Genomic DNA, 69305 nt, shown 5'->3' with positions numbered 1-69305 from the left:
GACCCTTGATAGAGGGGACATCAAAAAGAAGATACCTTATGGGTGGAAGCAAGGGCTTTGGCAAGAATTAGGGACACAAATGTCTTTAATTTTTTTTCGAGCAAATCATCTGCAGGTTCGAGATACCAGCCTCCATAGTCTCTGACAATGGCAAATAGTTGTAAGGAAAGAACATAGACATGCTCTTTAACGCCTTCAAACATTCATAAAAACAAGTCTATTCCAATATATCCTAAGATCAATGGACAAGCGAAGGCCACTAATAAGACGATAGCAATGAACTTAAAAAAGAAGCTGGGGGCATACAAGAAAAGATGGTGCGAGCAGCTGCACCATATCCTATGGGCCTACCGCACTACAAGAAGGGCAGCCATGGGAGAAACTCCGTTCTTGCTAACCTACGGAGCCGAAGCAGTCATCCAACGGAGATAATACTGCCAACGACAAAGACAGAGGCATGGGAAAAGAATCTGACAACAAATCTTATGCTGGAAAAGCTTGACGACCTTGAAGAAAGGCGGGAAGTAGCTTTATAAAGAATGGTGAACTACCAATGAAGGCTGGCTCGTGAATACAACAAACGGTTAATTCCTAGAAACTTTGTGGTTAAAGAATACGTACTACGTCAAATACCACCCTATCAAAGGAAGAAAGAGTGGGGAAAGCTAGCTCCGACATGGGATGGACCCTACATTATACACAATATTGCCGGAAAGGGTTCATACTACCTAAGGAATCTCAAAAGAGTAGTATTGCAACACCCTTTGAATGCAATGTACCTAAAGAAGTATTACCCGTAAGAGAATGGTTATTACTCGGGAGAAGAAGGGAAGGGGCAATGGCCCACCATGTTCTATCCCTGATCAAAGGTATTATAAACTTAAATAATCAATGAAAGAAACTTTTTGCTAAGGAAAAGTGCATATTGATTAAATACAAATTGGGTTAGAATAGACACCCTCCGTCAAAATTGACGATGAGGCAAGGCACGGCATAACTGCACATATGTCAATCTCGGATCCTAAGGGAAAATGAATCCCACTAAAAGGCAAATAATAAGCAATATATCCCACAAAGAGAGATACCTTGTCGAAGTAAAGCATCCATCGCGCTGAACGCGTAGGGTTATAGAAAAATTATTACCCACGTAGGAACCCTCGCCACCACGGTACCTTCTGGCCAAAGGATACTTGGATAGGATGATGAATGTTCCACCAAAGGTTAAAAACACCTTAGCACCTTGTGATGACTCGAATGTGAAAATAATTAGACACAGTACGTCTATATATAATACCAAAGGTACCATAATAGTACTACCAAAATAAAACTAACACATCTCAAAAGTTGCAGATGACGAAGGTTCAGAAAGTAATGAAGTATTGTTTCAAGGAAAGGAGACAACAAAGGCCCCTCAGCTGGGGGCATAATACAACAAAGGAGTTCAGTTGAAAACAAAGTCAGCATAACATAATCATGGGTAAGGAAGACGAGGGAAGATAACACCCTCAGCTTGGAGCTCAGCCTCCGCAAAAGCATCATCAATGTAATCAATGGCAGAACGCTCGAGCTGCACCTTTATTTGAGCAGCTTGCGCCTCTAGGTCCGAAGCCGATTTCTGATGGAGCTCCCTGATCTGAGCGCTAAGCTGATCATTAACTTGCTGAAATTCCTCAGCTTTAAACTTAACAGTAACATCAAAATGGCGAGATATTTCCAATGAGATATCTGACCCTCAAGGCGGCTAATCTTGGCATTTTCACCCACCAACTTCTCTTGGAGACCTGCGGATACGAAGGGTATCAACAACGAGAAAAAGCAGCTAAAGATACAAAGAATGCTACGGAAAAAATAATTATCCTAAGATACCTCCGGCATGGACTCTTCTAAACTATGTTGAGCCTCAGCAAGATCCACCTCAGTCGCATCAAGGTCTTCCACAAGGGTATCCCTTTCCGTCCGAAGATCATCAACATCTAACCGGAGCGAAGCATTCTTAGAGGATAAAGCTTGGTACACATTCTCTAACTCTTCAAACCTTTTTACTAAGGATGCATGAGACATGGAAGAAGGCACGGAGCTGGCATCAACAAGTTTGTTCTTAAGAGAACATACCTCAGAAGTTAATACATTACGCTCCGCAGTAACCTTAGCTAAGGAAGCACAAGCATCTTCAAAATCGGCGTGATATTTCTTACGAATAATTTCTTGGGATGAGAGACGTTTCTCGACTAAGGTAATATCTTCTTTTTGCTTTAAAATAAGACTCTCCTTCCAGCTAAGAGCTTCGTCACACTCCTTACGAAGCGAATCCATCTGCTTCATTAAGTCTGCATTATGGGCGGACTCAAGGGAAAGTTGGGCCTCATTATGAACAATTACGTTCATCAGTCTATCAGACTTATTTTGATAATACCAAACCTCAGAGGTTAACTTGGCCACTTGATCTTGGAGACATCTAAGTTCACTAGAGCTGCTGGATGGAAGATGAAGGTCGTCTTAGGACTATGCAACCAGAAAGTAAAGAAAAAAGCTAAGGAGAAGAATAAACGAACCCATGGATTTAGAGGACTCAGCAGCTAAGGCAGTGTCAGCAGCTTTGCGACCATCCTCGGAAACCTTAGCAGCATTATTAGTTCTCTCAAGAGCCAATAAACAAGCTTCCAGAGACCTCTGAGTTTTCCTCAGATCATCCTCCAACGAATATATCTTAGCAGCAGAAGTAGCATCACCCAACGAAGGCTGCTGAGCAACAGCAAGAGCATACTCTTGACGAGCACGTTCCAACAGGGCACTCAAATGAGTTCACTTAGCCCTATAAACCTTGAATAAGGTATAACCAACATCGATCTTCTTGCAAAGATGCAAACAAAGGAGTGTAAGAACGGACGAAGGATCAAATTAAGAAGAAAAACGATAAGGTAAGAATCACTTACTGAGAACGCTGAAAGACGAGGGAGGAAGTTGGCGTAGGTATCCATCAAAGCCTCCATCTCTTGGAATGCTACCCCTACGGATCTCACCAAAGCTCTGACTGGAGCGGAGACAATCAGGGTCAAAGAACAAGTATTTGGAAGCACGATACTGGGCAGATAACACGTCCAACTGCGAAGCTATCTCGAAAGAACTACCAAGATGATGATGATCAACCCCAACAGATAAGGGACCCTTGGAATCCCGCAAGACGGCCTCAAGAATAGCGTCATCTGAACTACCTAAGCTCAAGCTCTCCGGCAACCTACCTTGGCTAGATTCAACAGCAGCTCCCTCGTTTGTTTGAACACGAGCAAGGGGCACGACTGCTGAACCCTCACGACGACGAAGAGATTGCATGGTGGATGAGCTAGGAACAGAAAGAGGAGCTTGAGAACCGCCCAAATCCATGTCACCGGCAGAAGGAAGATTACCCAGTACGGTCCAATCTTGTGACCAAGGTGGGGATCCAACAGCTTTGCTAACGGGGGAAATGGAGACAGAATGAGCACTCCCTAGTGAAGCAGGAGCAGCATTGAAGGAGAAGCTGGCTAGTGAAATCACAACCTTCTTCTTCTACTGCGAATCTGAGCTACCAACCCTCACCGTGGGGGTAACAACCTTAGAAAACGGACCACTTTATTGAAAGGAGGTAGCAGGAGACGAAGGCAGACTTTTAGAAGCCACAACAGCAGCTCCAGCAGCGACGAAAGTAACGGGCAAATCCTTGTTAGGAGCATAAAACTAAGGCATCTTCAAGGACAACGTAGGTGCAGGGACTAGGATTATCTTTAGAAAAATCCTCCTCGATATCATCCAAATGAGGGTTGAGGCCAGTATCCTTGATATCCTCCATGTCTTCGTCACATGGTACCTCACCGACAGCCTTAGGATCATCATCCAAAGCATCAAGATCAATGACGGTCTTCAACTTACCCTTCCTCTGGGAAGACTATAAAAAAACACATGCATCAAGAATCAGGGTCAAGGTACTAAGGAACTTACAAGCACAAATGTATGATAATGATCCTTACCTCCGCAGGCGTTTCAACCAAAGCCTTTCTCTTCCTAGTCTTTGTGGCCACAGAATTACCAGCAGAACCTGGAGCAGTCCCAGCAGAAGAAGCAGGGGCAGACTGCAAAAGAAAACCATCAGAACAAAGGCATCAAATCAGACAAAGATATCAAAGCGAACAAACATATCAAAAATGAAGGTACCTCATGGGAAGGGGCGGGATTAAAAATCCAAGCCCGATACCCATCATACTTCTCGGGCAAAGAATGAGCTGAACGAGGAACTGAGGGATCCGCGGTGGTAAAACCATAAGCCCAAGGACCAACCACATGAAGAGGAGTACGAGCCTAACGATCATCGTGATCAAGACGAATGCGATCAGACTTTGGCAAAGGCAGCCTAGCAGAATAGGGGATGGTAGTCAAACCGGTCTTATCAATCTCCTCCAGTAAGCGAAGGCTATTACCTTCCCTAATCGACCTAGCAGTAACATGGATACGATGAGGACCAAATCTCCAAGGAAGAAGATTACTCTTCTGAATAGCATCAACATACGTAGCATTGAAGTTGGCAGGGGTATAATCCTCCCGCTTAGATCTTCCCTCAGCAAAGGGATCATAAGACTCCAGGGTTGTTTTGCCCTTGCTATGGTACCATCTTTCGCGAAGGGCATGCCAGTAATTACCAGTATATTGCATAACTCCTCTAACCTGAGTCTTGTGCCGGGTCATCCCTCGAAGACAAAACATCATAGTAGAAGGGATCCTTTCTATTAAATAAAGGGAGGAGCATACCTGCGGCCAATTGGACAATGCTATTGAGGAGGTTATTCTCATCATAAGGAAAATCCCGTATGAGAGACTCAGTGAGAACATCAGGGCCATTGACGAAGGAAATCTCGAATTTATGGAGGCGAAAAGACTTGGTAATCTCAGCAATAGACAGATGAGCAAAGCTGCCCTTGTCACGTAGTTGGAGCCTCTGAAGCTCATAGTGAGGAGGAGGAGGCGGAAGGTCTTCAACAACAACTTCTTCAACATCAGGGTCCGCAACCCCCTCAACAACCATAGCCACCTCAGTACCAGCAGGCATCTCAGAGTCCTCAAGAGGAGGAGATGGTGTAGCATCAGGATGATCCATTCTCGGAGGGGGATCAGTCGACGAAGATATCTTTGGACCCTTACGCGTAGGTTTCTTTGGAAGCCTCATGATACCTAACACCATCAGGAAGAACATCTCCATCAACAATGGCGGAGAAAAATCACAGTTCATTCCAAAAGCAGAAAGGGGCAAAAACCGACATACTTTGGGCGTGGGTTTCACTAAACCAACCAAAGGAACGGTTTGAACACACCATAGGGCAAAAAATGAATATCATACATCCCGAAAAGAAAAATTGCAAGCAAGGAACAATCATGGCAGAATTATCATCAAAAATCAAAATGGAGTGAAACCCAAGTTCTATTACAGCGCAAGCAATTAAAAGAGATCAAAAACTCTCACATGCAGTTAATAATCGCAATATCAGTAATATCCTACCCAAAGAAGAAGACACACGACAAGATATGAAGAGAATCAACACTAAAGGGACGAGCATCACTTACTTGCACGATCAACTGTGAATCCAAAGCACTCGAAACATCGAAGGAGAGAAAGAGCAGTTGGAAGCGGAAGAATCTCAATGAAAGAGATGGAGGGAGACAGTTCGAAGAAGAAGGAGAAAGGGAATTAATAAAAACTCCTTCTATTTGTTCCCTTCTTATAGGCGACTGGAGAATCCAAAAATTTGGATGTCCCAAAATTCAAGGGGAAGTTATTGCATGAAAGGACATGTGGGGACCACCCAATCGGTACGTGCAAAAATGGCGGCGTAATGGAAGTTTTCTTCCACTTCTACCAAACAGTAGAATATAAAAGAAAATGGGCAAACCGTGAATACCAATATTCTGTGGAGCACATGTCACGATCTTAGTGGCCACACATATATTCAACTGTGTAGCCTTCGCTGAACTGAGTAGCCTAAGTAGCAAAGGATACCTCCGCAGATCTACTTTATCTCATCCCAAGAAAGAAGGCCTAAACGGTCAAGATAAGAATGGTAAAAGCCTAGTTTACAAAGAGGCAGCTGGCGAGGGACAGAGGTAGATGACACATCTAATCAGCATTACATGCTCAAATATCTTATCTATGCGCATGAATCAAGGCACGTGGAAAGAGAAGGCGTGGCAGAACCCGATTGGCGGAAGCTTGCGGTGAACTAAGATACAACCTGTATTAAGGTTGGGTAGTTCCCGAAGGAACGTGGGCCAGCTAAGGTGGATAAATACAACTGGAGAAGGTACGCGGTGGACGAAGGTACCATTGGTACGAAAGGTATATCAGCAGACGATGGACCCATAGGCAGCAAAGATATACCTAGAGCAAGAGGGGTTATAAATACCAAGCCTCACCAACAAACTAAGGGAATTGAATATCTAGGAGAGAAGATCTAGTCTTAAGATTATACCTATTTAGTGTTTAGAACTTAAGTATTTACTTCCACTTGAGTTTTCTATATTACTTTGGGAAGCATTTAAGATCTTTGTAACCACGTCAAACTTAATACAAAACAATCACTCATTACCCCTGTTTATGGGTGAAAACTATTCCTGCCGAATTGGTAATTTGGGGTGTGTGGATGAGGAATGAATCTAAACCCTAAACAAATGCACTGCACGGGAGTGCTTTGTGATTCGAGAAATCAATCTGTACAATTCTGGCCTAAACCAAGAAATGGTCGTTCCAGACTTGCTTCAGTCACAAAGTGAAGGAGATGGAGTTGATCTTAGATAGGAAAGCGAAGAAGGTGTTGAGATTGTGAAGGTGTTGGCTATGTATGACTTGTATCAGAAAGCTGAACTGGCTTGCAGAATGTAAGCTATCAGTTCCGGTGTTTGAATACGGTTGTATCAACACTTGCTTCTGTTGTCTTGTCTTTTTTGAAAATAGGGAAGAAAACCTATTTATACAAGTCATTGAGTCTAACCCACGTCTCTCATGGGAAGTGGAGAAAGTGGAGTGATGGAGTAGTGGAGTTGAGTCTGTTAGTGTTACACGATCAGTCTTGCCCACTTCTCCCATCATCACTAACCGTCCATGACTTCCTGACACGTTCTTGTGATGGCGCGTTGTGCGCTGCACGCTGTAAACCGCCAGACCAATACCCCAGTATGTATCCCCTAGTTTGTGACATGATTGATGTCTCGAGTATGTGGATCGTGGGACCCACAGAAAGTAACATGTAATGCTAGATTAAATAACTAAGTTATTAAGGAAGTCGATATTTATGAAATATCGTGTGAATCCTATGCACGTAATGCATCGAATGCATTTAGCATGAGAGAAGCATCGCTGTTTTAAGGCTTAATGGAGTAAGTCACGATTAAGCGTCTTAAAATAGATGCATGTCTAGCCATCTTCAAGTGATCGTTTGGGGCTGTACAAGTAAATCCTGACTTGGCCGATCACTTGGTGTGGTAGAGTTACGGATGGTAATCACCACGACACCTCATTGACCAGTTAACTCCTGAACATAGTTGTATAACCAAGCAGGTGAAGTTGAACGGACGAGATGATCTTTGAGACAGTCATCTGCTACCGTTAGTGGAATTAGGGTTTATGAAGAGGTGCGCAAGCATCACTCTTAAGCTTGGTCGAATCCAAGCTTGGGACAAGATTTTGGCAAGGCCGATAGGGCATGCATGTAGACAGCATGCCGGTGTACATGTCCATACCTCATTGTCTCGTGAAAGTGTAATCTAGATCGCTCAATTTTTCCGACAAAGAGGAGCGGCTAGGATTGATTTGTGACAGAGATTTTGTGTCGCAAAGGCCGCGCGTCATGCCAACTTTGGGCGCGTGTTTCGAGGCGACCAAGCCTGGTCGGTCTTGGCCGATTAGTCTGGTGTGCAGACGACGGGCTGGTGTACACGCCTGTATTTCATTGTCCCATAGAAACGTGATCTAAGCCACTCAATTTTTCCGACAAAGTTGAGTGGTCGAGATTAATTTACAATTGGGAGGTGTGGCCACGCCTAGTTTGGGTATGTGAATCGAGGCAACCAGGCATGATATGCCTTGGCCGATCGGGTGTGGATATAGATGGTCCCACGGTGATCATGTTGATGCGCACCGGACCTGCCTAGTCTATTCCTGGACCCTTCGTTCGTGCAGGAGAAAATGGACGCTCGTGATGTTCAAACCCTAATTAGGGTTTCACCGGCTGTGCGTCATGCCTTGTTTGGGCACACGAAATGGAACGATCAACTATAGTTGGTCCTGACCGATCGGTCATGTGTGTAGGCGGTCCCACAGTGATTGTTTTGACATGCTCTGGGCCCTTGAATCTACATCTACACCCTCCATCTATGCCTGCGAAGATGGATGGTTGAGACTGCTTTGCGACAAATGTAATGTGCCGCAGACCCTAAATTAGGGTTTCTCGTCCACGCTGCTTTGGATGGACGATTTGGCAATCCATGCTACCCTTTTGGGGAGGACGACCATGCGGGGCTCGCTTTGGGTCGGTGGTGAATACTCCAATACCTGCCTGGCGGTTATGGATCCGATCTAAGCCATCCAATCATGCTGGTGAAGTTGGATGGTCGTGATCGTTTCTGAGACTAATACGGACAATCCAGATGCTCGATCGGGCTAGTATAACACTCCAAGAGTTGTAGCCTGTGCGGGTATTTCGTACATGCCTCCTTATTTAATGCTTGGAGATTTGTGTTGCTCTGCTGAGAGCGATCACTCAGTCGTCATGCCGCACCAATAATGAGAATGGAGTAGTACAGGAAATACAAGGATGGTCATGCATTAATTGGTAATGCTATAAGTTTTATAGTGAAGAAGTATTCTCCACTTTATCAGTGGCTTTATCCTTGCAGGATGTTAGCCCATAGTTTTGGCTTTTATAATTTTAGCCTTAAACGAAAATCCACCATCAACATTAAGCCCCATGCCTAGCACGTAATGGTTACACTATTGTGGGGTAGGCATGAGATGGTGACAATTTTGTATGCTGAAACAATTAAGCTAAAGTAAAGTAAATACATATTTACCGCATAGATCGTCAGGTGATGTCCTGGAAGTCTTGATTAGGGCCATGAAGGAGGCAGGAGTTGGTCAGACGAGTCGCTTTTGGTTTCCTCCATATACATGTGGACAGAGCTTGGCCCACTTCTTGAACTGGGTGTACTCTCCTCCGTTGCACGACAGCTCTTCCCAGATATATCCGATAAGCCTCGTTGATCATTATCCCGAATCAGTAGCCTTTATAGGTGGCCAGTAAAGACTTATTTTCTCCTGGGATTCTGTTGACTTGCGAGATATAAATTCCAAGGATTCTTCTCATCCATAGTCGTATATCCAGGTATTTATCCGCACTTATCTAATCTTATAATTGATTGATGATGATATACACATTTTTTATATGCTCATAACTTCTTCTTCTTTGCAGCTTATCATGGAAGCGGTTAGCGATGACCATTCTGTAACTTCTCCAGAAAAAAGTTTCGAAGTCGACAAGCCCGGAGCTGATGCGCACGAAGAAGTAATGGCTAAAATCGATCTCCCACTTCGCGAAGTCGGTCGTGTTATACACGGGATGTCCATTCTGCACCCGCGTATTTTCAGGGGACGTAATTGTGCCCTTTCAGCTGCAATCGACATGGAGGAGCAATGAAGGCGTGATGAAGCGTTGCAAGCACCAGTGAGCGTAAGGGCAGAGAGGTTTGCAGCACGGTTAAAGAGGCGGAGGGTTGAACACAAACGACCTCTTGGTGAAGATAAATGTGGTTATCCAATCCACGCCGGTGTGATAATCTTTGATTCTGACACAGATGAACCTGAGCGTCTGAAAGCAGTCAACACAATCCCTAACCTTGTTGTGGCCTTTGAGGGAGACATTGAAGCTGTTCCTGCTAACGATATTGGGGTGGAGAGTGCTGCTGTAGAAACATCTGAAGCGGAAGCTGAGGCAGATCCGAAGGAAGAAGCAGTAACGTCTCACGATGGTGATGGCGTTGAAACATGACCTTGTAGTGGTGCTGACGCGGTCGACCTTGTTGACGGCTAGGCTTTTGCTTTTCTTCCTCTTTAAATACATTCCCGTAATTCATAAACATCTTCTTTGTACTCAGTGGCGGCTGAGTCCAGGATCTTTTGTTTTCTTGCTTGAATAAAGGTTTTTATGTTATAATCCTTTGTTAAGATTACATCTGAACCTTTTCAGGCGCAATGGTGCGCCTTCATATGTATGTGATTTTTTATGATAAAAGAAATAATGTCATAATGGAATACCACGGACCTGCATGTGCTCCTGACATGAGATCTCCCTGGTCTTGCTGGGTGAATGGCTCAAAGCATCTTCCTTTTCCGCACATATTCTATTTCCTTGACTTCTTACGAAATGTTTGCTTAGGGTTTCCTTCTCTGTTTTGTTCTAATGGGTTGAGGATGATTCAGGACTTTGTGTCTTCCTTTAGGGGTAAAGAAGTTCTTGGATGGAAATAATACTTCAATTAATTTGAAATTGAAAATTGAAACCCTAATTATGAATGCAAGTATTGCAATCATTTTCTGGAGGAATTACAAATATGACATGAGAAGGTAATTGTAAAAAGACACGCTGGAGAAAACAGCACAACGTTTTAAAGTGTGGAGGACGTTGGAAAGTGGTAGCACAATGTCTTAAGTACGGTAGGGTTTGAGCCATCGCGAGTGAATCATTACGCCGTCCAGTTTGTAAGCGTTGATGAGCTTGCAGTAGCCTCCTAGGATAACGTCTGCTACTAGGTATGGTTCATCTTCTCTTTCAGTGGGTGAGTCAGGTGGATTGGTTACTTTCACCGTCATGCTCCCAACCTTGAATGTAGTCATCTTCGTCACCAGATCTCCAATTCCAAATGGGTTTGGGCGTGCAGATGCCTAGATCTTGGCTTTATCATATTTGACCGAGACAACCTCTAAGCTTTTGATAAAACGTTTGAAGGGGCCGGCTTCCCATTCACATCTTGGTTTGTCAGTTGGGACCAGTCCCTAGTGCTTGTCAGAGTGAGGAGTGATTGGTTGCAAAAAGGGTTGTGTGATGAGACTTACTTGGGCTCGGAACCTTTCAATGTACGCCGACGGGCTCACTCCAGGAATTTGTATCACGTTGGAAAGCTGTAGGTGGTGCGGAAACAGACAGTTCCCAGGTCCAGACGGCTTGTTGGATATCCTTTCGGGTACCGAAGCCGGTAGAGGACAAACTTCCAGTGTTACCTTGTTGTCGTGTATACAAGAGCGTCTTAGGATCATGTCGTAATTAGGATGCTCCTTGACTATGTAGAACTTTGCTTGCGTTAGGGCGTCACTCAATTTAACTTCAAGATCGATGTATCCATATGCGTCTCCAAGTTCTCCTTTTGGAGTCTTAATCACAGTTGGGTTGCGAGTAGCCTCCTTCTTTGAAATCTTTGCTGCTTTCAAGGTCTGGAGAGTGATGATGTTGAATTCAAAGGCCGTATCGATCAATGTGCTATCGAACTCAACATCCCTCAAACGAGCAACGGTTAAGAGTCCCCAGTTTCCCTTTCTTGCATCTTCCAGTAAGGACTGAGGTTTTGAGACCGCTTCCTTTTCCAGATACAAGCGCCTGCCTGAGACAACGCGGTTGAGGGATGCAAATATATCCTGACACTTTGCTTTGGAGAAGTACAATATCTCGCACAAATGTTCCATCATAGATTGTACAGTCTTGCGAACAGAATCCCTGGAAATCATGCAGTTCCTGACAGGGAGAAGATCTCTGTGAACACCTTCGTTTCCAAGCTGGAGTTCTCCTGCCTCTATCTTTTCTTTGAAGATTTGCTTCAGTCTGTTGCAGTCTTTAGTTGGATGATGAACAAACCTATGGTAGCGGCAGTACTTGGGATCCGCCATATCTTTCTCGGTTGGAGGGCGTCTGATAGGAGGCAGCTTGATAGCATCGTCTTGAATCCATGCCTCCAAGAGTTCTATCACTTCACTCATGGGGAATGGGAAGCCTGCATCTTCGGTGTATTGTGCAGGAGTCTTGCCTACTCCCTTTTGATACGAGGTCGTCTGTGCCGGAGCCTCACGCTTGGGTTGTCGTTCCGTTGCTGAAGATTTTCTTTTTCCTCATTCGCCTACCACGCTCACAGAAGGACCAGTGTTGTATTTTTTGTTGGTGAGGCGCCTTCTTCCTCAACTCTCGCGTAGGTCTTCATTTCGAACAACCCTGGTTCTCTCTAGTAACTCTGGGGCAGTTGTGGCTGAACGCTTGGTAGCTTCATGGAGTTCGGAGAACGTCTGAAAGCCCAGATTCTCCAATAGGGCGCAGTATATGGGTATCCTCCCGTTGATGCACAATTCCACCAACTTCCGTTCAGTGATGTTCGGATCATGAAAATCTAGTGCTTGAGTTCTTAACCTTTTAACGAAATCGTTCGGATGTTTGTTGTTCCGCTGAGAGATTCTCCCCAGGTCTGAAAAGGTGATCTTCTCGGACACGAAGAAGTACTTTTTATAGAAAGCACTGACCATACCGTCCCAATTGGATATGCTGTTAGGCGCGATGTTGTTGTACCAGGTGTAGTGACTTCGAGAATTCTTTCAGGCGGAGAACACAATTGTATTCATGTTCTCCTAATGATTGCAAAAATTGAGAGATGTGTTCATGAGTGTTACCAGTACCATCATAGAGAGAGAACTGAGGATAGGTGTATCCTCTTAGGAGAGAAATTCGTTGTACATCTTGAGGGTACGGCAGCTGATGTTGGTGCACCTCCATCATGCTTCCTTTACCTCGGTTTTGGAGAAGTTGTTCAAGGTCTTCACGTATGATGAAGTTGGATGACCGGTCCATCTCCCTTGGGAGTTCAGGAACAACACGAGCTTCTTCATTCATGTGAGTCTGAGTGGAAACGCCTGTTCTGGGCGTATTGAAGGCATCCCTTGTTGGCTCCAGGAGTTGTCGTGAGTCTTGTGGAAATCGTACAATTAAGGTTTTGAGGAAAGTGAGTACCTCTTTCTGAGTTGCAGCCATATCCGTTTGAGTCTTAGCAAGAGCTTACTGTCTCTCCATCAAGTCTGCGATGGTAATTGGAGATGGTCCTCCTCTTGCTCCTCCGGCTCCCCGTCCTGATGAAGGAATTGAAGTTGTTGTTTTGGTGATTGCTGGAGGTGTTACACTTGAAGAGATGCCAGGGTTCGCGGTTGCTATGGCTATGGTGATAGGAGGCGTTACACTTACTGGAACATCTCTTGCTCCGCTGGTGTTGGTGGTAGAAGAGACGGTTCCACGAGATGTATTGACCACAGTAGCTCCACTGACAGGTACATCAATACCGAGAGCGTTATCTACACTAGTTCCATCAGAATTGATTGCTGATCCTGACCTAAGTTCCACCATCTTTGAAACAGATTGATGATTGGATTGAATTTAAGATATACCCCTTCGAAATTGATGAAATTGAATCAGATTTTAAAGAAATTGACTTTATAACCGAGAGATTAACCTCCCGCTGTGGTCGCCAGTTGTTTATGGGTGAAAACTATTCCTGCCGAATTTGGTAATTTGGGGTGTGTGGATGAGGAATGAATCTAAACTCTAAACAAATGCACTGCACAGGAGTGCTTTGTGATTCGAGAAATCAATCTGTACAATTCTGGCCTAAACCAAGAAATGGCCGTTCCAGACTTGCTTCGGTCACAAAGTGAAGGAGATAGGGTTGATCTTAGGAAGGGAAGCGAAGAAGGTGTTGGATATGTATGACTTGTATCAGAAAGCTGAACTGGCTTGCATAATGTAAGCTATCAGTTCCGGTGTTTGAATACAGTTGTATCAACACTTGCTTCTGTTGTCTTGTCTTTTCTGAAAATAAGGAGGAGAACCTATTTATACAAGTCATTGAGCCTAACCCACGTCTCTCATGGGAAGTGGTGAAAGTGGAGTGATGGAGTAGTGGAGTTGAGTGTGTTAGTGTTACACGATTAGTCTTGCCCACTTCTCCCATCATTACTAACCGTCCATGACTTCCTGACACGTTCTTGTGATGGCGCGTTGTGCGCTGCACGCTGTAAACCGCCAGACCAATACCCCAATATGTATTCCCCAGTTTGTGACATGATTGATGTCTCGAGTATGTGGATCGTGGGACCCACAGAAAGTAACATGTAATGCTAGATTAAATAACTAAGTTATTAAGGAAGTCGATATTTATGAAATATCGTGTGAATCCTATGCATGTAATGCATCGACTGCATTTAGCATGAGTGAAGCATCGCTGTTTTAAGGCTTAATGGTGTAAGTCACGATTAAGCGTCTTAAAATAGATGCATGTCTAGCCATCTTCAAGTGATCGTTTGGGGCTGTACAAGTAAGTCCTGACTTGGACGATCACTTGGTGTGGTAGAGTGACGGATGGTAATCACCACGACACCTCATTGACCAGTTAACTCCTGAACATGGTTGTATAACCAAGGAGGTGAAGTTGAACGGACGAGATGATCTTTGAGACAGTCATCTGCTACCGTTAGTGGAATTAGGGTTTATGAAGAGGTGCGCAAGCATCACTCTTCAGCTTGGTCGAATCCAAGCTTGGGACACGATTTTGGCAAGGCCGATAGGGCATGCGTGTAGACGGCATGCCGGTGTACATGTCCATACCTCATTGTCTCGTGAAAGTGTAATCTAGATCTCTCAATTTGTGCGGAAAAGAGGAGCGTCTAGGATTGATTTGTGACAGAGATTTTGTTCCGCAAAGGCCGCGCGTCATGCCAACTTTGTGAGCGCGTTTCGAGGCGACCAAGCGTGGTCGGTCTTGGACGATTAGTCTGGTGTGCAGACGACGGGCTGGTGTACACGCCTGTATTTTATTGTCCCATAGAAACGTGATCTAAGCCACTCAATTTGTCCGACAAAGTTGAGTGGTCGAGATTAGTTTACAATTGGGAGGTGTGACCACGCCTAGTTTGGGCGTGCGAATCGAGGCAACCGGGCATGATATGCCTTGGCCGATCGGGTGTGGAGATAGATGGGCCCACGGTGATCATGTTGATGCGCACCGGACCTGCCTAGTCTATTCCTGGACCCTTCGTTTGTGCAGGAGAAAATGGACGCTCGTGATGTTCAAACCCTAATTAGGGTTTCACCGGCCGTGCGTCATGCCTTGTTTGGGCGCACGAACTGGAACGATCAACTATAGTTGGTCCTGACTGATCGATCATGTGTGTAGGCGGTCCCACGGTGATTATGTTGACATGCTCTGGGCCCTTTGAATCTACATATACACCCCCCATCTATGCCTGCGAAGATGGATGGTTGAGACTGCTTTGCGACACATGTAATGTGCCGCATACCCTAAATTAGGGTTTCACGTCCGCGCTGCTTTGGCTGGACGATTTGGCAAGCCATGCTACCCTTTTGGGGAGGCCGACCATGCGGGGCCCGCATTGGGTCGGTGGTGAATACTCCAATACCTGCCTGGGGGTTATGGATCTGATCTAAGCCATCCAATCATGCTGGTGAAGTTGGATGGTCGTGATCGTTTCAGAGACTGATACATACAGTCCAGATGCTCGATCGGGCTAGTATAACACTCAGAGAGTTGTAGCCTGTACGGGTATTTCGTACATGCCTCCTTATTTAATGCTTGGAGATTCGTGTTGCTCTGCTGAGAGCGATCACTCAGTCGTCATGCCGCATCAATAATGAGAATGGAGTAGTACAGGAAATACAAGGCTGGTCATGCATTAATTGGTAATGCTATAAGTTTAAGAAGTATTCTCCACTTTATCGGTGGCTTTATCCTTTGCAGGATGTTAGAGCATAGTTTTGGCTTTTACAATTTTAGCCTTAAACGAAAATCCACCATCAACAACCCCGTGGACATAGACGAATGTCGAACCACGTAATCTCTTGTGTGTCATGATAACTTAGAAGCTTTTACATTATATTTGTGTTCTTCGTTATTATTGCGATCTTAGATATCATTTATTACTTAGCATTATCAGTTCAACAGAGGTATCAATACTGCTTAGTATCAGATCCTCAGAGTTGTATACATTACGTACACTACGGGAAAACGAGTAGTCACAGTTTGGCGCCCACCGTGTTTTGCTCACGAACCTGAGTTTAGACACAATTTTACATTTTACTTATACATCTTCTGAAACGAAGAGATCTGTGTTCCAACGATGAATCTCACTCTCTACTGATTCGTTCATCCATTATTGGTGTATGTTTTTTGAGTTCATAGCCTCTAAAAACGTGCCTCATTACAGATCCACAATTTTTTTTCAAAAAACATACTCACAAAATGCCAAAATGTTTGTTTTATACTAAAACAACCATTCTTAAACAAAGCATATTTTAGATCTGAGAACCTTTGGCTGACACCGGAATCTCAGTCGAATTTTAAAGAAAAAAGATCTTCTAACGCATTTAATAGTCTTGTTTTTTGCAAGATCTGACACCCTTTTTCATTGATATTCAATGTTTTAAGGTTGTTTTTTCCAAGGGTGTCATAAACATTTAATACCCGTCTGTCAAAAACGTTATCCCAGTCTTTTTTTTGAAAAAGCTGCTTAGCTGTCTTCCGTGCTAGAGTATTAATTGTTACTTTTAATGAAGATAAAGTAGCAGACTTTTTCGCAAGCATATGCAAGAATTTGCATCTTCGTAACAGTGAACTTATTGGTAGCCGTCATGAATAGGTTTTTGTTTTTTAAAAGTTAAAACTCAAAAGGTAAGTTTGATTTTGTGTTTGAGGTAAAGTGTATCCATTGGTTGAATTGTTTCTTATATTAGTACGTAATACTATCCTATAAAGAGTACTTTCTAGTATTATGCAACTACTAGTAAAGTGCACGTGTTGTTTGACTTGAACATGTACACACAAACACACTGAATATAGCCACGATTTGTTGCATTTTGGTAATAGCACGAAAAGAAATATAGAAACAGGTGTTTACACTTTCTAGAAATAGATGTTTAACATTTTCTTATTCCTTCCCAAAAATCCCCACAAAAATTAGTAATTTGCGTCCCTTTGGCTAACAGGTTATCCCGTGCTGCCAAGTTGTTAATTTTCCTCGTCATCATGCACCTCACCTTTGTTTGCAAGTATGAATTCCAAATGACTTACTTTGGAAAACTGACGATAACTCAACCAATAGATTATCCTTTCGTAGTCATTCATAGAGGAACTTTGTGAAAGTCTTCCATGTTATTGACTTATAGCGATCATATGAATTGAAATTCGAGGTGGAAGGATCAGTATCTACAGCAGCAAAAAAGTTGGAAACTTCTGCAGACTACCTATAATTGAGCTCCCTTTTTAATTTAAAGCTTCACCTAAAACTCGACGAATAAGTTAAGCCAGCCTGGATTTGTTGAACTGAAATTGGACAACATCAAATACATATAGTAGCTAAATAACCAGAGGTAGTACCACGAAATTGAATGCACATCAACAAAAAAAAAACAACAACCTGAAGCCAAGCGGGACAGGTGTGTGCAGGAAACATGGATTAGCTCTCCAAACTGTCGGCAAGTCATTGTAGTCAAAATTGGGATCTTGCAACACTGAACAACACGGTAGACGTATCAAAATAATATGTAAAGAACTAATCCGAAACAACTCTACCGAAATAACTTGACGAGGACAGAATCACAGGTTCGATAATTTGTCCTTAACACATTAGTTCGCGGGTATACTCGATTTGAGTAATGCTAAACCCCTCACAGCGAAGATGTGTCCAGAATAAGACTGCCCGATATAACTTTAGTTAGCACAACGCAAGTTACTCTCTCTTCGAACTCATCAACGGGGATGGAAAGTAAAAACGTCGCACAAAAAAAGGAATAAGATAATAAAAAGAATTGCTTCCTGTATGTTTGGAAAACAGAATTTCGAGTTCTATTTATAGGATGAAATACTTGCAAATCAAGTTAGGTTTTGGTTTTCTACAAAAACAATTAAAACACGTAAAAGAATTTACCCATAAATAAAACTCTTAAGAATTAATTTTGGAATTAATTTTCTAAAGATAACTCGCCAAAAAAAAAATCCGTGTAGAAAAGGGACTTGGTGCATGGCATACGCGCTTATCGCATGGGTAAAAATATGTATTTTTTCCCACCCTCTCCACCCACATTGTTTTACAACATATCCATAAGAATATGGTTATATAGTGGAGCTCCTTGTCTATTATACCCAATGTGGGACTAAAGAGAGATTCATTCACTCATAAAACGAGCAAGTATCCTTGGACCCATAGGTCACTAGATCAAACCACACCAATACCAAAACACTTTTATTTAACTCATTTTTCTCCAACAATCCCCCACATGAATGAAATGTCGAAAAAACGAAAAATCAGAATAAGGAAAATACCATTTAGGCAAAGGTGTCCATGAGGTCTTGAACCCTTACTTAGTGAGAAGTTACTGGAACTACTTGCTAAACAGTGAACCTAGTCTTGAACTGATAGCATTTGGTATAATTCGCGACAACAACCACACATGATATCCTCCTGGCGTTGCTAAGTTCGTGTCGTTTTGTCCAATTTGTCCCTGGACATATCCTAATTCTCAGAATGCTCTAGAGAATCGGCTCAATTCTCATAGGAAGCGGCCCCACTTCCACATTCAGATAGGTGAGTTCCATCAAGAGTGTTTACTGCTACACCCCACTTCAATCTTAAATTAAAACTATGGAACTCATTAAGACTTATTTAAAAGTCATCCTCCACATATAGTCACACTAGCACATCAACACCATAGGGAAGGGACAGAGAATGAAATTCTCTGATAGTGTTTACCTTTACCTACCATAAATTATTTGTCTCATTCGAAACCTTGATCTTGGACTCTCCAATCAGCAAGGTTGAGTATCCTTCATGGCAAGTTTAATTATTGAGCCTAAGTCCCATCCCCCTCGATGCTTTATTAACTATCTCTTTGGACAAACTTTTCGTCAAAGGGTCCGCGATATTCTCCTTGGACCTTGTCCAATCTATGGAAATAACGCCAGTTGAGATTAGTATTTTCAAAGAATCATGTCTTCTACGCATATGTATAGACTTTCCATTGTAGAAGCTATTCTTAGATCTACCTATCGCAGATTTGCTGTCACAATGTATAGATATAGCTGGCACAGGCCTATGCCAGAGAGGAATATCTTCTAAAAAGTTTCTTAGCCATTCGGCCTCCTCTCCTGCTTTATCTAACGCAATAAACTCCGACTCCATAGTGGAACGAGCTATACATGTTTGGAACTCTTCCAAGATACAGACGCACCTGCTAGAGTGAATACATATCCACTCGTAGACTTAGACTCCTCTGAGTCTGCTATCCAGTTGCATCGCAAAATCCCTCAAGGACGGCCGGATACCCTTCGTAATTCAAACAAAAGGTCATTGTGACTTCAAGTACTTTAGCACTCTATAAGTGCATCCCAATGTTTCTGCCCTGGATTACAAGTATACCTGCTTAACCTACTCACAGCATAAGCAATGTCTGGTCTCGTACAATTCATCAAATACATCAGACTTCCTATGACTCTCGAGTATTCAAGTTGGTTAACACCTACACCCTTATTCTTCATGAGTTTGCAAGAATCATATGGAGTGCAAACAGGTTTACAGTAAACTGATTATATTTCTTAAGTATGGATTCAACATAATGAGACTGACTCAGACTATAGCCATTAGAAGTTTTTCTAATCTTCATCCCTAATATGACATCAGCGGGGCCTAAGTCTTTCATGTCAAAGTTCTCATTCAACATTTTCTTAGTGGTATTAATAACATCCATGTTTGTACCTAGTATAAGCATCATCAAACATACAAGCATACAATCACACAGGCATCCTTGACAAGTTTAGTAAACACACTTATCAGATTCATTAATTCTAAAACCACTAGAAATCATCACATGATCAAATTTCTCATGCCACTGTTTAGGTGCTTGTTTCAATCCATACAAAGATTTCTTCAGTTTACAAACTTCTTTCACAACCTTTAACTACAAAGCCCTCGGTTGTTCCATATAAATTTCTTCATCTAACTCACCATTAAAACGCTGTCTTTACATCCATTTGATGTATCTGTATGGACAGAAGCTATAGCAATTAACATCCTAATGGAGCTAATTCTACTTACTGGTGAATATGTCAAAGAATCTATACCTTCTATTGTTGTAGCCTTTCGCTACCAACCTAGCCTTGTATTTTTCAATAGTTCCATTATCTTACGTTTTCTCTTGAAAATCCATTTACAACCTATGGCCTTAGACCCTGGAGGTAAATCTACAAGTTCAAAAGTACCGTTTTCTCGAATGGAATCCATTTCACTAATGAAGCTTCTTTCCACCATGGAGCTTCAGGACAAGTCATGGCTTCTATAAGTCTGAGGATCAGACTCGGCTAGGTATGTAATGCAACCAGGATAGGTTTTCTTAGTTTTACCCTTTTACCTCTTCTAGGTTCTATTTCTGGTTCATCTTCCTCTAAAGGTAACGTGGAGTTGAAATTCTAGGGGATCATCTAAACATCTCTTTCGAGAATCACGTTTCAAGGAAAAACATTCTCAAAAACTCAGCATCCCTAGACTCCATGATAGTATTCAACCCTATGTCAGAAATTTCAGAACTCACAACCATAAACCTATGAGCACTAGAATGCTCAGGATACCCTATAAAAACACAATCAACGGTTTTGGGTCCTATCTTTTTCTTAGGAGGAGGGATGGCCACCTTTGCCAAGCACCCCCACACTTTGTCTACCTTTCCATAACTCATATGGAGTTTTATCTGATCCTTTAAAGGGTACTCTGTTCAGGATAATTGGCTGAGAGGATAGCCTCCCCCACAAATTCGAAGGTAATCCTGAACTAATCAACATGGCATTCATCATATCCTTAAGGGTACGGTTCTTCGTTCAGCTACACCATTGGATTGAGGTGAATAAGGGGCTGTAGTTCATGTATTATCCATGTTCTTCACAGAAATCTCCTAGGAATTTCATACTCACCACCACGGTCAGACCTAATAGTTTTAATGGTAGTATTCAATTGGTTTTCTACTTCACTTTTATATATCTTAAAGGCTTAAGGCATCGTCCTTTCCTCTAAGTAAGTAAACATGGCAGTACCTCGCACAATCATCTATAAAAGTAATAAACCATTTCTTACCACCTCTTGTTTGAACTGACTTCATATCAACTAAGTCTGAGTGGATTAAATATAAGGGTTTATAGTTTCTCTGGACATTCTTACTGAATGATTTCTTAGCATGCACGGATTCTACACAAATCTCACACTTATGATTTTAATCTAAAGTGAATTTGGTTATGTATCCTACGCTAGCCAAATTATGTATTGATTTATAATTTACATAACCAAGTCTACCATGCCAAACGTTCAATGACACACACATGTAAGCAGAAGAATCATTCGATTTCAATTCAAGACAGGTTACATTAAGTTTATATGGACCCCCAGTATTATAACCCTTACCCACATTATCATTGCCCTTAGTTACTATAAGTTTTCTAGACTCAATTGTAACTTAAAAACCCTTATCATCTAAAACAAAATAAGAAACAAGATTTTTGCAGATGTCTGGAACATGAAGAACTTCATTCAATGTGAGAGTCTTTCCAGATGTGAGTTTCAGACCGACCTTTTCTTTTCCTGCAACCTCTGATGCAGATGAGTTACCCATATAGAGTTTCTCGCCTTCCCCTACCTTCTGGTAGGAGGTGGACAGGTCTCTGTTCCCACAAACATGCTTGGTAGCTCCAGAGTCTACCCACCAGTCCATCACATTGTTCACCAAATAAACTTCAGACACTACAGCAGAAAACTCGTCTTTGTTCTTCTCAACCAAGTTAGCATTATTCTTCTTGTCCTTACGTTGTCTACAGTGAACTGCCATATGACCAGTATTTCCACACACCCAACAAGGACCCTTAATTTTAATAATGGTCGATTCTGGTTACGAAACATACCTTTCTTGTTAGGTCCATGCTTCGAGTTGCGATTGTTGTTGTCACCTTTTTCATCTTTGGATGAATTGTGTTCATACATATGAGCTTTGTTCGCCATGTCCCTTGCAGATGACACGTTCTTGTATTTGGTGCACAACATCTCTTCAACTTGAATCTTCTTTCCCAATTCAACCATGTTGATCTCGCCAGTTTCATGTCTCAGCTTTTTCTTATACTCCGACCAAGAAGATGGTAACTTCTCAATCACCGCAGATACTTGAAACGTCTCATCAATGACCATACCTTCTGCAAGAATCTCATTAATAATTTGTTGAAATTCGAGAAATTGATCAACAACATCCATAAATTTCGCCACCAGAAATTTCTTTCTCCCTGACGTCTCAGCTTGGTACTTCGCTTCTAACGCAATCCACAAATCATAAGCACTGAAATTATCTTTAGCGTTGTAAAAATCATACATCGCATCTTCCAAACCAATCATGATATGATTTTTAGCCAGAAAATTCGACCTCTTGTTATACGCGAGCTCCTCCTCTTTCAAAACTTCAGCATTCATTAATTCTTCAGTTGGAACAAGTACATAATCCAATTCATGATGGCTCAGATAAAACAACATCTTCGATTGCCATCTCTTGAAATCCTTTCCGTTAAACTTCTGTGGTTTTTCAAAGTCGTTCTTTCCCATTGTTACAAGGAATAATAATGTGTTAAGTTGTTGGGATCCTGCATCAATGAACAACACGTTAGACGTATCAAAATAATATGTAAAGAACTAATCCGAAACAACTCTACCGAAATAACTTGACGAGGGCAGAATCACAGGTTCAACAAGTTGTCCTTAACACATTAGTTCGCGGGTATACTCGAGTTGAGTAATGCTAAACCCCTCACAGCGAAGATGTGTCCAGGATAAGACTGCCCGATAAAAATTGAGTTAGCACAACACAAGTTACCCTCTTTTCGAACTCATCAACGGGGATGGAAAGTAAAAACGCCGCACAAACAAAGGAAGAAGATAATAAAAAGAATTGCTTCTTGTATGTTTTGAAAACAGAATTTCGAGTTGTATTTATAGGATGAAATACTTGCAAATCAAGTTAGGTTTTGGTTTTCTTCAAAATCAAGTAAAACACGTAAAAGAATTTACCCATAAATAAAACTCTTAAGAATTAATTTTGGAATTAATTTTCTAAAGAAAGCTCGCCAAAAAAGAAATCTGTGTACAAAAGGGACTTGGTGCATGACATACGCCCTTATCGCATGGGTCAAAATATGTATTTTTTCCCACCCGCTCCACCCACATTGTTTTACAATATATCCATAAGAATATGGTTATATAGTGGAGCTCCTTCTCTATTATACCCAATGTGGGACTAAAGAGAGATTCATTCACTCATAAAATGAGCAAGTATCCTTGGACCCATATGTCACTAGATCAAACCACACCAAGACCAAAACACTTTTATTTAACTCATTTTTCTCCAACAATCCACCACATGAATGAAATCTCGAAAAAACGAAAAAAAAAAAATAAGAATAAGGAAAATACCATTTAGGCAAAGGTGTCCATGAGGTCTTGAACCCTTACTTAGTGAGAAGTTACCAGAACTACTTGCTAAACAGTGAACCTAGTCTTGAACTGATAGCATTTGGTATAATTCGCGACAACAACCACGCATGATATCCTCCTGGCGTTGCTAAGTTCGTGTCGTTTTGTCCAATTTGGCCCTGGACATATCCTGTTTCTCAGAATGCTCTAGAGAATCGGCTCAATTCTCATAGGAAGCGACCCCACTTCCACATTCAGATAGGTGAGCTCCATCAAGAGTGTTTACTGCTATACCCCACTTCAATATTAAATTGAAACTATGGAACTCATTAAGACTTATTTAAAAGTCATCCTCCACATGCAGTCACACTATCACATCACCACCATAGGGAAGTGACAGAGAATGAAATTCTCTTATAGTGTTTACCTTTACCTACCATAAATTAGTTGTCTCATTCGAAACCTTGATCTTGGAATCTCCAATCAGCAAGGTTGAGTATCCTTCATGGCAAGTTTAATTATTGAGCCTAAGTCCCATCCCCTTCGATGCTTTACTAACTATCTCCTTGGACAAGCCTTTCGTCAAAGGGTCCGCGATATTCTCCTTGGACCTTGTCCAATCTATGGAAATAACGCCTGTTGAGATTAGTAATTTCAAAGAATCATGTCTTCTACGCATATGTATAGACTTTCCATTGTAGAAGCTATTTTTAGCTCTACCTATTGCAGATTTGCTGTCACAATGTATAGATATAGCTGGCACAGGCCTATGCCAGAGAGGAATATCTTCTAAAAAGTTTTTAGCCATTCGGCCTCCTCTCCTGCTTTATCTAACGCAATAAACTCCGACTCCATAGTTGAGCGAGCTATACATGTCTGTTTGGAACTCTTCCAAGATACAGACGCACCTGCTAGAGTGAATACATATCCACTCGTAGACTTAGACTCCTCTGAGTCTGCTATCCAGTTCGCATCGCAAAATCCCTCAAGGACGGCCGGTACCCTTCGTAATTCAAACAAAAGGTCATTGTGTACTTCAAGTACTCACTCTATTAAGTGCATCCCAATGTCTGCCCTGGATTACAAGTATACCTGCTTAACCTACTCACAATAAGCAATGTCTGGTCTCGTACAATTCATCAAATACATCAGACTTCCTATGACTCTTGAGTATTCAAGTTGGTTAACACCTACACCCTTATTCTTCATGAGTTTGCAAGAATCATATGGAGTGCAAACAGGTTTACAGTCAAACTGATTATATTTCTTAAGTATGGATTCAACATAATGAGACTGACTCAGACTATAGCCATTAGAAGTTTTTCTAATCTTCATCCCTAATATGACATCAGCGGGGCCTAAGTCTTTCATGTCAAAGTTCTCATTCAACATTTTCTTAGTGGTATTAATAACATCCATGTTTGTACCTAGTATAAGCATATCATCAACATACACATACAATCACACAATCCTTGACAAGTTTAGTATAAACACACTTATCAGATTCATTAATTCTAAAACCACTAGAAATCATCACATGATCAAATTTCTCATGCCACTGTTTAGGTGCTTGTTTCAATCCATACAAAGATTTCTTCAGTTTACAAACCTTCTTCTCACAACCTTTAACTACAAATCCTTCGGGTTGTTCCATATAAATTTCTTCATCTAATTCACCATTCAAAAACGCTGTCTTTACATCCATTTGATGTATCTGTAGGTTATGGACAGAAGCTATAGCAATTAACATCCTAATGGAGCTAATTCTACTTACTGGTGAATATGTATCAAAGAAGTCTATACCTTCTATCTGTTTAGCCTTTCGCTACCAACCTAGCCTTGTATTTTTCAATAGTTCCATTTATTACGTTTTCTCTTGAAAATCCATTTACAACCTATGGCCTTAGACCCTGGAGGTAAATCTACAAGTTCAAAAGTACCGTTTTCTCGAATGGAATCCATTTCACTAATTGAAGCTTCTTTCCACGGAGCTTCAGGACAAGTCATGGCTTCTTTAAGTCTGAGGATCAGACTCGGCTAGGTATGTAATGCAACCAGGATAGGTTTTCATAGTTTTAACCCTTTTACCTCTTCTAGGTTCTATTTCTGGTTCATCTTCCTCTAAAGGTAATGACTGACTATGATGTAAATTCTAGGGGATCATCTAAACATCTCTTTCGAGAATCACGTTTCATAGGAAAAATTCTCAAAAACTCAGCATCCCTAGACTCCATGATAGTATTCAACCCTATGTCAGAAATTTCAGAACTCACAACCATAAACCTATGAGCACTAGAATGCTCAGGATACCCTATAAAAACACAATCAACGGTTTTGGGTCCTATCTTATTTTCTTAGGAGGAGGGATGGCCACCTTTGCCAAGCACCCCCACACTTTGAAGTAATCATAAGATGGTTTTCTTTTCCATAACTCATATGGACTTTTATCTGATCCTTTAAAGGGTACTTGTTCAGGATGTAATTGGCTGAGAGGATAGCCTCCCCCCACAAATTCGAAGGTAATCATGAACTAATCAACATGGCATTCATCATATCCTTAAGGGTACGGTTCTTACGTTCAGCTACACCATTGGATTGAGGTGAATAAGGGGTTGTAGTCTCATGTATTATGCCATGTTCTTCATAGAAATCTCCTGCGGGAATTTCATATTCACCACCACGGTCAGACCTAATAGTTTTAATGGTAGTATTCTATTGGTTTTCGACTTCACTTTTATATATCTTAAAGTCTTCTAAGGCATCGTCCTTTCCTCTAAGTAAGTAAACATGGCAGTACCTCGTACAATAATCTATAAAATAATAAACCATATCTTACCACCTCTTATTTGAACTGAATTCATATCAACTAGGTATGAGTGGATTAAATATAAGGGTTTAGAGTTTCTCTGGACATTCTTACTGAATGATTTCTTAGCATGCTTGGATTCTACGCAAATCTCATACTTATGATTTTTATCTAAAGTGAATTTGGGTATGCAGCTTACGCTAGCCAGTTTACGCATTAATTTATAATTTACATGACCAAGTCTACCATGTCAAACGTTCAATGACACACATATGTAAGCAGAAGAATCATTCAATTTCAATTCAGGACAAGTTACATTAAGTTTATATAGACCCCCAGTCTTATAACCCTTACCCACATAATAATTCCCCTTAGTTACTATAAGTTTTCCAGACTAAATTGTAACTTTAAAACCCTTATCATCTAAAACATAAAAAGAAACAAGATTATTGCAGATGTCTGGAACATGAAGAACTTCATTCAATGTAAGAGTCTTTCCAGATGTGAGTTTCAGACTGACCTTTCGTTTTCCTGCAACCTCTGATGCAGATGAGTTACCCATATTGAGTTTTTTGCCTTCCCCTACCTTCTGGTAGGAGGTGAACATGTCTATATTCCCACAATCATGCTTGGTAGCTCCAGAGTCTACCCACCAGTCCATCACATTGGTCACCAAATTAACTTCAGACACTACAGCAGAAAACTCGTCTTTGTTCTTCTCAACCAAGTTAGCATTATTCTTCTTGTCCTTACATTGTCTATAGTGAACTGCCATATGACCAGTATTTCCACACACCCAACAAGGACCCTTAATTTTAATAATGCTCGATTCTGGTTTACGAAACATACCTTTCTTGTTAGGTCCATGCTTCGAGTTGCGATTGTTGTTGTCACCTTTTTCAGCTTTGGATGACTTGTGTTCAGACATATGAGCTTTGTTTTCCATGTCCCTTGCAGATGACACGTTCTTGTCTTTGGTGCACAACATCTCTTCAACTTGAATCTTCTTTCCCAATTCAACCATATTGATCTCACCAGTTTCATGTCTCAGCTTTGTCTTGTACTCCGACCAAGAAGATGGTAATTTCTCAATCACTGCAGATACTTGAAACGTCTCATCAATGACCATACCTTCTGCAAGAATCTCATTAATAATTTGTTGAAATTCGAGAAATTTAATCAAATAAGATCGAAGTTTTATCTTAACTTATCGGCTTGAATGTTGTTATTGATGCGGCCTCCTGTCTAACTCACTCATACTCCAGCACTGCACATTAGATGGAAAAACGTAGATTTGGTTAATTTTAAACACACATATATGGGAGATTGAGGTTTAGAACTTTAGGAAGAGACAAACCCTTCGCACACATAAAAATCCTAACCATAACGACAATAAGAAGCAACTAAAGCGACATATAATCTTGAAACGCTATCTGGTAGTGAAGGTGTATGTAGATCTGGAGAAGATGAGAAGGACAATGAATATTGAGGTTGATAGAAAGGAATAGCTGATGAAAAAAGAGAGAAGGGGATTTCAGTTTGAATTTTGAAAACTTAGTTCCTTGGAAATTCGAGCTACATAGGTGTCGGTTACGGGCAAACATTTGACAAACTTGTCCTCAAATAATTTATGATTTTCATTTATACGTATGGTTATTTTTGTCAAAAACACCTATTTGAGCTCTTTTCATTATAATAGCAAAGATATATTCCAAAATTTGAAAATTTTGTACGATAAGTCGACCACATAATTTTATGCAGTAACATGAGCACTCAATAGCTTTGACATTGGTATATGGAAGTCATATACATGGCTAATACAATAGTGATAATGCTAATTTCAAAAGTATAAAAACGAAAAATGGAGGGGAAATCTTGTTGCTTTATTTCATTTCTAAAGTGTACGTCTCATATTATAAACAAAGGGCTTTGCGGCTATTTGTGGCCTCCCCTAAACATTAGGTCGACATATGAAATTAATACATGACTAACACCTGTATACTCATATGGTAGTATATGATTAAATTTGATATAATATTTATCTATAAGATGAATATGTTTAGCCTTATCTTTGCAAGGGTGAACCGGTAGGTCAACCACTAGATTCTTCGATACACAATACTTTTTTTTGGATTTTTTTTTGAAACATGAAATTTATTAAATTAGACTGAAATTACACGGGATACGTAATATCCATAGAGTCTGCTATTACAATAAAACTTATAGACTGCGGAATTGCGTGTTCCCATATGGTGGTTGTGAGCCTCCTTATGGAACAGTCATCCGTTGTTCGATTTGCTAAACCATCTGCCGCTTGATTTCCTTCTCTGTAGATGTGTCTAATGGTGTATTGCTGGATTTGGGTGAGCCTTTGTTTGATCTCTACAACCAGATTAGATATATACCATGGGGCGTCGGTATCCGAGGTTATAAATCTCATTAAACTTTTCGAATCCGTTTCAAATTGAACCTTTGACCATCCTCGTTCAGTCGCCGTTTTAGAAGCGATGTGCATGGCCCAATTTTCCGCTGCAAGTGTTGTGGTGATGCCTAGTAACATTGCTTTATTATCGACTGAATTTTGATGAGATAAAATCCGAGCAAAAATTTGTTTCCTCGTCAAAGACTTTGCCGGAAACAAATCCAAGTACGGTAAAAAAAATTGGTCGAGACTGTGGTAGCTTTCAAATGGTGTTTATCGTAAATTTTCTCTCTTTTCCAAAGTTACGCCTGGAAAACCCGCTTGGGCAAAAACTGAATACTTAAAGCTCAGAAATGAGGGCGGTCTCTACCATTAATTTTCTTCTTTGTCGGAAAACCACTTGGGACAAAACCTGAGTTTAGAGTGAAGTTTATCACCGCCATGAAGTATTTCCTCCATCAGAGTTACGTTTGGAAAATCACTTGGGAAATGCTACGCTAGAACACCACTTGGGAGAAAACTTGAGCGCCTAATATTCATAATAATCTTGACGTCGATACGTATGTTGCCTCATTAAAAACCTCATCAGGAAAGCCATGTGGATGAAACCTGACCAGAGGAAAAGAGTACAAAGGACATTGTCGAACGATGGTGTTGGACACGCATATGCTGCCTCGTTAAACCCTTGACAAGGAAAACTCTGCGGGACAAAACCTTGACGAATGAAAAAGAGTACAACACGTTTAAGGAGATTCTACGAGTTTACTCCCCCTGAAGTATAATTTTCTTAAAGCGGTTGGTGGTGCAAACATTATACAGCTTTCAGAAAACTGCTTTACTATTCGCGGTTTATAGAGGATTGACTGCAGGTCTTTGCGCCGGGTGTACCATCGACATTATGCACATCGCATTTAGATCCTCCATCTGTTGCACACTAAATTTAGTTTGACGCTTTAAATTCAGAAATAACAATCAAAGGCCTTTAGTAAAATCATATTTACCATAAAATAAATTTTAGCCTTTAAAAGTGTAACCTGCAAAACAAAAGTTAGAACAACAAGATAATGCATGTAATATATTCTTATATGGTACTTCTAGACCATAATATATTATTTATATGTACGTATCAGATAGGTCGACTACTCCCACTTTTGGGAATCACATAGTAATAGTGTTAATTTTAGTAGCACAATAAGTATTACGAGTATGAAAAATTGGATACTCTAGTTTATGTTAGAGCATATCTCGGTTGAACCCACCAAGCGTTGGTATGTCAAGTTTGGTTGTCATATTTTAGTGAATCAAAACTCATTTAAAGAGTCGCTTGATTATATACTAGAGTCAACTTCGTATAGGTTAGCTTGAAAGTGTTAGGATATGAGACTTAAAAGTATTACATGAAGACTTGAAGAATGTGAAGAAGTATGGAGCTACAACGACAACATCATCCTTCCTCTTAGTTAGTAATATTTGACCGGAACTGTTTCTTTCCCTAATGTATCTTTCAAGTCGTGCATATTGAAAACATAACTGCGAAGCTGTATATGAAACTCTAGTTAGACATAGTATTAAAGAATACAATACGAGGTTTGGTGCTTAACCATTAAACTTTGTATATAAGACATCGACATGATCATATGAATGTTATTGTGATTATGTATGGGTATGAGTGAAGATTTCATCCTAGGAAACAATGTTTTACATTCGTTTAAAGGAAGTAAGTTCATAAACTCGTTTTTTGAATCGAAAGAGAAATCCCTAGGCTTATTGGTATTGTTATTCATTGCAAATCTATTTTGAATTACCAATATGTGTGTTTAGTATAACCGCTCATAAACTTGTTTATGTATCTTGGTAAAACTATTCACAAGGCCTGACTTATGTATTGGTATGACTTTTATTAGTGAAACCGATCTTAAGTAATCACTCAAGATGGTATGCTCGATGCCTTGTAAATAACAACTTTTATCTAGTCATTGGGGAACCGATCCTAGTAAGAGGTGCATCAAATTTTGAAGAGGTAATTGATCCTTGTAAGAGGTGAAACACGTTTTTAGTAGATGGGGGAACCGATCCTATGAACATGTGCACCAAGTTTTTAGTTTTGGGGGAACCGATCCTATGGACATGTGCAACCGAATACAAGTAGTTACCATAAGTTGTGGGGAACCGATCCTAGTACCTAGTCAACCTAATTTTGGTAACTAGCGTGACTATGCACAATACTCACATGGAGATAGAACCGAACTTGTTTTGGTAGAACCGAGAAACCCATAATTGGTGATTTGATAGGATAATCAATCACATAGTTCTTGGAATTCAGACGAACCAATTCTAAACTTGTTTGGAAGTTCGGAAAATCGTTTCCAAGATTGTAAGTATGAAAAAGGACTTGCAAAGTAAAGATGTCGACATACTTTGAACATGTGCAGTAACTCTTATCCGTAATTGTTCAAAGATATTCCTTAATAGCTAAAGGAGAATCCCAGGATCGAAATAAATTGAGAATCTTTTAATTAAGGTTTCTTAGTTTTTATATGCTATTTAATATCCAACAATTAAATGCATATCTTTCGAAAATAATAATTAGTAATGTGCATTTACTGATTATAGATTTTTTTCTTGGGATTTCGGTCAATATTTGGACAGTGCATTTCTAAGAATTATGAAAACCGATTTTGTGTTTATTGCATATCTTTGAGAATATTCGGTTTTGGAAATTCCTTGGTTTCCAAACTTCCTTGTCTATAAATGTTGAAGTTTGCATTTCTAGCAAACTAATCCTTAGAGCCAGCAAAACTACCTAGTTGTGTTGTTACTGGTGGAACCGCCTATTCGGAGAGGAAAGTAACCTAATTAGGAGAAATCTCTTACGACTGCCCGGTTTAAAGACTTCTTTGGGATTGAGAAGCTTTATTAGTACCGTTTGTGGGAAACTAGATAATTGCGGTTTATTATTAGTTTTCGATTGATTTGATTGACTAACGATTGTTGAACTTTGATTGCACCTAGTTTGTTTATGCTTGAGAATCTTCTCTTCTGATATAAGATTCACTCAAACTAGATCGAAGTTTCGACGGAGATCTTTAGATTGTTTGTAGATCTAAAGACGTCTTGTGATAATCCAACGTTAACAGACTCCGTTCTATGTGTGATTGATCACAAGAGATTCAAGTTGATTGTGTGCAGGTGTTGATTAAAGATTAAAGAAGATTTGAAGACAAGAAGACTTTTTGGGTTCATAATATTTGGTGTGCACAATACTTGTTTCGGATGGAAAGGGATCCAACTATAATCGGTATATCTTTGTGATAAATTGGATTGATTAGTTGAGTAGATCGTCATCAATACACTTCTTTGTGATTAATAGTTGTTTATGGTGGTTTTTAGTTCAGGGTCAAAGTCGTAAAACCCTATAGTTAGCGTTGTAATCCTGCAAAGGAATAAAGGTCATTTGAAAGTAATGAGTGTTCAAATATTTTTGCTTATATATATATCTATTGAGCAACTCAGTATAAATATGAAATTCACTCAAAATGGTGCTCGTAGTAGCAATCCCAAATATTCTACGAATTGTATTTTCTACCGACATTATTAACTAATGCATGACTTGCTATTTGCATATGCTATGTTCCCAGCCGAACTCTCAATATTGACATGACATGACAATCAATGCTCACTCTCAGCAGAGTAGCATGAATCTCCCGAAGTGCCAGTATTGGGATCTGCACAAAAATACTCAAGCCACATCGCTCTATGACAAAGAGATCAATGCATTCACACACTTTTTTAATTAAAGTTAGCGCGATCGAACACATATTTATTCGATAAATGAAAATCTGGATTGTTCATATCAGTCTCAAAAAATAATCACGGCCACACGATTTGGCCACGTGATTTAACAAGCTTATACTACTCTTAGCAGAACTAGGCAATCACCATAGTGACCACCGACGGCCACTAATGCCCTAGTCGATCGAGTTCTATTTTTCTCATCCACAAGCGCTTCAAACACCAACCCGAACATGGGTGTTTGCGCTACATAAAAAACGAGCTCAAACGAGCTAAGACTGTTAAAAAGGGTCTTAAATACATCATGGATGTCCAATTTTACCAGCCTAGTTGGACGGCTTGGATCTTCCTACGAACGATTAAGGAAGTGCCAACGTATTCATTGGCGGCCCAACTTCCCTCTTTGTCAATCGACTCGCCTGCGGCAAGCCTATAGGGCGCTCAACCGTTTGCCCAAACTCGAGCAAACACGCTGTGTTCAAAACCCTAATTTGGGTCGCGGCAGTACAAAACTGTCGCAGATCGATCGTGTCCATCCAACTTAGCCGGCTTAGTTGGACGACTTGGATCGTATTTCGAGCGATCAAAGAGATACCGATGTGTTCACCATCGTCCCGAGCTCTCCCTTGGTCGATCGACCTGTCCCCAGCAAGACCAGAGAGCATTAAAACGCTCGCCCAAAGTAGCGTGAACACGCTGTTTTAAAAACCCTAAAATTGCTTTGCGACAACACATTACTGCCGCAAAACGATCACGACCATCCATCTTTGCCATCCAAATTAAGTGGCATAGATCTAATTTTTGGTGGCCCAGGAGATGTAAGCATGCTCACCGACAACCCACCTTTGTACATGGGCGATCGACCTGGTCGAACGAACGCTCAACGCTTCGAAGCTCTCACCCAAAAGGGGTTGGTCGCGCATCCCCTAAACCCTAATTTGCGTCAACAGTATTATGAAACTGCCACAAATCATCTCGTCCATTCAACTTTGCTAGCCTAGTTGGATGGTGTAGATTTATTTTCAGAAAACCAACAAGGTAGCATCGTGGTCACCGGCCGCCCCTCCTCCACCGGGAGTGATCGACCAGGTGATAACTCACCCATAGGGTCCTCAAACGATCACCCAAAGAGCGCTGGTCGTGCTGCTTTTAAGACGCTCAATCCGTGATTGATTCGATCGAGCTCAAAAACCGCGATGCTTCTAACACATCGATTATAAGCAATGCTTTATAAATATCGGTTTTATGAATAATTTGTTATTTATCCTAAAAGCACTATGTGTTGATTTTAGCGGCAAGTCACGTGACTTGACCCATTCACTCGAGACGTCAAACATGTCACAAACTAGGGGATACTCACTGGGGTATTGGTCTGGCGGTTTACAGCATGCGGCGTGCAACGCGCCCATTATGATAAAGTGTCAGGAAAGACGGACAGTTAATGAGAGTAGTGGGTGAACGTGTGATCAGTCTTCCCTCGTAACGGAAACATGATGACCACCACCTTCCGCACAAACCTACTTCTCCACTACTTAGCTTCCTCCACTTCCTAAGAAATCAGGGTGCACTCAATGACTTGTATAAATAGGTTTTCAATCTATTTCGAGAGAAGATAAGTGTTATCAACACAAGTAGCCAGAAACGATTTTCTGATACACAAGTCATAAACAGCCACACCTTCATAATTCAACACTCTGATCTCAAACACCTTCTTCGCTTCCCTCTCTAATATCAACCCTTCTCCTTCACCTTGTGGCCGAATTGAATCTGGAACGACCATTTCTTGGTTTAGGCCAGAGTCTTACAGATTGATCTCTCGAATCTAAAGTACTCCCGTGCAATGCATTTGTTTAGGGTTTGAATTCGTTTCTCATCAACACACCCAAATTTACCAAAAACAACAGAATCAGCTTTTACCCTCAAACAATCGTATTGATTGCATAGTCTATAAATTACGTCGGTAGTTGTTGAGAGATTGATCTAAGGACCCGACAAAAGAGTTTATTGGTTAAACGGAAGAGCCTTTTTCAAACTCAAATCACGTTGTTTAAAAAGAGTTTTAACCGAAAAAATTTGTTGTTCCTTTACGGTTTGGAATACGAACCAAAGGAATTGTTCCAAGTATGTGACTTATTAACAAGTTGGAGGCGCAGGGATACTGAGGAATCTAGGTGAACTATAGGTTTAGTTGCTTGGTATCAACTATACGAAGTTGGTTTGATTTTGTATAACGACTTAATTATGAGAGTATTTAATTCTGGACTAGGTCCCGGGGTTTTTATGCATTTGCGGTTTCCTCGTTAACAAAATCTTGATGTGTGATTTACTTTTATCTTCCGCAATTATAATTGTTGTTATTATAATTTAAAGTAAATTACGTAGACGTTAATTACTATTTTACTTGGTAGACAATCCCTAGAGTTTGGTTAAGTCCGAACCTATTATCAAGTAAACATACTTCGTTGTTGTATTGTCTCGATCTTGTATCCATAGTCAATCACACAAGTTATCTTATTGTCGTATTGTCTCGATCTCGTATCCATACACGATCACACAAAGTGTGAACCGATTAGTTGTATTGTCTCGACTCAGTCTATAGACAATCACTTTCGAAGAAAGGACTTATAAGTGGAATTTTTTTAGATTGAAGTATATTTGGGTACCCTCGTCTTTTCAATTTATGCTAGCATATTATCAAACTTCAGGTCAAAAAATATTTCAATTTCAACGATATCTCCTCTTTTAGTTCAAGCGTGGATTTTAGCGCTATTAAAGGCTCTTCAAGAAGCCAAAGATGATATCATCAATTAATTTATATTTAACCTTATGCCAAAGACATAAAATACATATAAGGATTATGCACAAAGTTCTCCTATGTGGTGATTACGACTTAATTTCAAGCCTGACGCAATTCACAAAATCAGGTGGCTGCCTGAGTTAAAACTCGAATCCTTCACGGTTTCATGATAATCACCAATCGCCAGTCGTATCTAGAAGCAATTTGAGCCCTTCAGGACTACCACGCTAAATATTAGAAGAAGAATTTTATTTTTATAGAACTAATCCTGGGGTTCAGCGGGACATCGTTAAATAGCATCTAACGCGATTATACTACTCTCTTTTATCTTCATCTCAAACACCAGACTGTAACATCCAGGATCCACAATTTTACAGTGTGAGTCGGATCCGAACTTTTGTGTCACTTAGAGAGATTTCAATCTTTACCTTAGTTTGAAGAGATTGGATTATATGCCTACCAATATGTCGATGTTCCTCGGCAGCAGGGTACATAACTATTATTATAAATAACCGACAGTCATATATGATATGGCACATGTCTCTAGTGCATGCATATTTAATCAAAGTTTCACAGATTAGTACTAGTGCCACTACAGAGGCATTACCATCTCATCATCATTAATAAGGATGTAATAACTTAGAGAATGTGGATCATATTCCGATAGTCTCTGAAAAAGCAAATGAGAAATACCTTTCAACCTCAAGTATTTCATCATCTGCTCTGGAATCTTCAAGCTCTCTACATGAGATGTCTAAGCCAGGCGACGAGGCGTATAATCCATACAAGTTAGCCAATTTAGATAAAGTTTCTAAGCCAGGTGAGATGCCAGATCCAAACATTAATACATTGCTCTACGCCATACATCACATTACATGTCCCTAGGGACTGATGCCAGCTTCAATGTTGACATTAGAATGATATTGCGTTGGGCACCACGACTACAAGACATGAAAGGAAAACTTTCAAATCCATGAAGCCTGCGTCTCCATTAATCCTTCATCCTTTCACCAATCATCATGAGTCTCCGCCTCTTATGAGTTCCTCACTTAGCAACATCTCTTGCTCTGGATCCTTCCACACAACAAAGGATGATTCACGGACTGAGAGATGTTTCCTGGAGCTAGAGTTTCCAGTAGATCTAAGCCTGAGAGATTATTCAAAGAACTAGCATCATTGAAAATCCCACATTCTCACTGCGCCAACACCTATCATCACAATATCTTTTATTCGTCGTTGCTACCCTATTATCAAATTTGGGCTCCAAAAACTATGAAATCATAAACAATAGATGAGGAGCGGGGCAACACATCCTTAACAAGAAGTGTTCTTCTATGTCTCTGACACGACATACCGAAAGGGCGCGTATGTTTGGCAATCCATTATTTGATGAACCTTTCAGTGATTCGAAAGAAGTAACCATGATTAACACCTTAGTTTATGAGCCTTTGCTAGAGATATACATTCATAATCCATAATATGATGATGTTATTCGTTTAGAAGCTAGGAATTTGACCTTATGGACCCTAGAATCCATCCAATAAGTTTTGGTCCATATGAAGATATTATTTACCCTGAGTATGGGGGTAATGATGATCCTTGTGATCATCAAGTATCCCAAATTGAAGTCCCTAATTTAGGACTCGAGTTGAGCGCGTCTAAGGTTTTACTTGAGCTTCTTCAAACTTAGAAACTCCTTCCTCCTGATACTGTCCATCAAAAAATCCAGTTATTAGAGGTATTAGAGCATAACTCGGTTGAATCCATTAAGCGTTGGTATGTCAAGTTTGGTTGTCATATTTTAGTGAACCAAAACTCATTTAAAGAGTCGCTTGATTGTTTAATAGAGTCAACTTCGTATAGGTTAGCTTGAAAGTATTAGGAGAGACATTACAAGTATTACGTGAAGAATTTAAGAATGTGAATAAGTAAGGAGCTACAACGACGATATCGTCCTTCCACTTGAGGTTAGTAATATTTGACTTGAACTATTTCATTTCCTAACGTATCTTTCAAGTCGTACATATTGAAAACATAATTGCTAAACTGTGAATGATTATACTCTAGTTAGACACATTATTAAGGAATACAATACGAAGTATAACGTCTATCTTTTGAACTTCGTATATAAGACATCGACATAATCGTATGAATGCTATTGTGATTATGTATGTGTATGGAGTAAAGGTTTCGTCCTAGGAAACAATGTTTTACATTCGTTTAAAGGAAGTAAATTCGTAAACTTATTTTGTGAATCGAAAGGGAAATCGCAAGGCTTATAGGTATTTTTACTCATTGCAAAAAAATTTAATTACCAATATGTGTGTTTAGTATAACCGCTCATAACTTGTTTATGTATCTTGGTAAAACTATTCACAAGGCCTGACTTTTGTGTTGGCATGACTTTTATAGTGAAACCGATCTTAAGTAATCACCTACGATGGTAAGATCGATATCTTGAATTTGGTGTGACTAAATACTAGCCATTGGGTAACCGATCCTAGTAAGAGGTGTGATCGATCATAAAAGAGAGTGTAATCGATCATTGTAAGAGGTTTAACAAGTTTTAGTAAGTTGGTGTAACCGATCCTATAACTTGGTTAACCAATTACAATTTTTACCATAAGAAGTGGTAATCGATCCTAGTACTTAGTTAGCCATTTTATGGTAACTAGTGTAACCGATCCTAGTACCCACTTGGAGGTAGAACCGTGAAACCCATTAGTGGTGATTTGATAGGATAATAAATCACATAGTTCTTGGAAGTCAGATGAACCAATTCTAAACTTGTTTGGAAGTGTGGAAAGTCGGTTCCAAGATTGTAGATATGAAAAAGGATTTACAAAGTAAAGATGTCGACGTACTTTGAACATGCGCAGTAACTCTTATCTTTTATTATTCAAAGATATTCCTTAATAGCTAAAGGAGAATCCCGGATCGAAATAAATTGAGAATCTTTTAATTAAGATTTTTAGTTTTTATCTGCTTTTAATTTTCAGAAATTAGAATACATATCTTTAGAAAATAAAAATTAGTAATGTGAATTTACTAATTGGAGATTTTCTTCTGAGATTTTGGTCATTAATTGGACAGAGCATTTCCAGGAATTATGAAAACCTTTTTTGGCTTTATTGCATATCTTTGAGAATATTCGGTTTTGGAAATTCCTTGGTGTCCAAACTTCTTTGGTCTATAAATATTGAAGTTTGCATTTCTAGCAAACTAATCCTCAGAGTCAGCAAAACTACCTAGTTGTGTTGTTACTGGTGGAGCCGCCTATTCGGAGAGGAAAGTAACCTAATTAGGCGAAATCTCTTACAACCGCTCGGTTTAAAGACTTCTTTGGGATTGAGAAGCTCTATCAGTACCGTTGGTGGGAAATTAGATAATTGCAGTTTATTATTAGTTTTTGATTGATTTGATTGACTAACGATTGTTGAACTTTGATTTCACCTAGTTTATTTATGCTTTAGAATCTTCTCTTCTGATATAAGATTTACTCAAACTAGATCGAAGTTTCGACGGGGATCGTTAGACTGTTTGTAGTTCTAAAGACGTCTTGTGATAATGCATTGTTAACAGACTCCGTTCTGTGTGTGATTGATCACAAGAGATTCAAGTTGTTTGTGTGAAGGTGTTTATTGAAGATCAATGAATATTTGAATACAAAGAAGATATTTGGGTTCATAATCTTTGGTGTGCACAATACTTGTGTCGGCTGGAAAAGGATCCAACTATAATTGGTTTATCTTTGTGATAGATTTGTTTGATTAGTTGAGTAGATCGGCATAAATACAATTCTTTGTGATTAAAAGTATTGATTGCATAATATTAACGATTACTTTGGTAGTTGCTGAAAAGATAGATCTAAGGACCTGACAAAGGAGTTTATTGGGATAAACGGAAGAGACTTTTGTCAAACTCATATCACTTGGTTGAAAAGAGTTGTTACCAAAAATATTTGTTGTTCCTTTACTGTTTGGAATATGAATCAAAGGAATTTTCCCAAGTGCGTGACTTATTGCAAGTTGGAGGCGCAAGGATACAGACGAAACTAGGTGAACTATAGGTTTAGTTGCTTGGTCTCAACTATACGAATTTTGTTTAGATTTTGTATAGCGGCTTAATCTTGAGAATATTTAATTCTGGACAAAGTCCCGGGTTTTTTCTGCATTTGCAGTTTCCTCGTTAACAAAATCTTGATGTGTCTTTTACTTTTCTATTTCCGCAATTGTAATTGTTTTATTATAATTAGAAGTAAAATACACAAACGTTAATTCCTATTTATTTGATAGCAATCATATTGTCTTTGGTTAAGTCTGAAACTTTTATCAAGTAAACATACTTTGTTGTTGTATTGTCTCGATCTTGTATCCATAGTCAATCACACAAGTTATCTTGTTGTCGTATTGTCTCGATCTCGTATCCATAGACGATCACACGAAGTGTGAACCGATTAGTTGTATTTTTGTCGACTCACTCCATAGAATTACTTTCGGAAAAAGGACTTATAGGTGGAAAAGTTTTAGATGAGGTATATTTGGGTACCCACGTCTTTTCAATTGGTATCAGAGCAGAAAAACACGAAAAGATCTAACAATTTGTGTTTGGTGCGATCCAACCTATAAGAAAATGAATCTTATGAATGATTCAGTTAACGTAACAGCAGGTTTTAACTACTTCAAAAAATCGTGGTGGAAGACACGAATGAAGTATGTAATACTCTTATTCCTAAATGTATTAGGAATTGGAATTATGTCTTTGTATGTCTTGGGTGATGATAGACGCATTCTTGTGTCTAATTTGTCCTCAATGTCCGTATTGTTGGAACTCTATTTTTGTACTAATATTGTGTTTTTATGTATTTTTAGGAAATAAACAGTTTTGGAAAATTCGGCTCGAAAAGTTTCCCGAGGCACCCTTGAAGGACAATTGTTATTCAGACTCTCACTATCGGTTAAGGGGCACCTCAGTGGACACCTGCTATTCGCACCCCAGTTCAGGATAGGGGGACACCCTTTCTTCTTCGTTTGAAAACTGTTTTTTGGCGGGAAATGAAATTCTCAACTGGCAGAAGTTTGATCACAAAAATGAAGGGGTTACGGGTCAATTCAATGGCTGAAATTTGATAGAGAGATGTGATATAGGTTAAGGAACACATTTTGGGCAGTGGGTTCGATCGGAATTGGCTGGAAAACGCGTGATGATTCACACACCCAAAACAGAGCACGTGTACTGTAACACAAGCAAAATTGAAGTTCTTGTGTGCATGGAGGAGTTCTACTAGCGTTGAAAGAGTGCTGAGACGTGGAGAAGGCTAACTAGAGCGTGCAGGATCAAATCTAACGTGTGTAGAAGCCAAAAATGGAAATTATTATTAAATATGGGCAGCGAGCAATGACGGGATTAATGGGATATTATACGGTGTTATGGTCGGATATTTTTGTTCTAAAACACTATAAATACAAGGCTAAAGAGTTTAGCAAGTTCTGAGAGTCTTTGGAGAAAGTTTAGGAGTCGAGAGAATCAAAAGAAAATCACGCAGAGAAGAGAAGAGTTCTACTGGTGTAGTTGAAGACGAAGAACAAAATACGCTCCAGGAAAGTCGTTGAAAGGTGTCGCTTAACTGCGACAATTTCCAATTCCTTTCCCGCGACTTAGAAACAGTGCTTACAACACTTCATTTGTATCGTTCTTCCCCGACGCTTTCTGTGTGTCGCAAAGTACGGTCGAATATTGATATTTTTTTAACATTTCTCTTCATTGTAATCAACTTTTGAGCATCAATGAAATATTTTCAGAGGTTTTTCATCATGAGTAGCTAAACCCAATCCCAGGGGTGACGGAGGAAGCCTTTCTCGCAATATTTATGTGGTAATTTTTATTTGATTAATTTTTGTAATATTTATATATGATTAATTGCATTGAAAATAAATGATTTAAATGATTTTTATTAATCAAATATATTTTCTCTTGATAATACATGCTTATTTTTATACTCTTGATGTATTATGCTTGCGATTAATCTTTGATATTTTGAGAATCTGCTTTTGGCAATAGTTAGAATCAAAACAATTATTAAATTTGCATAATAAAAATTAAATAAAACTACATAAATATTGTTGATTGGTGGAATCATCACCCCTATTTTCTCCATAAAATTTATATCACTTGTTAATTGAATTTTCTACATTTCTAAATTATTTAAATCTAAAAAAAAATTATTCCCTTCACAAGTTCGAAAAGAACTCCTTTTACCACAATCTACAACAACTTTTGAAAATACATCAGGTGACTTACATAATCCTTTGGATCTGATAGAGATGTATATCATTGTGTTTGTTACTGACTATGACAATGATACAATTCTATATGTGACAGGATGTATCTTGAAAATGCATAAGATTCCTCTCAAAAAAATTCATCACTATATGAACCATGGCTATTGTGTTCTTGAAAAATCTGGAATCTTAAATATATTTTGGATGAACTATCAAAGTATATATATATATATATATATATATATATATATATATATGTGTACATTTTCAGAGCAAAGACTGTCAATGTATCGCTATCTAGGATGCAATTTTGGAAATTGTGTAACCCTACAAGGAATGAGTTTTCAGTTAATAATTCTATTAACAATGGATTGGTTCATACACCTCACAACTGTTTTAATGAAGCAAGTGATTTTTTTAAATATTACATGGTTCATGATTCTAATGGTATTTTTAACAAATGTCATATTTTGTTCAAATTTTTCTCTGCATACTCTAGTAGAAAATTCTTGAGTGAATTTCAAATGATGTTATCAAATCTTGGTAATAATAGAGTAAACAAATTTTTGGACAGAAACATAGAATCAATCTGTAATAAAGATCCAGACCATGAAAAACCGGTTTTCCAAAAGAAAGACCTAGATATAAAATCGGAATTGTTTCCCCACAAGCCTTGATTTACGATTTTGGTAGAATTTCCTAAAGCTAGTTATTTCCGGTTTTTGATATTTATTCTTCCTATAAAAGATAACCTCTTGCTATGTTTACAAACATATTGGGGAAGATTGATCAAAACCGTAACTAGGGTTTATTATATTTTCGCAAGTATGAGGAAGAGGAAATCCAGTGGACTTCATATGATGATCGAGTCAGATGGGATGATATTGGTAGGATCAGATTCCCTAATAGTATTGATGACAAGCATGAATTCACTCGTTTTGTTGATAGCTCATGTTTTAGGAAATACGAAACTCTCAAGGGAATGGAATTTACCACTGAAAAGAAATTCGATCCAGATGTCCAAGATAAGGATTATGTGAAGTTTGTTCAAGATCGGAACTGAGGAAAGCTTTTTTATTTTGAAAAATATTCACCTGATATGGTAAGAGTTTTTTATGCGAATATTCATAATGTTGATCATAAAAATCTTACCTTTGTTACTCTTGTTGGTTAAGGACTCTACTATGTTGATCATAAGACAATTTCTAATGTTATTGAGTACAATGTGGAATGTAATCACTTGATTACTGGAGTTGAAATTGAGCACGATACCATTTTAACACATCTCATTGGAAGATCAACAGAATGATAAAATGGTAGATTACCAACAAAAGACATACCCTTCTATCTAAGGGTATTCGGTAAACTTGCTTTAGAAACCCTATTTGCAAGCACTAGAGATAAGTCAGCCTGGGACAAAGATTTTGCAGTTATTTTCTGTTAACAAAAGACTCTCAAATTCATATATGTTGAATCATTGCCATTCAAATGATAAAAATCTCAGACTTTATTTCTTCCTCAGGAATAAAGATGCATCTCGGTTTTCCATGTATAATTACAGAGATTTATGAATTCATCGCGGGAGATGATTTTGATGTCAAGAGAAGCATTATGTCTGCCTCTAAAAAGACTATATGTCAAATGATTGGAAGTGAATCGAGTAATAAAACGGTTGAAAGGTTTTCACCGAACTCTAACAAAAAGTATCTTCTAGCTCATCTTGAAACTCTTGGTAAACAACTTGACTGTTTCCAGAAACAGCTGGGCTTTGCTGCTCGAAAATATCCAGAAACTCTTAAAGGAATTCTAAAGATTGAATCAAAGTTTTGGAACCAAGAATCGGAAATAGAAGAAGAGCGTCAAAGGATACTTGATCGCAAGGAATGTTCCTCCCAATAATTAATCAAAGAAAATAGACATCAGGTTTTGATTTCTTTCAATAATTGTATAAGGTCTATTTTGAATAAAACTATATATTATTTATGAATAAAATTATTAGTTTATAATTTTTCTTGTGATAGTTTTTCGATTACATAGCCTGTGCTTGAATGCTTTATATTATTGGTATGTATGTTTATGGGATGTTTGGTTTCGGTTTTCATGACCTTAACATTCGATCTCATATGTGTGAACCCTTATGGTTTGGGTGACTTTTTGGTTTAGCAGGATTAAGTTCTAGCCCATGTTGGTAGGCTTTATCAAAGGATCATAAGGGGTTCTGATTGAAACAATATGTGAAAAAGTCACAATATGTTGAATCATTTGGTTTAGCATAAAAGCATATGTGTTTCGGGTTTCAACTTTTGCATTGCAATAGTTAAAACCGGTTTTCAACCTTTCTCCGGTAAAGGTTGCTCTTTGTTTTTGTTCTTTTGTTTTGCGAGAGGATGACAACCAATGGGGGAGAGTTCTAATGTGAACTTTCTCTTAATGACATATCTTTTGGGGGTGACGAGGATGCGAAGCTTGAGGTAACGAATTTGTTAGTTAATCATTTTCCTGTTTAAGAAAAGCCTGATTTTATTGCTTTTGCTTAACAAAATTTCGGTACAATTGATGTTTTATCCCATTCCTTGTGTATGGATATGTGTGATTCAATTGTTTCCGGTTAAGAAAACTATTATTATTTTGCTTTATGGTTTGGTATCAATTGTTTAGGCTTACGAAATTACGGTGCAATTGCAGTACTTTAATGTCTATGTTGCTTCAATTGCTTCCGGTTGAGGTAAATAATTATGCAAGTTGATTTATTTGGTTTGTATGAATTGTTTATGGCTTAACAAAAGAAAAAGTTTTCGGGATGAATTGTTTAGTCCAATTCGATTCCGGATAAGAGAAACTAAGTTAATTCTGATCTTAGTTAGACTTATCAAAGTGGAGGTTTCGGTTATTCAAGTCTAATTGAATGCCTTAACAAGAAATGCTAGTTAACTAACCTAGTACTTGTCTTGTTCAAAAGTGAAAGGTATAAGTTATTTATGAGAATAACTAGAGCCTGGTGAGAAAAATAGATTTAATTCTGATCTTTATTTTGGTCTTATCGAACAAGCGATTGTATTTGTACAATCAGTTTAGCAAAGGAACTAAGGTGCTAAGTCGATTTTTGGTTTGCTAAACTATTATGAAAAATTACTTAGGGAAATTGTTTCCTTGGTAACATATCAAAACAAAATTACTTTGTAGTTTCGGTTTTGATATTGGTTATCAAAAATGGTGTGTGGAACCTTCGTGCTTAACTATTATAGGTTTTGCAAGTCTCTTTTTAAGATTTGTAAGATCCTTTCGGTTTGTCCTTTATTTGCTCGTACCTTTGTCATTTTGTGACAAAAATGGGGAGAAATATATGGAGTAAACAAGTGATATTGATATTGATTTGTATTGATTTGGTATCTCTAAGGAAAGGACAATGGTGCTTAAACGTTATATCTAACGAAAGAATAAAGCATAGACTAAGGGGGAGTAACATATCATATGATGATGAAAATAACAAAGACGTGCGGATTGAAAATTTACCTATCTTACCTTTAGGGGGAGTATTATCTTTGTTACTATAATGTCAACAACGACATTTATGGATTGAATGTATACAGGTTATTATGTTGTTGAATTTGGGAATCAAGCGTATGTATAATGAATTCTTGTAATTTGTTTATCCATATGATGTAAGAGTTTTGTCACTAAAATTGACAAAGGGGGAGATTGTTAAAGCATAGCTCGGTTGAACCTACCAAGCGTTGGTATGTCAAGTTTGGTTGTCATATTTTAGTGAACCAAAACTTATTTAAAGAGTCGCTTGATTATTTATAAGAGTCAACTTCGTATAGGTTAGCTTGAAAGTATTAAGATATGAGACATTACAAGTATTACGTGAAGACTTGAAGAATGTGAAGAAGTAAGGAGCTAAAACGACGACATCATCCTCCCACTTGAGGTTAGTAATATTTGACTTGAACTGTTTCATTCCCTAACGTATCTTCAGGTCGTGCATATTGAAAACATAACTGCGAAGCTGTGAATGATTATACTCTAGTTAGACATGGTATTAATGAATACATTACGAAGTATAACGTCTATCTTTTGAACTTCGTATATAAGACATCGACATAATCATATGAATGCTATTGTGATTATGTATGGGTATAGGTGAACATTTCGTCCTAGGAAACAATGTTTTACATTCTTTTAAAGGAAGTAAATTCATAAACTTGTTTTCTGAATTGGAAGGGAAATCGCTAGGATTATTGGTATTGTTATTCATTGCAAATATTTTGAATTACCAATATGTGTGTTTAGTATAACCGCTCATAACTTGTTTATGTATCTTGGTAAAACTATTCACAATGCCTGACTTTTGTGTTGGTATGACTTTTATTAGTGAAACCGATCTTAAGTAATCACCTAAGATGGTAAGATCGATATCTTGAATATGGTGTGACTAAATACTAGCCATTGGGTAACCGATCCTAGTAAGAGGTGCGACCGATCACAAGAGAGAGTGTAATCGATCCTTGTAAGAGGTTTAACAAGTTTTAGTAAGTTGGTGTAACCGATCCTATAACTTGGTCAACCGATCACAAGTCTTACCATAAGAAGTGGCAACCGATCCTAGTACTTAGTTAGCCATTTTATGGTAACTAGTTTAACCGATCCTAGGACCCACTTGGAGGTAGAACCAAAACTTTATGTTGAGGTAGAACCGTGAAATCCATTAATGGTGATTTGATAGGATAATAAATCACATAGTTCTTGTAAGTCGGATGAACCAATTCTAAACTTGTTTGGAAGTGTGTAAAATCGGTTCCAAGATTGTAAATATGAAAAAGGATTTACGAAGTAAAGATGTCGACATATTTTGAACATGTGCAACAAATCTTATCTTTTATTGTTCAAAGATATTCCTTAATAGCTAAAGGAAAATCCCGGGTCGAAATAAATTGAGAATCTTTTAATTAAGATTTTTAGTTTTTATATGCTTTTAATTTCCAGCAATTAAAATGCATATCTATAGAAAATAAAAATTAGTAATGTGCATTTACTAATTGGAGATTTTCTTTTGAGATTTCGGTCATTAATTGGTCAGAGCATTTCCAGGAATTATGAAAACCGTTTTTGGCTTTATTGCATATCTTTGAGAATATTCGGTTTTGGAAATTCCTTGGTGTCCAAACTTCCTTGGTCTATAAATATTGAAGTTTGCATTTCTAGCAAACTAATCCTCAGAGCCAGCAAAACTACCTAGTTGTGTTGTTACTGGTGGAGCCGCCTATTCGGAGAGGAAAGTAACCTAATTAGGAGAAATCTCTTACGGCCGCTCGGTTTAAAGACTTCTTTGGGATTGAGAAGCTGAATTAGTACCGTTGGTGGGAAACTAGAAGTTTATTATTAGTTTTCGATTGATTTGATTGAATAACGGTTGTTGAACTTTGATTGCACCTAGTTTGTTTATGCTTGAGAATATTTTCTTCTGATATAAGATTCACTCAAACTATATCGAAGTTTCGTCGGGGATCTTTAGACAGTTTGTAGTTCTAAAGACGTCTTGTGATAATCCGTTGTTAACAGACTCCGTTCTATGTGTGATTGATCATAAGAGATTCAAGTTGTTGTGTGCATGTGTTTATTGAAGATCAAAGAAGATATTTGGGTTCATAATCTTTGATGTGAACAATACTTGTTTCGGCTGGAAAAGGATCCAACTATAATCGGTTTATCTTTGTGATATATTTGATTGATTAGTTGAGTAGATTGGCATCAATACAATTCTTTGTGATTAAAAGTATTGATTGCATAATCTTAACAATTAGTTTGGTAGTTGTTGAAAAGATAAATCTAAGGACCTCACAAAGGAGTTTATTGGGATAAACGGAAGAGCCTTTGTCAAACTCATATCACTTGGTTGAAAAGAGTTGTTACCGAACAGATTTGTTGTTCCTTTACTGTTTTGAATACGAACCAAAGGAATTTTTCCAAGTGGGTGACTTATTGCAAGTTAGAGGCGCAGGGATACAGACGGAACTAGGTGAGCTATAGGTTTAGTTGCTTGGTCTCAACTATACGAAGTTGGTTTATATTTTGTATAGCGGCTTAATCCTGAGAGTATTCAATTTCGGACAAGGTCCCGGGGTTTTTCTGCATTTTCGGTTTCCTCGTTAACAAAATCTTGCTGTGTCTTTTACTTTTCTATTTCCGTAATTATAATTGTTTTATTATAATTAGAAGTAAAATACACAAACGTTGATTCCTATTTACTTGATAGAAATCCTATTGTGTTTGGTTAAGTCCGAACCTTTTATCAAGTAAACATACTTCGTTGTTGTATTATCTTGATCTTGTATCCATAGTCAATTACACAAGTTATCTTGTTGTCGTATTGTCTCGATCTCATATCCATAGACGATCACACGAAGTGTGAACCGATTAGTTGTATTGTCTCGACTGATTCCATAGACAATCACTTTCGGAGAAAGGACTTATAGGTGGAAAAGTTTTAGACTGAAGTATATTTGGGTACCTGAAAAAGCGGGGGTCTAACAACACCACCCAATATTTCGCTTAGCAATCTGTATGGACAAACTCGAAAATACTTTCAAGAGAATCAACACGACTCAATCAATTAAAAGTATATCAACGAGTTTATATCTCTCTCTTGATTTGATTTACTCAAGCAGATCCTGCGAATTCTAATCAAACACAAGGAATAACTTGGACGGTACCAAAGACCAATGTCCAAGGATCAATCAATATCAATCAACAACCAAAGGTCGGATTTCCAATTGATTGATTCAAATGTACAACCTGTATTATTTCAATTATATAAACAAATATAATGAGGAAATAGAAATAACACAGACACCAGAATTTTGTGAACGAGGAAACCGAAAATGCAGAAAAACCCCGGGACCTAGTCCAGATTGAATACACACTGTATTAAGCCGCTACAGACACTAGCCTACTCTAAGCGAACTTCGGACTGGACTATAGTTGAACCCCAATCAGTCTCCCACTGATCCAAGGTACAATTGTACTCCTTACGCCTCTGATTCTAGCAGGATACTGCGCACTTGATTCCCTTAGATGATCTCACCCACAACTAAGAGTTGCTACGACCCAAAATCGCAGAATTTAAAAATAAACAAATATGTCTCACATAGACAAGTCTATCAAAGGATCAATCTGTCTCCCACGGAAAAACCCTAAAAGTTTTTGTTCCATCTTTTGATAATAATCAGGGTGAACAGGAACCAATTGATAATCCGGTCTTATATTCCCGAAGAACAACCTAGATTAATGAATCACCTCAAAAAAATCTTAATCGTATGGTAGAGAAACAAGATGTTGTGGAATCACAAACAATGAGACGAAGGTGTTTGTGATTACTTTTTATATCTTGCCTATCGGATAACTCTCACGATCTCTAGACAATCAATATGATTGTACTATTACGATAGAAGATGCAAGATCAGATCACACAAGTACGATAAAAGTAGTATCGGTCTGGCTTCACAATCCAAATGAAATCTTTAAGTCGTTAACCTAGTTTTAGAAGAATAAAACCTAAGGTTAAAGGAGAAACGACTCTAGCACGCAACTAGTATCACACGTAAGGTGCGGGGATTAGTTTTGCACAATACTAGAGATGTCCTTTATATAGCCTTTCAAATCAGGGTTTTTCCTTAGTTACAAAGCAATCAATATTCACTGTTAGATGAAAACCTGATTTAGATTCAAGCTAATATTTCTCGACCGTTAGATCGAAAACTTAGCTTGTCATACACAAATGACTGTACTCTTCTAGGTTTGTTAACCGCACCCAAACGTGTACATTGTTGGTTCAACAATAGTCTACCCAAAGAGGTTAACCATATGAGCGTTTCATACCAACCATGTTCTTCTTCACCATAACTAGTTCAATTGACTCGAATGAACTAGTTAACAGAGTTTTTCAATTGCAAGGAAATCTTATGTAACTACACAAGACACAATTGAAGCAAGATGATTTGATTCACTCAAATCGGTTCATGAACTTTAATAGCCACGGTTTGCAAATGCATTCCTTAGTCTTTTAAGATTAAATTCAGATATCATCTTTAGATATATAACCTTCTCAAGTTCGCAGACTAGGTTCGCTGACTTAAGACACCGGATAGGGTTTACAAACTCCAACAGAAATTCTCGGGTTTGAGAACTACGCCGGTTCCCGGACTGGGTTCGCGGACTTGGCTCACAAAAGTAGTTTGTTAACTCCAGCAGAAATTCTCGGATTTGAGAACTTCGACAGTTCGCGGACTTGGCACTTGCCATTCTTCTTGTTCTCTTGTTCAACAAAGTTCGAAAACTTCGGTTCAAGGAATCCATTGGTTATGTAATCCAAACTCTCATTCCAATCATTGAAACATTTTTAGAGGACGTTATATAGTTGTTACACTATTTCTCGTCAAAGCAATTTTCAAAGTGATTGGAACATTCATGACTTTCGTCACTAGGTAAAGATAAACTTGGTCGAAGCGAAAAGATTACCAACACATATTTCGAGATATAGATAGGCGAGGTATACTCGGATCTAAATACCAAATGTGTATGATCTAGTCTATATATATAGCATACGACTTTTGTCTCAAAGAGTATGAGATAGAATAGATAGACTTTTGAGTGACAGATAAGTTCAAGTCTCCACATATCTTTTTGTCGAGAAGTTCCACCGGTTCCTTGAGTAGATCTTCTACTTGTATGATGAATCGCCATGAAGTCCTTGAGCTCAACTACACTTACTATCCTAGTCCGAGAGTTAGCTATAAGAGACAATCAAGACTTATAGTTTTGATCACTAACATTGACAAACATGCTTGAGATAGCAACGCATGCGAGTTTGACCGAGCAGTGCTCTAACAATCTCCCCTTTTGTCAATTTTAGTGACAAAACTATCAATACATATGGAATACAAAAAAGATAATGAAACTTTAGTAGCTCCTATTCCACATTTCTAATCTTCAACATTCCTCGAAATCTTCGTCACTTTCAATTACTCCAATGATCCCAAAGGTTGTAAGTTTAGCATCACCGTTGTTGAAGATCCGTAGTTATAACAATGAGAAAGCATCGGTCTCGATCATTGTTATACAGTGTCATAGTATTATTACACGGTGTCAAAGTCCAATTGTATCACAACTTCAACAATAATACTATGGTGATATGTATCACTCCCCCTTAGTCAATACTCCATCTCACATGAAAACCACTCCCCCTTACACAATGATCCGAAAACCATATGCATTTGTAGTTTGAACTACATATTAATGCTCCCCCTTTTTGTCAATAAAATTGGCGAAGGTACAAGAACGGGATCATAATGAAGTTTCCGTAAGAGACATTTCATGACTGAGACAAAGAAACACACATCATCTTATTTAGATGCAATCATATAGCCGAAGCTAACAGCATTCACCAAGGAGTTAAAGATATAAGATAACCCCTCTAAAATTCCACAGCCGCACACCCCTCAAGATATGACCACTAAGCACAAGTTCAAAGGAAATCTCCCCCATTTGATGTCATTTCCGAAATAAAAACAACGAGCGACCTTAATTTCAAGAGAAACGAAGGATTTTTATTGGACACCAAAACCATGAGAATGATTTTTATATCCAAAACTCAATCAAATTATTCACAAGAAAACCCAAGAATAATTTAATCGGAATACATAATCAAATTAACCACAAGAGTGATCAATTTAATTCATTGTGCTCAACATAAGTAAACTTACGGCGCAACGACTAAGATAACCATACAAGAGAGTGATTGGATTAATCGTTCATATACTCAACACAAGAGAACTTGTGGAGTAATAACTAAATAACCAAGAAGACGATTAATTTAGTTTTAAATGCTCAACATAACGTACCTCACGGAATAACCAACCTAGCTAATCAAAAATAATCAACTTAGTTATATCGTGCTCAACATAAGACACATCACGGAGCCTCACGGTAATACAAAAAGATGGATCAATGAAGATCAATACCGTGGAATACACAAAGATTCATTCTTTTGCACAAGCATATACAATAGCAATAATCCTTGGATACAAAATATTTTAACCTATCTTCTGTCAAAGATTGACAATATAGTCTTAACTTTTATAATGTCAAAAGTCTATTCATCCTTAAACCAATACATGAATATCGATCGTGAACGACTTTACTTTTGACAACATATGGGACCACATTGTTCATGGACGTAAACACCAAAATCCCATAACAAATTGCAATATAAAAAATCATAAATATTGCAAAACATCATCCTCCAAATAGTTTTGGAATTTAAAACAAAAACCTAAAAACAAGAAGATGAAAAATAATAGGTATGTGTAGTCACAATCATCGCTATTCAAAGCACTAGTTATTCTTCCAACTAAGCCAAAAAGAAGACATACTAGGCAACAATGTCTTTGAGAAATTCTTCATCATTCCCGGACTCCTTGTCGTCAACAACCATTGGTACATAAGGTTCGTGAAGATAGGAGTTAATACCAACAAACCGTCTTGGCTGATGATGTCGAACCAGGGCTTTCTGAATTCCCAAAGATCTTAAAACGCAAGCCTTAATATCACGAATCTGCTTTCTTACTTCCTTCAAATCCTCAAGAACATCGGAAAACTTATGAGAGTTAGAATGGACATCCCTTGGATTTCTTGTATTCCTCCTTTTTCTTTTCAAGAACGGAATTACTGGAGATTTTTCTTTTTCCTTGATTGATGGCTTAACAATCATGTTGACATCCTTTCCATCCAAAGAAATGATGCTTATGAGAACAATTATAACCAACTGATTTTTGTGATTGGAATTCACAATATCAACAAGCAGTCTTGAAATAAAAAGAATATCAAAGAGGAAAAGGAATGTAGGGTTCGAAACCTTTAAACAGGTTCGTGGACGTCCAACTCTAAACCCTATAAATAGTAGAATTGTCGACAATAACCCTTCCTTTTATTTGATAGACATAAAAGAATAAACCTAAGAAGAAAAAAAAACTTTTCTTAAAGCTTGTGCGTTCACAACCTTGTCTCTTTTGATCAGGCACATGAGACAAGATTTACTAAACAACACAATTAATTTGTGCTGTGGTGAACAATGATTTGTCTACCATTTTCCTCATGAGATGAATCCTCTGACTTCTGTCTATCAAAACGATTGACCATACTTTCTTCTCAAATGGTCTTGTTTTGTCAGGGAACAGTGAGTGTCACCGGCCTCCTGAAGGCGTTATTGCTCTCAATCTTACGGAGAACCGCCCAATCATTCTTCTATGTAGAGGTGAATTCCTCTATGTAGTCAGGGAACAGTGAGTGTCACCGACATCCTGAAGGCGTTAATCTCTCAATCTTACGGAGAACCGCCCAATTACATTATTCTACATAGAGGCCATGATGAAATGCCAGGTACCGAACGCTCATCTAGTGGAGGCTTTTCGAAAACATATTCATCATGGCTTCGTAAAATATGAATCGTTTCATGCCTGAAAGCCGTGTCAAAAACATGCCTCATGATTTTACGGTTTTTCCCTTTGTTGAAAATCCACCATCTACATTAAGTCCCCTGCTTAGTGGGGAACAATCATGTTCCGCAGTATGCATAAAATGGTGATTTTCAGTCGACGAGGTCTGTGATTGAACGCAGTCTACAAAGGTAGTTTCAGAATCCTCGATTTACCCCAATGGTGTCACGTACGAGCCGATGCACAGATGAGGACTCTGACAGTAAGGTACAGTGTCATCTCGTAAGCGTGGAGAGATGAGGCACTGCTGATTTGGGTGTTTGGAAGCCTAGTCATGGTCGGTTTAGCGTTTACGGGCTCGACCCAAAAAGGAAATCCTTGTTTTAAGAACAGAGGTTCGTTCGTTAGTTTAAGACACGAACCAAATAGACCTGAGTCTAATGATACAAAATTTTGTCTATGAGCTTTCATGAAAACAAAAATTTTATTTTTAAAAATATGTGAGATTTCACAAAGTGAATAAACCTTTGTTTCAAAGGGGAATGCTCATGAGAGGGAGCAAAAATATATACATATATTTTCAAATTTACGTGAGCTTCACGTTATATATATTTGTAAAATCAATGTTTTGATTTTGAACAACTGGTAAAGTAATATCTGTGTGTGAGTTTTCGCAATTGTAGAATGGACGTATGTCCAATTTTTTGAAAAACCAGTGGATGTTCACTCAGTAAAAATTTACGTGGGTTGTTCACGGTTTTATAAAAATCAATTTATGATTTTGAGCAATTGCTGAAAGCAAACAATTGTATACGTGATGAAATAATGTATGTACGAGTTTCGCGATTTTATAGTGTATGCACATATGTAGAAAATCAGCGAATGTTCACATGAAAGTTAATGTGAATTATTCATAGTTTTATGAAAAGTCAGGTGTTGACTTTAAATAATGAATTTTGCTTGCCTTGGCAAGTTTGAAGAAGCGAGCAAGTTTTCGAGGTTTTTACGTTATTATCACTAAGTTCGTGAAACCGTAAATTGGTAAGAGTTGAGGATTACCATTTTTGTAGATGCTGTTGTGAGAATCTTTATTCCATGATTCATCGTTCTATCGAATCCTGCGCTCTGTATGAACGACGTGCTGAAGTAGCCACTTTGCAAGAATGACTGACTCCCATGATGACACTTCCAAAGATGGTGTTTCCAGAGATAACATCTCTACGGACGAAACTTTAATAAAATGGTACTTCTGGGACCTCTGAGTGATGGTGAGAGATCCTTCATATTGAGTTGTACTCTTGGTTATTTCATTAGCTTTACCATAGGATGATCGTGTAGCGAGATCCCGGATCAATGTAGACTCCATGGAAATGGAAAAAAGTTTACGGGAGCGGAGAATCCAGAAGTAAGGACTGCAGGATGTTAGCAAATGACGTGCAGTCCCCAGCCGTTTCTTTGGTGAGTTTTTAGCGCTCTTGTGTCATGATTTTGTCCGTGAAATTAGGATCACGAGACCAAGGTTTGTTATATCTTTTTAGACTGTTGCTCACCATCGATTGACGATCTTCAACTTTTTCCCGGGAAAACAATTCATGAATCCAGCACTGATGGAGAAGTCGATGTAAGTATCTTTTTCGTGCAGGTGATTGTGATATCTCCTTGAATAATAATAATTGTTGTTGATGAATCCAGAAAAAAATCATTGTAGATGAGAATCATGTTGATGAAGCGTGCTCTTCTTTGGGATATGGGAGTATGAAGAATTCCTGAAATCCCGAACCGGATGGAGATAGCGGCGTTGCCAATGGAGATTCCGGCATTGCTGAGCCTTCAAATGAATTAGAGACTCCCATAGTAAGCATATCTCCTGTAATCTCTTCATAGAAGTATGAAATTTCTGATTTGTGAATGAATGAATGAGAACCCATATGAATATATGAATAATTTTGTCGAAATACGTCATCAGAAAATTTCAGACTTCAGCTTTTGATGAAAACACCGTAAAATCTTCGTTTGGAGTCGTATTTTCAATGTCTGCATGTTTAACAGAGAAGCTTTTTGAATTTTGAGCATGTTTATGTCTTGAAAAAGGAAAAACAGTAAACTTCCAGGAGATTTTCAGAACTTTTCCAGATTGCATGTTGTCCAATGTTTTGCTTACATCTCCTTGCTCGTTCATCCAATCGTTATGAAATTTTGAAATGTTGTAAAGAACTTCCATACGAAGTGAATGGTGTATAACAAGGCTCTAGATTCCCCACCAATTGCTCCCAGTTCTTCATTGAACACAGGGAAGTGTAAATTTTCTTCAGCTGAGCTTGCTTGGAAACATGTTTCACAACTTTTACAACATTTGTGTATATTTTAGATGCATAATAAGGAACTTAGATGATGTTAGTTCACTTAATTTCTTGATTTTATGGTTGTACTGGTTTTCCACACTTGAATTCTTCTAATCCCATATAATCTTCGCATTAGGTGCCAAATGTCGAAGTTGGGAAATAATGGACCTGATGGTGACGTTTTGGGAAATCTTGGTGATGTTGATGATGAAGCCTCCATCCCTGCGCCTAAAGGTCATGAAGTGCTAGTTGTCGATTCCGTAGAGGTAGCAGAAACTCCAATTGTGCCTGAGACAGTGGAACCCGAACCAAGAATGGCAGAAACTGCTTCGTCTGAAGTCGCCCCTATGATTGTTGATGCTGCTCCATTGATTGAGAAGCGTATAATAGTGCATGAATATCCCAATGCAGGGATTTCTTTTGATCCTCCATTCGGTGAGACGCTCCCAAATCACACGTTAGTTGGTGGATTCAGCGTCCCCTATGGGTATGTTGCTATTATGAGAAGTTGTGGGATATGTATGGCCACTTTGTTGTTACGAAGGATCTAGAGCATAGTTATTTCTTGACAAGGCAAGTAGAGATCATATTGCTTGTTATAGATGATATTCATACCAGGTCCATAAGTACTGTGACTCGAGATATACTCTTTGATTAGGAGTATAACTTGAAGAATTCTGAGAGACTTGGATTTAACTTGAAGTGGCTCCGTCAGAAGATCAATACCATCAAGGATGCAGTGGTGGAGAAAATCCCTTATACTAGTGAATCTGTGATGAAGAAGATGATTGAAGTTGCTGAACTGACCAAAAAGCTGGAGTTGGAGAAAGCGGCTCTACAGGTCTTGGAGAATGCTGAGAAGCAAAAATCATTCTTTGACGGCTTTCTTTAGTTTCCTTTCCATAATCTCATGAACACTGAACTTCTGAGAGATGTGAGATTTTATTTGGGTTTTGATTTTTGATACGTTTTGAATTCGATTGAGGATTGTCTTTTGGATTTTGGATTTGATAGAGATTTCTCTTAAATATAGAACTTTGATAGATTGCTGAATTTTCAAATACTGAGCACAAGTATGCACACGTTTTGGAGGAATTGAAAATACAATGAAAGAAAATCCTAAATGCCAAATTCAGATGTTTTGGACGTTCATGTCCTGAACTCCAGTACCTCAAATGTCCATTTCTTAGGCTTCAAAAGCTTTGAGCCATTTCTCACGAATCACCGGTACAATGGCTTTATCATCCATGTCGATCAACTTGTAGTACCCACCGACCACGGATTTGGTGATCATGAAAGACCCTTCCCAGTTAGGCTTCCTCCTTGAACGCTCTTTGAGTTTAACTGATTTGAGAACTAAATCTCCTTCATGAAATTTGTTGGGTTGGATTGCTCGTGCCTTGAATATCTTCTGTTGGTTAGGGATCCCTCGTGGACTCCATGTTGGTGGAGATTTCCAATTCTGCGGCATATGTGGACACTCGTGCAAAGGAGAATACTTAGGTGTAGATGGTGGATTTTCGACAAAGGCTAAATTCGTAAACTCATTATTATACGAAGCTCTGATTCGCCAATCAGACGTGAGTATCGAGACACGGGTCTCTCATCGAATTCTCAACGGAGAGTACTTTCTCTCAGAGTACATGCAGATATGTAGTCTCACGACTGGACAACGGCATATCTCATGAATACTGAATACTTTCAGTGATTATTTCTATATATCATCACAAGATGGAGGGCTCCTAGACAGCTTGCTCTGCTAGTATAGAGCGATGGCGTCTTCAGGAAAAAACAACAAGTTTACCCTGACTATATAAAGGATATGACTTACCGGCAAGCTCGTATCAGGATAATTAATGCTCCTAGACAGCTTGCTCTGCTAGTATAGAGCCACAAAGTTAATTATTCCTAATTGGAATCGCTCCTATTCCATGGTCGAATCCACGACTGGTCCCATGGAATGACAATAACAATTGTTCTGATTCTATGATCGAATCCATGACTTGATCTCATAGAATAGCAATAACTATATTATCTCATTACTCCGATTTCATGATCGAATCCACAACTGGCCTCATAAATGGTAATAGATAAACCTTAATTACTCTGATTTTATGGTCGAATCTACGATCCCATGGAATGGTAATGCTCACTTTATTATTCTGAATTCGTAGTCGAATCCTCGGCTGATCCTATGAATTAATAATAAACATCTTATTACTCAGTTTTGTGAATTGTTCTCCACTGAATTCCACAATTAGTAATAAATAATCAACAAACGGGCGTCTGAGCTACCTCTAAGTAAGCCCCGATTCAAATGGTGAAGGTGTATTCAACGATGATACACTAACAATCACGAACAAGTATTTCAAAAATACAACGAAATGATGAACCTATGCAAAATAGAGAAGCAAATAATAAATAATTAATAATATTGACCAGGGGGCTGGGAGCACGGACACACGACCGACCGACCGTGTCGTGGTCAATCCTACGCCAACTTTATATTTTTAATGCATTTTTATTATTTTCCATGATTTGATGAAAATCCTCTCGTTTTATCAAATCTCCTTCATCTCGAGGAAACTCCTCGGTTTCATGGTACTTCTATAAATCCATAAAAAATAATATAAAGTTAAGGAAAGGAGTGTGGGGCGTGACCATTGGCCAACCGGCCATGCCTTGGTCCCAACCGGCCCCACATCCACGGTTCCTTATTATTTATTACTATTATTATTATTTCTCTAATTTCATGAAAAAACTCCTTGATTTCATGGTATTTTTGCACAAATAATCAAATAATAATAAAATAATATAAATTATGAAAACTTGTGGGACCTGGCCTTGGCCGGCCGTCCATGCCCTAGCCGGTCCCACACGCCCCTTTGTTTTATTATTTTATTATTAGTTTTCCTTGAATTCATCAAATTCCTTGATTTCATGGTATTTCTCTCAAATTAGGAAAAATTCCCTCAAATCATCAAAAATACCTAAAAAATATTAAAAAATTATGAAAACTCGTGGGACCGGGCCCAAGCCAGCCGGCCATGCCTCCACGGTCCCACAAACCCTTGTTTTTATTATTTTAATATTTTTTGCTTCCCTGAACTCATGAAAACTCCTTCAGTTCATGGAAACTCCCTAAATTCATCAAATTTCTCAAAATTCATGAATTTTTCATAAAATCATCAAAATATTATAAAATTAGGGAAACTCGTGGGACCGGGCCCTAGCCCTAGCCGGCCGGCCATGCCTTCCACGGTCCCACACACCCTTGTTTTATTATTTTAATATATTTTGGTTCCTTGAACTCATGAAAACTCCTTCAATTCATGGAAACTCCCAAAATTCATCAAAATTCATGAATTTTTCATAAAGTCATCAAAATATTATAAAATTAAGGAAAAGGCACCACGGGACCATAGTCACGACCGGCCGACCATGCCTTGACCACGGCGGTCCCACGTCTCCTCATTCCTTATTTTATGATTATTTTTCATCATATCATGGTGTTTTTCCTCAGTTTCGTCGAAACCCTAATTTTGGCATATTTTCACAAATGGATGCTCAATTGCACGTCAGAAAATATCAAAATTCTCAGGACTGAGACGCGGACACCTTGGAACACCAGCACGCTATCTTGACCGACCAAGATTGGCTCTTTGGCTCACAGAAGCCGGTCTCATCAATTTTCACAGTTTTGACCTAATTTGCACAATTGCTCGTATTAGGTCCAAAACTCTCCCAAACACTTTGGATTTTCATGAAGTGATCATCAGGCGGTCACAGGTCAACCCAGGGCCGGTTTCATGATTCCATGGTCGGTCCCTCGCCTCGTCATGATTAATTAGGTTTTCTCACCTAAGGCTCAGACGAGCATTAAACCAGCATTTAATCATTCTTTCATCAACAAATCGTCAACTCTTCAGGAGTTCTTTTTATTTGCTCACATGAGCATATGGACACTACATGGTTGATCCACGGTCCCATGTAATCGCTCCCTCCTTCGTCCCATGGTTAAACTTCCGACGAACCATGAATTGATCATCAGTTGATCAAATTAGGGTTTCTGAATCCAAGGATCATCATTCCATATTCCAACCTTAATAATTTTACGACGACCTCATGGTCATTAATTTTATTAATTATGCTCGGTTCAACGACCAGTATTCTAATTAATATTTTTGGTACCCTGCCAATAACCCATCAGATGAGCAACACATGCTCAGACGATCAAATATTTAACAATTCATCACATGAGCAACACTTGATCAGATGATAAATATTTTCTCAAACCAAGGAATATTGGTTCAACAATCAATATTCAACGATCCATCGAATGAGCAATACTTGCTCACTTCATCTTAAGAACTATACCTCTGTCTCATGACATGTTCAATTCATGAGTTTCAGAACATCATGTTCAACTCAACGACTACATGGACTCATCGTCCCATCAAACCACGAAGTCATCAATTGACTAACAAACCACGAGACATCAATCGTGTCACTTGGGGGATATCACTTAGGGTTTTGGTCTGGCGGTCTACGACATGTGTGTTCAAACACACGATGGAATGTGAGCAAGTCGTGCAAGTCTCCACACGTTGAGCAACTGGTTTCAAACACGATCTTCACTTCCACACTCCTTGATTCCATCAACTGTCACACTTCATGGAATCATGGTGTCTAAAATTCCAGCAATATAAATAAGTCTCTGAATCATGATTGAATCATCATCATCAGTATCATCAATCTCACGTCAAACTGACAGCACGAGATCATCGACTCATCAATTGAGCAACTACTCTCAATTGAGCAATTTCAATCACTCAGAGATTATCGTATTCGGAATTCACACACCCACAATCTTTGATTACCATTGATTCCACACATTTCTCAGATTCCCTCCTACAGATCAACCCATCCTCTCTTGTGACTGAATTTACTCTGGAACGGTCATTGTCTTGATTTAGGCCGGAGTACTATAGATTGATCTCTCGAATCTAAAGCACCCCCTTGCAGCGGTGCATCTGTGTGAGGTTTAACATTTCGCTCGGTTCGAGGAGTCTCCTCCGTACGGTCGTCTCCTCAATTCCTTAAAAACCAGCAAATTGTTTTTTCCCATCTATAGATTGGCGACCACAGTGGGAGATCATTCTCTCGGTTGAAATCTAACAATCTCACAAGATGGTTGGTCTTAGGACTAATCCAACTAATTTAGATCAGAATATTTCAAACGGCAACATTCTTCATGTTACATCTGGCGGGATGGAAGGCAGAGGGGTCCCGACTTTGGCAGAGTTGGCTCAAATCCTAGAGATCCATACCAGGAACATGGACCTGATGAAGGAGACGATAAACCACATACTCGACTTTCTCATCAAATTAACATCCGAGTTAGGCGGTACCTCCGCTCCAGAAGTCTCAACACTGGATACTGAAGCATCATCTGACCCTCGAATCAACAGCTTCACCACATACGAGAAGCCGGTGGAACAAGAGGTCACACATTTGATCGAAAATCTATGTGAACTCCTGCACTTCTCCAGGGATCAGCGCACATACACATTTTCAGCACTCAACCAGATATAATCCAGCGTGAAAATAACGTCACCAACACCATCAGTTGAAGAAGTCTCCATAGTGCCTGAGCATTCGATCGACAACATCTCTTTTGGAGAAGAAGATCGCATGACGGATGAAGGACACAATCGATCATTGTATGTCACTGGTTTCATCAAAGGCACCGAATTTAGAAGAGCTCTTGTTGACACCGGTGCTTCTACCAACATTGTCACCATGAAGACTCTCAGGATGGCCAGGTTCCCACAAGGTAAAATCGTTCGCTATCCCATCCTAATGACAGGATTTAAAGGAAGTCAAAGCCATACATATGGATATGCATACATAGATTTGAGGGTGGGGCCGATTCGATCGAAAGAAAAGCTACATGTGATCGAGCAAGAACCTGACTACCATATAATACTGGGACGCCCATGGCTCTATGATAATAAGGTGGTTCCTTCAACATACCATCAATGCATGAAGGCCCTGCTCGACAACAAGATCGTTTGCATTCCGGCTTCATCATCTCCTTATGCTCCCGTCTATGATACTGAGTTCCTTGAATCTCAAAAAGGCATCCCGGAACCGCCAAGCAGGATTCACAGTACTCCACTTCCAAGCTGGCAGACTATCGAGAAGGCTGATAACGATCCGTCATCCTCAGCTGCTAAAGTGATCAAGTCACCTACTACACTGACTAAACGCCATAATGATCAAGTCTCAACTCCAGGGACAAACTTCACGACCGATCGAGACGTAGAAGGGAGAGTCGTTTATCGCCGACGGAAAGATTAGCAATTAATCGGGGAGAACGATGAAAAGTCTCCCCACCATGAAGAATCATGTCATAGTGAGCAATCACTTGAAGAAGTACAAGATGCCCCACAACAATTACAGGACTGCACCGACTCTACCACTGACGATCTTGAAACAATCAACATTGGGGCTGAAGACAATCCAAGGCCAATCCTGATCAGTTCAGCGCTATCACCAGAGGAGTGGACCGAGCTGGTGAAATTATTAAAAGAATATCAAGATGTATTCGCCTGGACGTACGAAGAAATACCGGGTCTGGATGACAAACTCGTCACCCATCACCTGCACATCGTTCCTGGTTCCAAAGCTGTCAAACAACCGCCCAGACAATTTAGACACGAAGTCGAGAAGCAAATCAAGGTCGAAGTCCAGAAACTGTTGGAAGCAGGGTTCATCAAACCCATTCTTCATCCAACGTGGCTAGCAAATATGGTACCTGTTAAGAAGAAAAATGGTCAAATCAGATGTTGTGTCGACTTCAGGAACTTGAATAAATGTTGTCCGAAGGATTATTTCCCTCTACCCAACATTGATATGCTCGTCGATGCAACCAGCGGTCACGGTATGTTCTCATTCATGGATAACTATAGTGGGTACAACCAGATCAAGATGTATGAACATGACGCCAACAAGACTGCGCTCCGTACTCCCATTGGGAATTTTCACTACACCGTGATTCCCTTTGGATTAAAGAATGGTGGTGCCACCTATCAACGAGCCATGACTGCCATATTCCACGACATGTGGTGGTAAAATCGAAGACTCGAGCATCTCATATAGAAGTTCTAAGGCAGGTGTTCGAAAGGTGCAGAGAATACAAATTAAAAATGAATCCTTTAAAGTGCGCATTCGGATTTTCTTCCGGAAAATTCTTAGGATTCCTGGTCACGGCTGAAGGGATCAAAGTCGACCCCGACAAGGAAAAAGCTATTACCACCATGCCTCCTCCACTACCGTGAAGGAACTACAGAGCTTTATGGGTAAGGAAAATTATATTCGACGCTTCATTCCTGGATTAGCTCAACTCATTGATTCGTTCACGCCTCTGCTGAAGAAAGAAGCAAGCTTCACCTGGACAGCTGTTCAACAAGAAGCTTTCCATAAAATACAACAAATATTATTATCACCGGCCGTCATGAGGTCTCCAGTGCAGGGACCGTCTCTGATTCTTTACACAGCCTCCAGTGACGTCGCCATCGGCGCACTCCTCGCTCATGAAGATGACGAAGGCGTCGAACCACCGATTTACTACTTCAGCCGCACAATGAGAGATTCTCCGATACCCAAAGGCCGAAAGGGCATGCCTGGCATTGCCATCCTTGATAGGAAGACCAACGAAGTGGTTACTTCAGATGTCAGAATTTGACATAGCTTGCACGCCACCTAAAGCCATCAAAGGTCAAGAGGTCGCAGACTTGCTCGCTGCTTTTCCAGGGGAAGACATAATAACACTACATGAAGAAGTACCCGGCGAATTCCCAGACATCTTAGTCATCAAGGAAGAAACATGGCTTCTATACTTTGATGGATCTGCCACCCCTAGTAGTCACACCGGAGGAGCGGGCATAGTGTTGGTGTCTCCATCTGGTGAAGTTTTCTCACATTCGTTCAAGTTGGATTTCCACTGCACCAACAACTCAGCGGAATATGAAGCCTTTCTATTAGGATTATCCTTGGCCAAACAAGCAGGAGCAACACACCTCGAGATAACGGGACATTCAAAATTATTGGTCAACCAGATGAATGGAACGTATTCTCTCAAATAAATCACACTCGCTCCATTCAGAACCGAAGCTCAGCGACTGTTGACCTATTTTGCTGACGCAACGATCGTCCATACTGGACGGACTAACAACAGGCATGATGATTGCCTAGCAACTCTCGCCTCCAAGCTGCAATTCGAAGGAGCACAGAAAACGATCACTGTACAAAGACGTACGGTATCATCAACTTGGATCACTCAGATCGAAGACATTCCAGCGAACGATTGGCAAGCACCCATCATTCATGAATTGAGCAGCTCTATTTCAGAAGGCCAAGTCAGCCTCAAGGAATTGAAAAACTGCTTCTTGCTTCATGGAGGGATATACTATCGAAACCCTGATGGATCTCTATCACGATGTCTTGGGGGAGACGAAGCGGAAGAACATCTAAAACGCATACATGAGGAAGTCTGTGGGCAAACGTTAGTGGTAACACTTTACAGAAAGCTTCAAAGAATGGGGTACTACTGGCCATCCATGAAGACTCAATCGAGAGATTTACAAGGATCTTGTCCTGATTGCCAAACACCTCCTCATCACTTGGATGTTTTGACGATCCACCACACTGGGGACTGTAGGGAGCCTTACATCAAATACCTTCGGGACAACGAACTACCACTGGAAAAGAAGCAAGCAGTCAAACTCATTCAAAAATCTAAGATATTTGTCCATCTCGATGGGATCTTATACCGCAAAATCTTTGGTGGAAATTTACTAAGGTGCTTAGACGAACATGAAATCCCTACAATCCTGAAGGAAGTACATGATGGAGAACATCAAGGAAAGAAGAAACTATTTCTTCAAATTCATGAGAAATATTATTGGCCAACCATGGAAGATGATGCAGCCGCACACGTTCAGAGGTGTCACCAATGCCAAACTCATGGTAATCTCATCCACACTCCTTGTCTCGCATTGAATTCTGTGAATAGTCCGTGGCCTTTCTACAGCTGGGGACTAGATATTATTGGGAAGATCAATCCAGCATCTTCAAAACAACATGAATACATCAACACTGCGACAGAGTACTTCACCAAGTGGGTCGAAGCTATTCCTCTTCGAAGCACCACTGGAGTTACGATTGCCTCCTTCATCAAAGAGCACATAATATGCAGATTCAGAGTTCCTAAGCATATCATCACAGATAACGGAACTCCTTTTGCCAATCAAGATGTTGAGAAGCTTCTCAATAAATATGGGATCAAAAAAATCTTCTCCACGCCTTAATATCCACAAGGAAATGGTCAAGAGGAAAGTACCAACAAGACTTTGGTCAGGATTATCAGTCGGACGATTCATGACAATCCTCGATCATGGCATGAGAAATTACCCATGGCTCTATGGGCTTACAGAACTTCACCAAGGAGATCGATCGGTACTTCGCCATATTCCCTTGTCTATGGATCCGATGCCATACTTCCAGCATAAATCATAGTTCCCTCAGCCAGGATTGCAGCATCCAGCGGTGTACAATGGGATGAGGCCGAAATCTCCAGATCAAGAATCGCTGAGCTAGATATGCTGGAATCAAGGAGAACCGAGGTGGAAAAATATGTGGAGGCCTACAAACAGAGAATCTCCAGAGCCTACAACAAAATGGTAAGACCTCGAACATTTCAAGTAGGAGATTTGGTATTAAAGACGGCAAAGCACATTCAACAAGACATGTCCTCTCCTAAGTTCACTCCTAAATGGGAAGGTCCATATGTTGTTATCAAAGCAGTGTCTAGCGGATACTACAAAATTTTAGCAATCAATGGAAAAAAGAAAGGAAAAATCATCAACGGCAAATGGCTCAAAGCTTATTATGCATGATCCATGAAACAAACTACCTCTTCATCATTTCAAGTATTTTCAAAAATGTAATTTCATTCCTCCAAAGAGCATGCGAATGCTCCTTTGTTCATTAAACATTTCAAAAATGAGAAAAATTCGTTCATACCACGATCAACTGTTTCACCTAACTAAAAACTCAGATTTACTCAAAAAATAACAACCACAAATGCTCACTCAGAGCAAACCATCCAGCAACGGATAATCCCTGTAAGAAGCCTCGTCAAGCTTCTTCTGAAAAATCTTGGTCTTTGCTTTTAAGTCTTCGACCGCTTTCTCAACCCTTGCCGACTCCAGAGCCAGTATCCTCTCCTCATCCAGTAAAGCTGCATTCATAGAAATTGCATCAGCATCCTCTGCCGCCTTATGAACCTTGATTATCTCAAGACGACGACGGAGCCAGCTTACATTGAATCGCAATATCTCACAGTTCGATATCATTTCATCCCATTGGTGCAGCTCATGGTTTTTGACGTCTCGCAAGTGCATCTGATTCATTTTATCGATGATCGGCAATAACCCCGCTACCGTGGTTAAAAGGGTTGGAAGAAAACCTTTCCACACTTTTGTGGTGGCAATATGACCATACTTCTTCCAGATCTTGGTGTACAGAGATACATGACATTTGGGAACCACGAATCCGCCGACTATTTCATTGTCTGGGAAGGTATTAATCAATGGGGCTTCAAACAAAAGTCCAACGGTTGGGTATTCACGAGCATGGACACCGTCTCCGGTCTCCATGGATCCTGCAGAATATTCACATGCCTGGTTGCTGCTTTCCTCGACCTCAACCACGGTCACGGACTTTACACTCTTTCTTAGTCTAGCGTCGACAACGACACGGACATCCGCCTATGATAAAATGAAATAGTGTTAATCCCGGGACTCATTACAATCTCAAGAGTCATAAGTTTACTTACAGACGATCCAGCCTCAGCACGAGACGATCCATACCGGGCAGGAGCTCTAACAGTCATCTTAGGCCTTGCATTATGAGGAGTAGTATTCTTCTTACAGTCCTACGACAAATCATTTTCTTGTGATCAACAATCGAACAGAGACAAGAAAGGAGAAGAAGAAGAAGAAGAAGTATACAACTTACTGAGATAGACGTTGCCATTTCACGCTTCGACTGAAGATCAGCTTGAGAAGAAATGTTATTGCTCGACATGACGACAAGGAGGTAGGATCAAAACTTCTCTGCACGATGAAACTGACTCAGGAATGGAAGAAATATTTGTGTGGATCATAGATTTGGAGTCTTGAGGATATATATATATATATATATATATATCAGGCGATAGTTATGTAGTCAACTCAGTTACGAGTTCCACTGAAACCCTAGACTTCAAAAATCGATACCGAAGACACGGAGGAAAATAACACACTGGGGACTGAACATCATGGGTCAAAGGATAAGCCACACACCTTGTACACGTCATGAATTCTCGGCTGTGTGTTATGTTACTTCTCATGAAAATCGACAAGTCATGATGAATTTGGATATATGGGCATCGGTCCATGTCATGGATTAGAAGAAATCGACGTTAACAAAATGTTCATCATTCAGAAGAAAAGTCTAATTGAAGTAAAGTCGTTTAAATAGTCAAAAAAAAAGATATCTTCTATGAAGACTAAAAAGGGAATGCTCTACCATCTACAAGAAGATGGAAGTAAAACTACTCGTCAGACTCATCCGAATTGTCAGCTTTATCGTCACTGTCCTTCTCGGAATCATCTTCTTCAGAGTCACTATCAGGATCATTGGTGAAGTTCGGTGGACGGAAGATAACATCATCATATGAATCCGAATTATCTTCTGCTGCAGCTTCAGCTTCAATTTTCTTCATCGTCCTCCGATGCTCTCCTTCATATCCATCAGGCTTAATGTGACGCTCGGATGGTTCCCATGCGATCTCTCCTTCAGAAGCATCAGCATCAGAATCATAAGGCACCCCATCCAAGAATTGACGCTTCTCCTCAACCCTCTGTCTCTTACGACGGGTGCGATCTTTTTCACGTTGACGGGCATCCTCCTTTTTTTCTTCAACTCTTTTCTTTTCGAGTTCAGCAAAAGAGACTCTTCGCTTAGCCAAAGGAACATTAGGCTTCGCCCCTTTCTGGGTAACCCTAGCCTTCCATTTCGCTACAGGAGCATTGGAATCCTCATCAGAAGAGCCAGAGGAAGAAGAGGAATACCAATAATCGTAATTGCTGTTACTGTTGGTCGACATTTTTTGGAACTGGAAGATCAAAGATTACTACCATGTAAACAAACCAACATCAACAAAAAATGGTAACTCTTAACTCTTACCTTTTACGCTTCCACTAACAATGGTGATAGTAATACTAGAGTTAACACCTCAAAATCGTTCGTCTCTTCGAAAAACTGCAAAAACGAAACTTAATTTAATTTTCGAAACTGATTTTTCATGAAATCACGGACACAATTATCATAATGTGAACATTCACACAACTGACCTATGAAGTTTACAACAATAAAATATTTCATCATAAATATATTGTCTATCTTCGAAGGTTCATCAAAACCCACGTTTCTAGTTTTTCAAAAAGCGGCAATTAATGCAACTTGCATACATAAACTCTCCAGGATTTTATTTAATGAAAACAAACTCATGAAAATAAAATATATCATCATATTTTGCACAATATATGTCACGGATGCATATACATGTATAAAAAAAGTTTTATTTTTCCTTCGTATCGTCGTTATTTGTCTTTAAAACGAAGGTTTATTTCAAAAAATATTGTGAAAGCTCACATCTCATACATATGATAAAGTTTTGTATTTACATGAAAGCTCATAAGCAAAATTTTATCACTAGACACAAGTTCGTCATCCATATTTTCCTTCGTGTCATCGTTATTTGTCTTTGAAACGAAGGATTATTCCGATTTCATGAAAATTCACTTCTTTTATGATGAAACCTTGGTATACATGAAAGCTCATACACTAAGTTTTATCACTGGACCTAGGTTCATATTAAAAAAAAAATCTCTCCTAAATCAGGAATTATAGTTAGTTTTCAAAACTAACGATCGAACGAACATACGTTTTCAAAAACGAGGTTTTTTCATAAAACTCACACTAATATACACACATGTATATATAAACTCAAGCATGAACAATTCATGAAAATCATAACATCAGCAAACAAAAAAAATAAATTCGTGCACTTGTCGGCGCCGGCCGGAAGTTGGCCGACGGTGGCTACGACCGTCGGTCGGACAGAGGTGCTCCGACGAATTTTTTCCGCTTCTTTCCCTGGCGACGTGAAGGTGATGAAGTAAAGGGAGCTACTGGTCGTGGAAAATAATAAAAAAAAAAGAAGGGATTAATTCCCTTTTATACTAATTTTATTTCCAAAACCTAATTTTATAAGGTTTCCTTATTGGGCTCGGCCCGCAAATCCTAAACGACCATGGTCCCATCATCCAAACCAGCGGTTCAACACCAATTTATGCTCATCAAACGATGCTCCAATCATGACATTAAAGCCTTCATCAAGTCTTGGTTTGCTCATGCTCTTTAAATCCGCTAACATCTCAACTTACGACTAAGTTCAATTACTGGTATTATTATTTATGGCCGGAAAATCACCATTTAATGCTGACTGAGGAACACAACTTTCCTCAGTAAGCATGAGACTTAATTTAGATGGTGGATTTTCGACAAAGGATAAATTCGTAAAATCATAATTATACGAATCTCCGATTCATCAATCAGGCGTGAGTATCGAGACACGGGTCTCTCATCGAATTCTCAACGGAGAGTA

The 69305-nt window shown here is 39.2% G+C and overlaps 1 protein-coding gene across 1 annotated transcript; it reads right to left on the bottom strand.

Moving 5' to 3' along the window:
• Positions 1-28572: 28572 nt before the first annotated feature.
• Positions 28573-28959, bottom strand: LOC113312651. Its single transcript, XM_026561388.1, has one exon. The coding sequence runs from the start codon at positions 28957-28959 to the stop codon at positions 28573-28575; it is 387 nt and encodes a 128-aa protein (XP_026417173.1).
• Positions 28960-69305: the final 40346 nt, after the last annotated feature.

This window comes from Papaver somniferum, chromosome 9 (assembly GCF_003573695.1).
Source record: "Papaver somniferum cultivar HN1 chromosome 9, ASM357369v1, whole genome shotgun sequence".
In the NCBI taxonomy this organism is placed as follows: Eukaryota; Viridiplantae; Streptophyta; class Magnoliopsida; order Ranunculales; family Papaveraceae; genus Papaver; species Papaver somniferum.
This window is presented reverse-complemented; position numbering and strand designations above follow the sequence as displayed.

Bases quoted from the DNA above. Each gene is read 5' to 3' on its own strand.
- LOC113312651 (XM_026561388.1), bottom strand. From the start codon at position 28,959: ATGTTACTAGGCATCACCACAACACTTGCAGCGGAAAATTGGGCCATG.